Source organism: Chenopodium quinoa, unplaced genomic scaffold, assembly GCF_001683475.1.
Source record: "Chenopodium quinoa cultivar QQ74 unplaced genomic scaffold, ASM168347v1, whole genome shotgun sequence".
NCBI classification, from domain to species: domain Eukaryota; kingdom Viridiplantae; phylum Streptophyta; class Magnoliopsida; order Caryophyllales; family Amaranthaceae; genus Chenopodium; species Chenopodium quinoa.
The window spans coordinates 3,816,691-3,888,060 of record NW_018743212.1 but is presented as its reverse complement, the minus strand read 5'-3'; the positions used below and the strand labels follow the sequence as shown (position 1 = coordinate 3,888,060).

At 35.6% G+C, this 71,370-nt stretch overlaps 7 protein-coding genes across 9 annotated transcripts; 2 read left to right on the top strand and 5 right to left on the bottom strand.

The window, feature by feature from the left end:
* Positions 1-12,243: 12,243 nt before the first annotated feature.
* On the bottom strand, positions 12,244-15,360 carry LOC110734647. Its single transcript, XM_021914804.1, has 4 exons — positions 14,505-15,360; positions 13,973-14,148; positions 13,147-13,836; positions 12,244-12,756 (listed from the first exon to the last, which is right to left on the bottom strand). Exons 1-4 carry the CDS (start codon positions 15,358-15,360, stop codon positions 12,244-12,246), a joined length of 2,235 nt encoding a protein of 744 aa, XP_021770496.1.
* LOC110734646 lies at positions 15,361-17,184 on the bottom strand. Its single transcript, XM_021914803.1, has 2 exons — positions 17,011-17,184; positions 15,361-16,854 (listed from the first exon to the last, which is right to left on the bottom strand). Exons 1-2 carry the CDS (start codon positions 17,182-17,184, stop codon positions 15,361-15,363), a joined length of 1,668 nt encoding a protein of 555 aa, XP_021770495.1.
* Positions 17,185-20,310: 3,126 nt separating this feature from the next.
* Positions 20,311-32,203, top strand: LOC110734483. The gene is made up of 8 exons (XM_021914646.1): positions 20,311-21,560; positions 22,313-22,681; positions 22,787-23,046; positions 26,718-26,859; positions 27,091-27,462; positions 27,777-27,908; positions 29,506-29,634; positions 29,772-32,203. Exons 1-8 carry the CDS (start codon positions 21,402-21,404, stop codon positions 31,947-31,949), a joined length of 3,741 nt encoding a protein of 1,246 aa, XP_021770338.1. The 5' UTR covers positions 20,311-21,401; the 3' UTR covers positions 31,950-32,203.
* Positions 32,204-44,201: 11,998 nt separating this feature from the next.
* On the top strand, positions 44,202-45,908 carry LOC110734645. Its single transcript, XM_021914802.1, has one exon. It carries the CDS (start codon positions 44,202-44,204, stop codon positions 45,906-45,908), a length of 1,707 nt encoding a protein of 568 aa, XP_021770494.1.
* A 1,532-nt stretch (positions 45,909-47,440) lies between these two features.
* On the bottom strand, positions 47,441-51,046 carry LOC110734481. 2 transcript variants are annotated; one of them, XM_021914644.1, is made up of 4 exons: positions 50,871-51,046; positions 50,215-50,289; positions 47,911-48,666; positions 47,441-47,761 (listed from the first exon to the last, which is right to left on the bottom strand). In XM_021914644.1, exons 3-4 carry the CDS (start codon positions 48,530-48,532, stop codon positions 47,565-47,567), a joined length of 819 nt encoding a protein of 272 aa, XP_021770336.1. In that variant the 5' UTR covers positions 48,533-48,666; positions 50,215-50,289; positions 50,871-51,046; the 3' UTR covers positions 47,441-47,564. The 2 variants fall into 2 exon arrangements, with proteins under 2 accessions (XP_021770336.1, XP_021770337.1); XM_021914645.1 differs by lacking the exon at positions 50,215-50,289.
* A 5,607-nt stretch (positions 51,047-56,653) lies between these two features.
* Positions 56,654-59,712, bottom strand: LOC110734480 (metal tolerance protein 4-like). The gene is made up of 7 exons (XM_021914643.1): positions 58,913-59,712; positions 58,285-58,457; positions 57,973-58,171; positions 57,719-57,897; positions 57,443-57,593; positions 57,122-57,255; positions 56,654-57,030 (listed from the first exon to the last, which is right to left on the bottom strand). Exons 1-7 carry the CDS (start codon positions 59,076-59,078, stop codon positions 56,851-56,853), a joined length of 1,182 nt encoding a protein of 393 aa, XP_021770335.1. The 5' UTR covers positions 59,079-59,712; the 3' UTR covers positions 56,654-56,850.
* A 1,097-nt stretch (positions 59,713-60,809) lies between these two features.
* Positions 60,810-65,257, bottom strand: LOC110734479 (gamma-tubulin complex component 3-like). 2 transcript variants are annotated; one of them, XR_002513815.1, is made up of 3 exons: positions 62,718-65,257; positions 62,085-62,630; positions 60,810-61,055 (listed from the first exon to the last, which is right to left on the bottom strand). XR_002513815.1 is itself a non-coding variant. In XM_021914642.1 (2 exons), exons 1-2 carry the CDS (start codon positions 65,000-65,002, stop codon positions 62,351-62,353), a joined length of 2,565 nt encoding a protein of 854 aa, XP_021770334.1. In that variant the 5' UTR covers positions 65,003-65,257; the 3' UTR covers positions 61,078-62,350. The 2 variants fall into 2 exon arrangements, 1 of the variants encoding a protein (XP_021770334.1); XM_021914642.1 differs by lacking the exon at positions 60,810-61,055 and having other exon boundaries at positions 61,078-62,630.
* Positions 65,258-71,370: the final 6,113 nt, after the last annotated feature.

Sequence of the window (71,370 nt, the reverse complement as noted above, 5' to 3'; positions counted from 1 at the left end):
TTAAACGGGCTGGGCTGGACTAGGTCGGGCTAAGCAACCCATGACCCAGCTCAACCCGTCTTAAGCTGACATCAAACCTGGCCCGACCCGACCCTTGCCCGTTGAACAGGTCTACTTGTAGTACATGCTGTGTACATACATGATGATGTTTGAAGGGGAGTAAGACGAACTACACTATTATGTGGCATCATGTACACAAATGTGTAAGTCAATATATTGGCGAAGTCTTTTTTTTTTTTTTTTTGTTAACACATTTTCATTATTTTTTTTCATTTAAGGTGTTAGAAAGTGTATATAGTGTGTTTAATTTATTAAGCAAGTTGATTTTTTTTTTAATGAGACTTTTGGAGAAAAATCATTAGAACCTCATTTAAGCATTCAACCTAATTCAAATTTCAAGTGTTGTTTTCTTATCTATAATCTCTGATAGAGTATAAAACATATTCTGAGGCTTCAACCATCAGCTTAATCTTTTGGTTGAATGGGTCCATTAACATGGTATCGGAGCTAGCGTGACACAAAAGTCACGAGTTTAAATCTCATCCACCCTCACTTTCAAGTGGAATATTTCGTGATGGGTATGAGGAGGGCTCATGCTACATCCACACTTCAAGCTCAACTAGCTCTCGTGTGAGGGGGCGTGACCGCGTGATAGAGTATAAAACATATTCTTAGGCTTCAACCATAAGCTTAAATGTGTCAGTAATTTCATAATCAAGGCAATGTTGAACCCTAAATATGGAAGGATTGCATGGTATAACTCACAATTCCTAATTTTACTTAATTCCTTCATATTTCCTCTTTGTTAAAACTAATTATAGCCAATAAAAAACTAGAAATATTATTATTGAGTGTGAATAGGTCTATAATAAAAGTTGATACATAATTAATTGTAGAACCCTAAGCTAATAAAAAGTAAAGACATGTAGAAAATAGCTAATTATTCTTGCTAGAGTTTATATGGTATGATGTTGTTTTTAAAGTCTTTAATACATATAATTTCATGAAAAGAGGTATGATTGCTGTTTTTTGGAAGCCATTAGTTGGTTGAAAGGAACTTTAGGAATTGCTACATGGACCATCCGTCTTGTGGAAGGTTTACAATAAATTTAAGTTGAGAGATAAGGGATAGTTTTAATAAGTTAACCCGTATTAGTGGGAATACCTAGTTCTATACATTTTTTTATTCTAGATTTAATTCTTACTAACCCATATGCCCGTGATGTGTATTTAAAAGGAATTACCTCAATATTTAATTCCCTTTTTTCATGTATATACATTTAAAGAAAATACACATTTAAAATTAAAATTAGTTGAATAACAAAAATCATAATTTAGAGTGGTTTTCCAAAAAAAAAAAAAAAAAAAAAAAAAACATAATTTAGAGGGATACTAATCTTTTTTTTCCCTATTACACGATGATATTACTTGTCTTTTTAAATTGAGATTTCCAACATCAGATTTAGGTTTGACAATATTGTTGAAGTATTTTATTTTATTGCATATTTTTTTTCCCAAATCAATCAATCAATTATCAATAGTTAAAATTTTCAACTATATTAAGGTTTATTAGTCATTGACATTTTTTTTTGTGTAATTACCACTTTAAGTATTTTTTTTTTCAAATTATAAAAAATTAAGTGAAGGAGGGTATCACTAGTTCATATTTTGGACACCAAATTTTCACTCCTCCCTCTCTCCTTCACTTATATACGGTGCAATAAAAATAATCCCATTGCTTTATATGGTTATAATCCATTTAGTTGAAACTCAATTATTAATTTTGGCTTCTTGTTTAGTTTTAATTGAAGTCAATTAGATTTGTTTAGATCAGTTAGTCTCTTGAGATTCGTCCATTGCTTGCCTACTACGTATTTAAGAGTTCTAGTTAAGTATTGTTTTGTAAGGTACGTAATCGACTATTAGATATATTATTCTCATTTGGGAGGCAAATGTTAAGAGCTAAAAAGGTGAACCTCAATCTAGTTCAAAATATACAAGCTTATAACTATTACCCCTTTAAGCCCATTACACAAGCGCTTCTAAATCACATGTGTTTTTGAAATACTAACTATGTATGAACAGGTGGTAAAAGTAAGATGAGATCTCATTGATTTTGTTAATTCATATGAGAAAGAGAATATTTTTGGAGTGCTTGAGATGGAATCGACAGAGGATTTTGGGAAGTATTTAGGAGTTCTAACCATCAAAGGAAGAGTTATGAAGGAAAATTACCAAGTTCTGCTAGATCGGGTTAACACCAAGCTCACTAGTTGGAAAGCAAAAATGCTCTCAATGGCTAGACGTTCAACACTAGTTCAATCTTCATTATCTTCAATCCCATATTATGTAGAGTACTAGAATTACTAAAGGAATTTGTGATTAGATTGACAACAAATTGAGGTGTAATACCCCGTATTTTTGAAACGTATTTTCTAATTGATTAATTAATTAATATTTTCTAAAAAGGATATCTTAGTAATTTATTTTACTATTTGAATTTTGGAGCCAAAATGATATTTGAATTTTGGCTCCAAATACATTTTAAAACTCAATAATTATTTTGGATTTTGGATAAGATTATCATCCATTTATTATATTTTAAAGCGGATTATTTATATATTTCGGATATTTTAATTAATTAAAGAAAAAACTATTTTTATTATTTAATTAAAAAGGTCCAAAAATTCCTAATTATTGACTAAGATTTTTGGATTTTCCTAGTGTGGAAAATCTGATTTTCTAGGTTAATTTATTTAGTGAATAATTGGTATCTTTTTAATTAATTATTTTATACAATAAATATTATTTACACGATTATTTTTAATTCCTTAAATCTAGAAAAATAACTCACTAAAATATACTAATAGGATCCAAGAATTTGAGCTATGGAAGCTCAATGTTTTGGGCCCTCACGGTGAAGTTTTGGGTGATTTATTTTGGAAAATTGTATTTTTAATTATCTCCTTAAAATCTCTTATTTTCTTTATTTTTTTCTCCATCTCCTACATATTTTATCATCTTATTTTCCTACCTTATATCTTCCTTGATTATTCCCTCAGTAATCTCTTTTGCCATATTTTTTTTTCATGACAACACACTTTCCTTAATTATATTATTCTTAATCACCTTAATATCAAAACTTTCCATATTCCTTAATTATTTTTACCGTAAATCTTCCTACATTCTCCTACCATAATTCTTGCATAAGCTAGCCTATAAATACCCCCTCATACCTCTCATATTCTTCACACCAAAAAAACTCAATTGTCTTCTTCTCTTTTACTCTTCTTTTCCCTCAACCTTTTCCTATTTTTCTTCTTCTCTTTTCTAAAAGAAAATCTGCCCGTATATCTTTATATTCGGGCACTTATGGTCAGTTTTGGGGTTTTGCTATTTCACAAAATTTGTTCCTCTCGAAAAATTCTTGAGTTTAGGCTCAAGAATCACCCAATTCGGAGTTATATCGAAGGAGTTATGACCTCTGCAAGTTCTGCCTATTCTTTCCAACGCAAATTCAATTCTCTTTAATCCTATTCCTTTATTTTCTTCATGGTTAGTTTTCTAAAATATAAATACCTATTTTAAAGTTATAATTTTATATTAAAGTATTATTTTTAAAAGAGTTTTATAGTCTATGCACATTAGGTTTGGGTTAATGTCTAAAGATGTTGTGATAATCTTATGATTGTGTTAATTGCAAGGTGTATTCGTGATTGAAATTTGAAAGTGCAAAGTGTTGATTGATATTCGGAATCAAGGTACGTTTAGGTGGCTAGATACCTTCGAAAGAGATTGGTTTGAATAGCATGTTTTATATGATTTTATTGGTGATTGAATTAAATTGATTTGAATCAAGATTTATGAAATAATGTATGTTTGGAGGTATTGATTTTAATTTTTTTTTTTTGATAAATGTATTTTTAAAGATTGATTTTAATATCATGTTTTGAATAGTTTGAAATTATTAATTATGTTTAAAGGAATTTGGTTTTTTAAAAAAAAGTATGTTGGATTGTTGTAAAGATTTTTTAAAAAGGTTTTTCAAAAGAAGAGTTATTGATTTTGAAAAGTTATTTATATGAGATTTAATTCTCAAGTATTTATTAAAAGGTTGATTTTGATAGCACGTTGAATTAAATAAAAAGGAGTTTTAAGTTAACCTATTATAAAGATTGATTTTATTCAAAGAGGACTTTTATTGAATTTTTTATTAAAGCTTTACAATCATGTTGTTAGTAATCTCACTATGCGGATTTGGTTGATAAGACTATGGACTTTGTATGACTAAGTCTTTCCTCAAGAATAGCCTTGCAATATAAGGAGACTAGCTTGGGGGGTGTGCACACTTGGGTGAGGAATTGGTTTTAAAAAGTGGAATTAGTTTTATTAAATTGATTATTGAAATATTGAATTATTGGAATTGGTTTTATAAATCGTTTCATCGAATTATTGAATTATTGAGAATTGGTTTTGAAACATGAGTTTTGGAATTCATTGGATTAATTATTGGAATTGGTTTTAAAAGCATGTTTGCAAATAAATTGAATTTACTTATCTTGCACTTATCGTACTTAGCATATTTTGCTAATCCGTATTTCCTATTTGTTTGGGTTCGCCCTGTTTACTGTAATGGTAAACAATGTTGACTATTTTCAGGTGGAGTCATGAAAGAGCATATGAGAGTCCCGAGATTTGCTTCACCTAGTTTAGGAATGTTGGTCTTATCTTTATTTTGAGTACTCATAACAATGTTACTATTTTTATAAGTATTAATAAAAGAAAGTTGAGTTTCCGCTGCAAGTTTTGTTATTGAGTTAATTAAGTATTTTGAGTAGCCTTGCGTAATCACGCGGCAGTAATACGCCTAAGCCTATCTCTACGATATAATTATATGTATTATACTAGTATTTCCGTATAGGGAGATTTGGGGGTGTTACACGAGGAGTTTCCTATGGGGAAGCATAGAAGAGAAGAAGAAGATGCACTTAGTTAATTGGCAAACCGTGACTAAGGCTAGAAATGCAGGTGGTCTAGGGATGAGATCCATGAGACAAGTGAATGCGGCGTTTTTGTGCAATCTTGGCTAGAGAGTTTTAGCCGAACCAAATTCTTTGTGGTCTAGAGTGGTTAGACACAAATACTGCAAAGGTTGATGTGACACGGATATGTTTGTTTCAAAGGTGGATTGTACGACTGCGTGGAAAGGAATCAATGAGAATGTTGATGTCTTGAAGCAAGAAATCAGCACAACAGTAAAGACGACCTCCTTTTGGCTACATAAGTGGGCTACCTCTAAGCCTTTGATTGAACTAGATGATCCTAGACCTCCTAATTCAACTTTGGAATGCTCGATGAATGACTTGTGGTATATGATGAAACACAAGGCTAGAAGGTTGAGTTAGTCGCTGACTACTTACCAATTGAGGCTCTCCACAAAATTCAATCCCATGAATTAATTGAAGATGAAGATGCCATTGATAACATATATTGGAGTTAGCACTGTCAAATTTATTTCAAATCAAAACCGTTTAACTATGCCCGAAACCAACTGACCTAAATGAGAACCAAACCGATTAAAAACTAATTCTGTAAAACCGAAAATCGACCCGAACCATATTTTAGTAAACCCGAAACCGAACCGATCCAAATAATGTTAAATCATATAAGAACCAAACATATTAACGAACCAAACCAGTTCTAAGCCGAACTGAAATAAAACTGAACTGAAAAAGAACCGAATCGTTTCTAACCCGAAATCGTTTCCAACCGGGATAAAAATCATTTACACCGAACCGTTAGCAAACCGCAACCCATTTCCACCGAACCATGTACAAACCGAACCGTTCATAAACTGGACCACTTACGTACAAACTAAACCCTATAAAACCGTACCTTTTTTTAACCGAACCGCTTACAAACCGAAACGTTTATAAACCGAACCGTTTATGAACCGAACCGTTTACAAACCGCTTACTATAAAGGGAAGATTAAAATCACGTTAAAAGGAATTTTAAATGAAATCTAATTATGCACACATGTTTTATACGGAGTACATTATTGTTTTCCCTGGCTTTTTTAATGTAATTATGGATTAAGCAAAAAATAATGTTCGTCTTTGGTAGGCGTGTCGCGTACCTATCAAAAATAACCTAACAGACCAATACTAATGTAGACTAGCAAGTAAGGGTCGGATCCCAAGAGACTAAGGTTCAGAAATAATTAAATAGACTTGAATTTCTACTAAGCAAGAATCAATTAACTAAGGAACTAAGTATGAGAAGAATTCGAAAATAAACTAAATGAGATGATTAAATCAAGTACTTAAAACATCCAAGATCTACTTTCACCACAATTATTATCGATGCAATTGTAATTCTACCCTTAACATACGATTTCAATCGATCGGGGAAAAGTAAACCCTAATAAATACCAAGGATCTCTCTCGAGTATCAATGGCTTCCCTAACATACAATCAATCCTATTCCCATGGTATTATGCATATTAAAGACATTAAACACATTACTCTGACTTCCCAATTATCAAACATAACTACTCTCGTGATATGAATCAAACCCTAAATTAATTTACTCAAATCCGTTTATACCCAACTCTCGCAGTGATAAAAACAATGGAATAATCGCAATACTATAGTTACGTCTAACCTAACATTGGCATAATCACAATCAATTTAGCAATTCAATTGCTAAAGTTATTAAAGAATTTAAAGATTTAATTCTTGCATCAATAATAATAGGGCTACACTAGATCTTGAATTAAAGAATCTACTCACACATGATTAAAGAAACAAAAACAATAATAAATAATGAAAACATAATTAAATAACAAAGGATGAAAAATAAATACCAAATCTTGAATAAAATTGAAAGTAGAAAGCTTGAATCTTGAATCTTGAATTACAAAAAACTTAGAAAAATAATGGAGAACTAGTTCTTAATAATAGGAATTGAAAAATAAAATAAACTTAATGAATCTCCCCGAAAAACAAGGCTAAAAAGTATTTATATAAGCCTAAAAAGATAAGAAAATCGGCCAAGCCTTGGCGCACAAGAATCCCAGGAGGCACGGACGTGCCTCTCCATAGGCACGGACGTGCCTCTGTACGTAGCAAAATTGTTGCAGCTTCTGTCTTCCAGGCACGGACGTGCCTGACTGCTGGGCACGGACGTGCCTGCTTCTTTACCTGGGCACGGACATGCCTCTTTGCTAGGCACGGACGTGCCTAGGGTCTTTAGTAAGGCGCTGATGTATACTCAGAAGCACGGACGTGCCTCATAGTAGGCACGGCCGTGCCTACCTCTAAAAAGGCCTTTTCTTCAATTCTTCAACTTCATGGGCCTTGGCTTACTTCATGGATTTATAACTCATCCAAATTAGTTCCATTATTCCTGAAATTCATCAAAAACAACACAACTACTCATAAAAGCATCGAATTATCCAAACTAAAGCAAAATACGCCAAAACGGACTCAAATACTCAACTAAACTAACAAAACTAACTAAAAATAAGCCAAATAATATACACAAAACACGACATATCAAACTCCCCCAAGCTAAACCAATGCTTGTCCTCAAGCATTTAACCATGAATCACAAGGGAAGAGAATGATAACTCCTCAAACAATCACAATGTGCCATTAAGTTCAAAACCACGATAAAAACGAAATCAAGAGTCAACATGCACAAAAACCACCATTCATCCCATATACTTGGCCTTGACAACCAATCTTACCACACATCTCCCCATACCTACTCACACAAACATGAATAGTTCTCACTTTAGTTGTGAAAAATAAAAACAATAACGCTCATGTGTTTTCGGGGTGAAATATGAAGCCACTCAACCTAAGCATAACCTGCATATCAACTTCACACGACCGACCTCTTTAGGCTTGCAATGTGACTTTCTCCACTTTTAGTGATTGATGCAAACACGAAAATCATGAAATCCATATTAGGTAAGCTCGGTAAATAAGGGTTGGACGACGTATTTTGGGAATGTGGTGCTCAAAATAAAACAAATCCTAATCCCACTACACATTCAAATGTCGGGTTCAAGCCAACCTTATTTCTTCCAACTCCATACAATTATAAACATAGCCCTTTTATTCTTTCCTTTCTTTTTGTGTTTTTTTTTTTCTTTTTTTTTTCTTCACAAAGAGGAAGGAATTAATAAATAAAAACAAATGGAAGAACTCTCAATTTTTTCAAAGGCCTTTAAGGCCATATTTCTTTTCTTCTTTTTCTTTTCTTTCTCATAATCTCCCTTCTTTTCTCTTTGTTTTCTTTCTTTCTCTTTTTTTTCATTTTTAATTTTTTTTCAACATCATTCACACTCATAGGGCTTAACAAATGTAAAACACCTTCAAAATAAACCTAGAAAAATAGCTCTAATGCTTTAAATGTAGGGTATCAAGAAAGGGTTAATATGGCTCAAATTGGTTCAACCTATAGGTGAATGTAAAATAAAAATAAATAAAAACAAAAAGAAAAAACATGAAGGCCTAAAATGTGGAGGCTATAATTTCTACAAGGAAATTTCAATCATCTTTTCGCGACATGCATCATAAAGTCTCAAATAGTCAAAAAAACAAGACCAAGAATTCGATTATATGAAGGACAATCTAATCGCACAAGAAGAAACATAACTGAGGTAGAGTGAAATCAGTCAAATAAGGCTCAAGACTATCACCGGGTACACAAACTATTCACATAAGTAGAGCGGGGAGACCATCCTGGCCACAAACCAACTCAAATCCAAGCACATCAATAAATGGGTTTTCAAAAACTTTTTTTTTTTCAAAAAGCACACATATGTGATTATAATCATAGAAGCATAGTCATGCAATGGCATATTATTCGACACTAGAAAGAAATAAACTACCCAAAAACTGAAATAAATCTAATATATACAAGGTGAAAAGCATATCCTCCCCCAAGCTAAATCATACATTGTCCTCAATGTATGCATATAACAGTGTTAAATGAACAAGGGGAAAGGAAAAGCAAACTACTGATCAGGAGGGGTGGGGGGGAAAACCATACCTCCGGACGGTGCTAGGACCGCCCTGAAAGTGCTGTCGCATCATTCCCTCGATGTCATAGAACTCGGCCTGGAAGGTGGCGAGCTGATCTCGCAGGTCGCCGAAGGTGGTCGTCATGCTATCATGGGACATCGACAGGTTTGTGACCGCCCTCTGCGTGTCACTGACGTCCCTCCTCAAGTCTCCCATGCCAAGCATAACATGGTTCATGTCGGCCCTCATGGAGGCAATCTGCTCCTCCAAGCTAGGTGGGCCTTGCGGCCCTGGAACTGGGATATCCTCCTCCATGTGCTCATGGCCCTCTCTTGCGTGCAGCTGGGCTCCCTCTCCTGCGTGCAGCTGGGCTCCCTCTCCCACAGGCAATGGGACACCCTGAATATGCTGTGGTGGCCAAACGAAATCAAGAGAGATAATTCAAGTATCCCTCCCAGCCACCGGAGGAATCCCGAGCTTCGGGAGGAAAGCATAGGGAACCGATCGTGGTAGGGTAGGACGACCGACTAGCCACTCGTAGCCTTGGTTCCGAGGGCGTCTCTTCACCCAGCTCATCTGCTGGAAGCTCTAAAAACTCAGTGTGGTGGGGCCTCCGACCCTGTACTGGTTTAAACCTGCCCAATCCTGCACATAGCCAACAACCAACAAAGAAAGCATACCACCTATAGCAATGTCCCCAGACCCCATGGCTACGTTATATAGGTGATCTAAAAACCATGCCCCTGGGTTAATCATGTCATCATACTCAGTGGGGTCGGGGTGAGCTAACAAAAGCCATAGAAAGTAAAGCTCCTTGGCCGAGCAAACTCCCCCTGTGTTACATCTAGCAAATAGGGTCCAGGAAAAAAGTCGGCAGATAAGTCTCATGGCTGGGTGGATGATGCATGAGGTCTTAGAGTGGCTAGGGTCGTAGTCATCTAGCCCAGTCAAATCCCGCCATGTGTTAAAGTCGCTGTAGCCAGACAACATACTGTAGTTCGGTCTACCTATTTGGCCAAAGGTGGGAAAGCCTAGCAGGACATTAACTTCCCTCACCGTAAGGGTGTGACGTTCACCAAGACAATTGAATGAAACGTCTCTAGGGATGTGGTCGTCGGGTCTACGACGGACTTCTAAGGTAGAAAGAAACTCGTATGTAATGTTGGAGTAGGTGTTGGCATGTTTGGCTAAGAAACCACTCCATCCTAGCCGGCTAAGTATGAGTTGGACCTCACCTCCCATACCCAAGGTTTCCATAGCCCCTTGGTCAAAGAACCGTGTAGGCACTAAAGGTCGGGATCTAAGGCGAAGAAAGTTCTTCATGTATTCCTCATTTCCCTTGAAATCAATCCCGAATGTCTCAATGGGTGGAATATGGGCTAGTGGTACGGGAGGAGGTTGTGGAACGGGAGGGGTTCTAAGGTTTTTGGAAGAGGTGTTTCTAGGGCGGTTTCTTCTTGGGTTTGAGGAGGAGGCCATAATTGCAAGTTCACAGCAATGTATGTAGTTCAAGCACAAAGAACAGTCAATTAATCAACCACCTTTATCACAAACTCACAATTATCAACAATAATCAACTAAGTGCAAAATAAATCTCACAATTACACTACACCAACTTTTAATCATGATTATTAAAACAAATTAAACAAACTAAACACAACTAACTAACTCAAAAAATTTCTATGAGCAATTCGTAGCAAATTAAGCATAAAAATCTAGAGAAAGAAAGTGCAAGAAAAGAGGGTACCCAAGGTGTGGTGGGTGTTTAATACCCGCAATTGATCCACAATAGTTGCAAATAGCACCTTAGAATCCTTTCCTTGCTTCCCAATTGCTCCAAAAATCCTTCAATCAAAAACCCCCAAATTGATTTTTAACCTACGGTTCTTCGAAAATTTGCAAGAAATTGGGGTTTGGATTGATTTTTTTATGGTAGTGGAGTGTATGATTGGAGTAGAAAGATTGAAAAATTGAAGATTATTGTAGAAATTTGTGAAACAAAGTGAGAATTGATAGGGGTTGGCCGAAATTTGAGTGAAAGGAGAGGAGAGAGAGACTCTTGAGTTTGAAAGTTGAAAAAAAATGGTGAATGAAAGAATGAGGGAGCCCGTGCCTCTTTATTCGAGGGGGAGGGCACGGACGTGCCTGTGGGGGGGGGGCACGGATGTGCCTCTTCAGAAATCAAATTCTCAAAACATTCTGCCTCAGAGGCACGGACGTGCCTAATTTTTTATTTTTTATTTTTTTTTTTTTGAAAAAAAAAGTAATAAAAAAAAATCTGGAATACGGAAAACCTGAGGCACGGACGTGCCTAATGGGGGGCACGGACGTGCCTCTCTATAAAATCAACCCCCCAAACATTCTGCCTTAGAGGCACGGACGTGCCTCTGCAGATTTGATTATTCTCTCCCCTTTTCCTTCTTCTTAGCGCTTTTCCTCCTTGTTCCTTCCTCTTTTTGCTTACTTTTCACCTAGAAAAAAAAAGTAATAAAAAAAAACTGGAATACGGAAAATCTGAGGCACGGACGTGCCTAATGGGGGGCACGGATGTGCCTCTCTAGAAAATCAACCCCCCAAACATTCTGCCTCAGAGGCACGGACGTGCCTCTTCAGGGGCACGGACGTGCCTCTGCAGATTTGATTATTCTCTCCCCTTTTCCTTCTTCTTAGCGCTTTTCCTCCTTGTTTCTTCCTATTTTTGCTTACTTTTCACCTAAATTAACACCACAAACAAGACAAAAACTAGACATAAGAATCAAATAAAATAAAAAAAACCAAAAAAAAATAAATAAATTAATGAAAATAATAAAGAAAGATTAACGAAGTAAGAGTAAAAACTCAAGAATGGGTTGCCTCCCATTTAGCGCTTGTTTATAAGGTCTTTAGCTTGACCGTATGGCTTCTCGGGAGCTTAGTGATGGGAACGAGAGTGTGATATCCACCCCCTCATCAATGGGATCACCGACTCGGTAGTGCTTCACTCGCTGTCCGTTGACTTTGAAAGGTTCCCCTCTTGTGTTTTCCAACTCAATAGTGTCATAGGGGAAGACTTTCCTAATCTTGAACGGTTCCGACCACCTACACTGAAGCTTACCAAGGAATAATTTCAACCTAAAGTTGAAAAGAAGGACTTGATCCCCTTCTTTGAACTCCCTTCTCACAAGACTCTTATCATGCCACCTTTTAGTCTTTTCTTTGTACAACTTTTAACTTTCATAGGCATCGAGGCGAAGCTCATCTAATTCGTTGAGTTGTAACAATCTATTCTCTCCCGCCGCTTTGGCATCAAAGTTCAAACTTTTAATAGCCCAAAAAGCTCGGTGTTCTAACTCGACTGGTAAGTGGCACGCCTTTCCATACACAAGTCTATATGGGGTTGTACCAATAGGCGTTTTAAAGGCCGTTCGGTATGCCCATAGCGCATCGTCAATCTTAACTGACCAATCCTTCCTTGTCCTTGCAACCGTTTTCTCCAAGATAGATTTGATTTCTCGGTTGGACACTTCAACTTGGCCACTAGTTTGTGGGTGATAGCCAATGCCAAGTCTGTGTTGTACTCCATATTTCTTCAACATTGCTTCAAACCGATGCTCCGTGAAATGTGTTCCCCTGTCACTAATCAAAACACGTGGTAAACCAAAACGAGGGAAAATAACTCTCTTGAAAGACTTACTTACCGCCCGAGCATCATTGGTTGGAGTGGCTATTGCTTCCACCCACTATGAAACATAATCAACAACTAGCAATATGTAATGGTTGCCATGAGAAGAGGGAAACGGACCCATGAAATCTATCCCCCACACATCAAACAACTCGACCTCGAGTATGTTGTTAAGTGACATCTCGTTCTTCTTAGAAATTGTGCCAGTCCGTTGACATCTATCACATGCTTTGACATAGGCATAGGTATCCTTGAACATCGTAGGCCAATAAAATCCACATTGAAAAATCTTTGCAATTGTCTTCGAGGGGCCTGCATGTCCACCACAGGGTAGGTCATGGCAATGTGAAATAATGTTGCTTACCTCAATTTCTAGAACACATCTTCGGATCATGGCATCCGCGCATTGCTTGTATAGGAATGGATCGTCCCAAAAATATCTCTTTACCTCAGAAAGAAATTTCTTCCTTTGTTGAGAAGAGTAGCCATGAGGCATTGTACCTGTTGAGAGAAAATTAGCTAGGTCAGCAAACCAAGGGGATTCAGTCTGTAATAAAGCTAGTAAATGTTCAGCAGGAAAAGAATCATCAAAAGGAGTATCATATCCATCCTCGGGGTCAAGGAGAAGACGAGAAAGATGGTCTGCAACAACGTTCTCTGTCCCTTTGGTATCCCTGATTTCGATGTCATAATCCTGTAGCTGTAGAATCCATCGGATCAACCTAGGCTTGGCATGTGTTTTGGTCATCAAGAACCTCAATGCTGCATGATCTGTATGTATGATGACTTTAGAACCTACCAAATAAGAATGAAACTTGTCAATAGCATAAATAACTGCTAGCATTTCTTTTTTAGTTGTGGCATAATTCATTTGAGCAGAGCTCAAAGTCTTGCTAGCATAGTATATGGCATGGAGCTTCTTCTCCTTCCTTTGCCCCAACACGGCTGCTACCGCAAAATCACTAGCATCGCACATGATTTCAAACGGCAGACTCCAATCTGGGGGTTGCATGACTGGAGCAGTGATTAAAGCTTCAAGACAAGCATCAGAAAAGACAAAAGGGACATCCTTGGCCAATAGCTCAGTTAAAGGTCTAGCAATTTTCGAAAAATCCTTAAATAAAACGCCGATAAAAACCTACGTGACCAAGGAAACTTCGAACTCCTTTTACAGAGTTAGGAGGTCGTAAGCGCTCTATGACCTCTATTTTAGCTCTATCAACCTCAATACCCTTATTAGACACGACGTGACCTAAGACAACTCCCTATTGTACCATAAAATGGCATTTCTCCCAGTTTAAGATTAGATTAACTTCTTTACATCTTTGGAGCACCTTTGTCAAGTTTTCAAGACATACATCGAAAGATGTTCCATAGACAGAGAAATCATCCATAAATACTTCCATAGAGTTTTCTATGAGTCCATTGAGAAAATTGCCATCATACAACGCTGAAAGGTGGCAGGAGCATTACATAATCCAAATGGCATCCTGTGATATGCAAAGGTGCCATATGGACATGTGAAAGTAGTCTTTTCCTGGTCACAGGGACGAATGGGAATTTGATAGAAACCTGAATATCCATCCAAGTAACAGAAAAAGGAATGATTTGCCAACCTTTCAAGCATCTGATCAATAAAAGGTAAGGGGAAGTGATCCTTCAGGGTGGCCTTATTCAACTTTCTATAATCTATACACATTCGCCATCCTGTGACAGTTCTAGTGGCGAATGGCTCACCCTTGTCATTCTTGACAACGGTCATACCTCCCTTCTTTGGTACTACTTGTACAGGGCTAACCCACTTACTATCAGAGATAGGGTACATTATACCTACAGCAAGCAATTTCAGAACCTCTTTTTTAACTACCTCCATCATATTAGGATTAAGTCTTCTCTGAGGTTCTACAGAAGAGGCATGATCGTTTTCAAGAATGATCTTATGCATACAGAAAGAAGGATTAATGCCCTTGATATCATCAATGGTGTACCCAATGACACTTTTATATGTTTTCAAAACGTTGAGCAATTGCTCCAATTCTGTGTCCTTGAGTTCAGCATTGACAATAACGAGATATGAATTATTTGGACTAAGATATTCATATTTTAAGTTAGAGGGGAAGGGTTTCAACTCTACCTCGGGAGGCTTAGAACTCTCCCCAATACTCATTACTTCCAATGTCTCTCTGATCGGGTTCTGATTTGGATCGGCCTTTGTTTCATTAAGTAACCTGGTATACTCATTAGACTGCCAATCTCCATTATCATCTTCCTTCCCTATAAGCACTTGTTCAAGAGCATCATCATTCTGATTCAAGGGAAGTTGCTCATTCTGCAGCTCATCGAGCACATCAACCTGACAAACAGTGTCTCCCATAGAAGGAGCACCCATAACATTTAAAAGTGAGTATTCCAATTTTTCATCACCTACTTCAAAAGTAATCTTACCTTTCTTCATGTCTATAATTGCACCTGCAGTAGCTAAGAAAGGTCTACCTAGTATGATAGGAACATTCACATCCTCATCCATCTCCATCACAACAAAATCACATGGAATGAAAAACTTACCTACTCGGAGGGGTACATCCTCAAGTACACCCAAAGGAAACTTCACTGACCTGTCTGCAAGTTGCAGAGATATGCGTGTGGGTTTGAATTCACCCATCTACAGCTTCTTGCATATAGATAGTGGCATGAGGCTCACACTTGCACCTAGATCACATAGTGCCCTGTTGATCTCAATATCTCCAAGCTTCATTGGAATTGAATAGCTACCTGGATCTCCTAATTTCTTAGGGAGAGTGTTCTGCAAAATAGCACTGCACTCTGCATTCAAAGCAACTGTAGTATTCTCTTCTAACTTCCTCTTGTTAGATAGCATAGCTTTTAAAAATTTTGCATAAGAAGGCATCTCAGATATGGCATCTAGGAATGGAATATTAATATGAAGCTTTTTAAGAACATCGAGGAACTTACTAAACTTTTTCTCAAGTTTAGCTTGTGCTAATCTTTGAGGAAAAAGAACCTTAGGCATATATGGAGCAGGTGGCTTTGGTGGTGCTTCCTTTGATGCTTCCTCGACCCTAGCATCTTCTACTTCCTTTTCACTTGCACCCACTTCTTCAATGACCTCTCTTGATGGCTCCTTGGTAGAAGGATCGTCCAACTGCTTTCCACTCCTCAGGGTGACGACATTCATTTGGCCTTTTTGAGATTGTTCAGTCTGGCCCGGGAAGGTTCCTGGAGTCTTTAGGGCTTGGCTAAATTGGTTGGCCAATTGGCTTATCTGATTCTCCATAAGTTTACCCTGAGCTTGCAACTGTTGGATAGAGCTATTTTGATGCCGGATGGCACTGTTTGTTGCGGTTATAAAGCTCTCTAATGTCACCTCTAGGCTTGATTTCTGAGGTTGTTGTTTCATTGGTTGGTGAGCATTGGGTGTTTTCTGTTGGAAACCAGGTGGTGGTTGGTTGTAGGTATTGGGTGGAGGTGGTGGTGGAGGGTTTTGTTGTGCTTGGGAATTTTTGTATGAGAAGTTAGGATGGTGTTTCCATCCTTCATTGTAGGTGTTGGAATAAGGGTCATAAGGCCTCTTTGGGTTAGAGGAGTAGAAAGCGTTGGCTTGCTCGATTGACATCTCTTCCGCATTCTGCGAAATCTGTGGGCAATCTGGAGCAACATGACCCTGCACATGACATAACTGACACAACTCCTGTGGGGTGTTAGAAGTTCCTACTTGGAACTTATCAAACCTACTTGTTAGTGCCTGCACAGAACTAGTTAGCATAGTTAAAGCATCAACATCAAGTTTACCTCCCTTTTTCACAGTGCTTCGGCCTCCAGGATGATAGTTATCATTGGCTGCCATCTTCTCTATGAGCTCCCTAGCTTCAGTGGGGTTCTTTGTCAAGAGAGAACCTCCTGACGCAGCATCTATGTAAATACGGAACTCATGAGTCATGCCATTGTAAAAGGTCTGCATCAAAATCCAATCTGGAATGCCATGGTGAGGGCATTGTCTCTGCAATCTTTTAAATCTCCTCCAAGCCTCATAGAGAGACTCATCATCTGACTGCTTAAAAGTTTGTAGCTCATTCCTCAATCTTGCAGTCTTCTTATTCCCTAAAAACTTCACTAGGAAGGCCTTCACTAACTTGTCCTATGTATCGAACGAGCCAGTGCCTTCATCTCTTAACCACTCTTTTGCCCTATCTCGAAGTGAGAAAGGGAAAAGGCGTAGTCTAATTGCATCATCTATAACACCATTAAACTTCATAGTGTCACATTTCTCCTAAAAGCTATCTATATGACTTACGGGGCAATCATGTGGTAGCCCTGCGAATGAATCATTGGAGATGAACTGTATGAACTGTGGCTTGAGCTCGAAGTGCTGAGCCGTGACTGGTGGTCTTATGATGCTTGAAAGGACTCCGGTAGTCGTATCAGGAATACCGTACTCCAAGAGGGATTTCGTTGGTTGGTCTACCATGTTTCTCCTGCGTCTGTTCCTTGTTCTCCTTCTTCTTATAGTTGCCTCGATCTCAGAATCAAATGGTTCAAGACCTTCTGAACCTGAGCTACGTGTGGGCATGCACAAGAAAAACTAGAGAAAGGTATCAAAAACACAAGGGAAAATAGCCGAAGCAACGAAATGAGCCTAGCAAAAATGAATCACAAATAATCAAATGAAACCGTTAGTCCCCGGCAACGGCGCCAAAATTTGTTAGGCGTGTCGCGTACCTATCAAAAATAACCTAACAGACCAATACTAATGTAGACTAGCAAGTAAGGGTCGGATCCCAAGAGACTAAGGTTCAGAAATAATTAAATAGACTTGAATTTCTACTAAGCAAGAATCAATTATAATCAATTAACTAAGGAACTAAGTATGAGAAGAATTCGAAAATAAACTAAATGAGATGATTAAATCAAGTACTTAAAACATCCAAGATCTACTTTCACCACAATTATTATCGATGCAATTGTAATTCTACCCTTAACATACGATTTCAATCGAACGGGGAAAAGTAAACCCTAATAAATACCAAGGATCTCTCTCGAGTATCAATGGCTTCCCTAACATACAATCAATCCTATTCCCATGGTATTATGCATATTAAAGACATTAAACACATTACTCTGACTTCCCAATTATCAAACATAACTACTCTCGTGATATGAATCAAACCCTAAATTAATTTACTCAAATCCGTTTATACCCAACTCTCGCAGTGATAAAAACAATGGAATAATCGCAATACTATAGTTACGTCTAACCTAACATTGGCATAATCACAATCAATTTAGCAATTCAATTGTTAAAGTTATTAAAGAATTTAAAGATTTAATTCTTGCATCAATAATAATAGGGCTACACTAGATCTTGAATTAAAGAATCTACTCACACATGATTAAAGAAACAAAAACAATAATAAATAATGAAAACATAATTAAATAACAAAGGATGAAAAATAAATACCAAATCTTGAATAAAATTGAAAGTAGAAAGCTTGAATCTTGAATCTTGAATTACAAAAAACTTAGAAAAATAATGGAGAACTAGTTCTTAATAATAGGAATTGAAAAATAAAATAAACTTAATGAATCTCCCCGAAAAACAAGGCTAAAAAGTACTTATATAAGCCTAAAAAGATAAGAAAATCGGCCAAGCCTTGGCGCACAAGAATCCCAGGAGGCACGGACGTGCCTCTCCATAGGCACGGACGTGCCTCTGTACGTAGCAAAATTGTTGCAGCTTCAGTCTTCCAGGCATGGACGTGCCTGACTGCTGGGCACGGACGTGCCTGCTTCTTTACCTGGGCACGGACGTGCCTAGGGTCTTCAGTAAGGCGCTGCTGTATACTCAGAAGCACGGACGTGCCTCATAGTAGGCACGGCCGTGCCTACCTCTAAAAAGGCCTTTTCTTCAATTCTTCAACTTCATGGGCCTTGGCTTACTTCATGGATCCATAACTCATCCAAATTAGTTCCATTATTCTTGAAATTCATCAAAAACAACACAACTACCCATAAAAGCATCGAATTATCCAAACTAAAGCAAAATACGCCAAAACGGACTCAAATACTCAACTAAACTAACAAAACTAACTAAAAATAAGCCAAATAATATACACAAAACACGACATATCAGTCTTCTCTTTAAACAACATCATCAAAGTGCTTCATATTGTGATAGGAATTATATTGGACCAAAGCTGGCCCAATCAAATTCTTATGATGTATTATTGTAAATCTCGAAATTTTGAGAATAAGATGATTGCATCCTTTGATTTTTCAAAATCAAATTAAAGTCAATACAAAAATTATAATAAAGAATATTATTAATCAATGTATCAATTGAAAAAAAAAACTTGAAAAATTCTAGCATGAAACCAACCGACCTAAATGAGAACCGAACCGATTTTTTGAAACCGAAATCCGACTCGAATTGTATTTTAGTTAACCCGAAACTGAACCGATCCGAATAATGTTAAACCATATAAGAACTGAACCCGTTAACGAACTAAATTGAAAAAAGCGAACCGAAAAAGAACTGAACCGTTTCTAACCCGAAACCGTTTGAACCAAGATAAAAACCATTTTCACCGAACTATTAACAAACTGCAACCCATCTGCACCGAACTATTTACAAGCCGAATTGAATTAAAATCGCTTAAGAATAAACCGAAACTGAACCGAACCGTTAATAATTTGAACGAACTGAAACCGACCCGTAAGGCACTTGAACTGATTTCAAACCGAATCGTTCTCAAACCGAACTGAAACCTAACTTTTAAACTATTTTGACAGTGCTAATTGGACTGGCTCCCCGTCTGGGGGATTTTCAATTAAACCCGCACTCTAAATATTAAGAAAAGAGGATGAACAGGTTGGGGAAAATCGGAGGCATTGGAAGCACATTTGGAGATTTCAAGCACCGCAACGAATTTGGTTTTTCTTGTGGCTTGCCTATCATGAAAGATTAATGACTAATGCGGATAGATTTCTTCGGAAGCTGAGGCACAATCCTAGGTTTTCTAGTTTGTTAGCTTTGTTCTTGTTTTTTGGGGCTTGCCCCTCGTGACCACCAAAAAAAAAAAAAATTGTATTTTTTAGGTACATAATCGACTATTAGATATATAAATATATTATTCTCATTTGGGAGGCAAATTTTAAGAAGCTAAAAAGGTTAACCTCAATCTAGTCCAAAATATACAAGCCCATAGCTATTACCCCTTTAAGCCCATAACACAAGCACTTCTCAATCACATGTGTTTTTGAAATACTGATATGTATGAACAGTTGGCAAAAGTAAAATGAAATCTCATTGATTTTGTTCATACATAAAAACTGAAACAAATCGCTACAAAATGGAAAGAAATCAGAGTACATCCCACCAAATTGTTTAGGAAATCAGAGTAAATCACAACACATTGTTTATTGTTAATTAATACTCCACTTTTTCTCTCTATTTACTTATATAGTAGTACTTTTTCCATTTTTTTTTACTTGCAACACAACCTTATGACACGTAACTAAGAAAGAAATTATATGATATTAACAAACTATACTTTGTACGCATAGTTACTAATATAATTATAACCAAATATAACTAACAACTATATGGGTGTGTGTCCATTGACTTGATTTCATCTTATTTGAACTTATGAGGCTTTATTAAAAGCTTATTTTAGTAACTTGAGTAATTTTAATCCAAACTTATTATTCTTGAATTTATTTTATCTAAAATTAACTGTATTTATTAGACCTAAAATAAATAAAAATAATTTAAACAAAATATACCCTATTTGATTTTCACTAAAATCGTCGTCCGATTATTCAAACAAATAAATATTTCATTGTAAAACTCCACTAGAAAAAAAAAAGAAAAAAGTTAAAAAAAAATTTTGGGTTCATGCTACACCTTAGAAAATAGTAACGACATAATGTGGCATGGTGATGCCACCACACCACATCACACCACACCCAACCTAAGTTCATTCACCATTTTTAACCCCTTTATTATCTTTCCATTTTAGTATAAAAAATTACAATATTTAAAACTTGCATATATAGATGTACACCTATTTTTTTATACTTTATTTATTTTCATTTCATTTCATTATTTTTTTACCGCGTAGATTTTGGTTCGTCAAATTCTCCTTCTTTTTCCTTCTTTCTCTCTCTACTTATTTATATTTAATTTCTTCAACAAATTACATAATTACATTTACATAAAACATTATAAACATTTTTTAGAGAGAGAAAAATAAAATTATACAAACATCAACAACACCCAAATCTCATCACCGAAACAAAAACCCCTACGTTCGCTTCGTCACCCCGGCCCCCTCTTTCTCATTTTCTCTCTCCTCTTTTCTTAATCATCAATCGATTTTCCATTCATTTGATTTTAATTAATCATTTTGAATTCTAAATCTTAATCCCTTTTTTTAATTTTAATTTTAATTTTTCCCAATAATTATCGATTCATTTTGATTTATATATTTGGTGATTTTATTTTGAGAATCGGAAAATTTTGGATTGATTGATTGATCCAATTTTTTTTTTTTGGATTTTAAGTTTTTAGGGGTTTTTGATTGTATTGGATTTTGATGGGTTGTTTGATGAAGAAAAATCTGGGTTGTTGTAGATAATAATTATACTAATTTTGAATTGAGAAAATTTTAAAAAATATATTTGAGGATGCCAGGATTAGCTGCTGCGCAACGAAATGATCAATCGTTAAGCAATGCGAATTCGTCGTATTATTCGTTATCGATTAATAATAATGGATCAATTTCATCTTGTAATGGATTTTGGTCCAAACATCGCGATGATATTAACTACAATCAGCTCCAGAAGGTAAAATTTACCTTCTTTTATTTTAATCTTAATTTTTGGTGATAATTATTGAAATTTGATGAAATGGGGTTTACTTAAACTGGATCTTAGTATTGAAACTGATGATATAAATTTGAAGGTAATTTTTAAATGAGTGTTGTGATTTTGTCATTGATAATTTTGAGTGTTTTTTACTTTTGAGAATTTAGATCCATTTTTTTGAGTAATTTATTGTTTGGTTGTATTTTTCATTTTGGGTAGTTTTCAATTCAGGTTTAGGAATTGTTATCCGTGTGAATGTGTGATGACTGAGATGTTTTATGTTTTCAGTTTCGAGCTTGATTGTTAGCATTAGTTTTCGATGTTATTTCGTTGCTGGGTATCTGATATCGATACATCTATATCGATATCGATATTGAATTGCAGTTTGAGGTGGTGTTTCTTTATCATGGCGGAGAATGTGTGTTATTGTTTGATAAACTATGTAGCAGTATAGGTTTATAATGGAGTAGAAATGCCGAATTCAATTGTCGTTTACCGTCCATTTGTTGTGAAGTGGAATGCTAGTTGAGGCTTTTATAATGCAGTGCTAATTCAGAAAGAGCCTTGCAATGGAGTAGGATTGTGTGAATTTGACCTATTTATTCAACCCTTTTTCTATAGGTGGCAGCCTTATGATAGGGTTTAGGTTAATGGCTTGGGTTTTGGTTTACATGCTTAGATGTTTAATTCGCAGTTGCATAATGGCTTATATGTTTTTTCTTGTGATGTAGTTTTGGAGTGAGCTCTCTCCGCAAGCTCGGCAGGATCTCTTGAGGCTCGAAAAGCAAACTCTATTCGAGCAAGCTAGGAAAAACTTGTACTGCTCCAGATGCAATGGGTTGTTGCTTGAAGGTCATGCGCAAATTGTTTTGTATGGGAAGTCATTGCAACATGAAGGAGCAGGTGGTCAGCTTCCTTGCAGTAGGCTTGGGATTTCAAAAGATCAATTGCTCGGCGGGAGGGGCACTACACCAATCTGTCAGGACGAATCTCAAGACCCCTCTGTCCACCCATGGGGAGGTCTAATCACCACTAGAGATGGGTCGCTTACGCTTTTAGATTGCTATTTATATTCAAAATCTCTTAAGGGGCTCCAGAATGTGAGTCTTCTATAGTTTGCTTGATTTATTTCAGTGAACATAGTAATTTTCCCTGTTAATCCTCTTTCACATATCTTGGAGATTTAATTTCCTGATCTTTATCAGGTTTTTGATAGTGCACGTGCGAGGGAGCGAGAACGTGAATTGCTTTACCCTGATGCTTGTGGTGGAGGTGGTCGGGGTTGGATAAGCCAGGGAATACCAAGTTACGGGAGAGGACATGGAACTAGGGATACATGTGCTCTGCATACTGCTAGACTATCTTGTGACACATTGGTAGATTTTTGGTCAGCACTTGGAGAAGAGACGCGCCATTCTCTTTTGAGGATGAAAGAAGAAGATTTCATTGAAAGACTCGTGTTCCGGTATGTTTTTGAACTTTAGATTGTATATCTAAATCTAACAATATTTCACATCACAAAATTATGTGATATAATGGGATTGTTTTGGATAATTCATAGGCTTAGTGAGTGTGAGTTTGAGCATATCTAAGTTGAAGGTCAAAACAAGGGCTTGATCACTAGAAAGGTCCCAACCAATAGTTTCGGGAAGCTCTTTTTTGATATCATATATTCAGTATGCCATACCCTTTTGGAAATAAATTATTGTGGATTTTTAACTTACCTTATCTAAATATCTTATAAGCCATTTATTGCGCATCTTTAGTTAAGATTACTCGAAAAACCTCGCATTATTTCCTATTGTCATATATATTCATTCGACAGTATGTTGTGATATATATATATATATATATATTATGAAAACTATAATTATGTGTGACCTTGTTAAATTTCACTCAATATTTTCTTTCAACATATTAATTTAAAATTTTTTACTTAAGTGAAATTAGAGATGTTAATGGTATACATTGACAATTGTGAAACTCCTAACATTGCAATTAAAAAAGAACGGAGGAAGTATTTATTTTTGTAGCAGCATTAATTGTATTAAGTTACCCATTTACTGGTATGTTTTTGAACTTTGAAGTGTGTTTCTAAATCTACCAAAGTACAAATATTTCACATTTTGAACTGATTTGAATCATGTGATATATTTCATAGACTTGGTAAGTGTGAGTTTGAGCTTAACTAAGTTGAAGGTCAAAACAATGCCTTTATACTAGGAAGGTCCCAACCAATAGTCTCAGGAAGCTCCTTTTTCATATCTTATTTTCCAGTATGGCATGCCTATAGGGAATAAAGATTGTTGTAAATCAGTAACATACTTTACCAAAGTATCTGATAAGCCATTTATTGTGCATATTTAGGGCATAAAGTGACTCAAAAACCTTACATTCTTTCTTTTAGTCAATAATTGCTCATTTCAAGGATTAGAATATTCATCCTCTATTAACTCAAAAGAGGCACTACTTGTTCTTTTTTCTGACTTGTAATAGAAAGAAAATACCTAATATTTGTTTACACAAGCTATGATTAGAAATTATCTATTTTTTTTTTTCTTTTTACACAAGCTAATAAGTAAACTAATGCAGAGTGTATGCCTAATTTCAATAATGTACTTCATTTTTTTTTATCGTCGTGTTTGGAATTTCACATTTTTCACATACTCTCATTTGACCGTATTTTGTGATTATATACATTAAGAAAATATAATCACGCAAGATCTTGTTAGATTCTTCTCGATATATACTTTTGAAATATTGACTTTTTATAGCATTTGCTAATATAATATTAGAGATATTAGTGGTACAAGAAGTGCATTGGCCAGCATGAAACACTTAATGTGGAAATTTAAAAAAGAATGGAAGAAATATTTATTTTTGATGCAGCATTGAATGTATTATGTTACCCATTTACTAGTATGTGTTTGAACTTTGAAGTGTGTTTTCTAATTTACCAATGTTTCACATCCCAAAATGATGCGATATAATGGGATTGTTTTTTGTATTTCACAGTCTTGGTAAGTGTGAGTTTGACCATAAGTTGAAGGTCAAAACAAGGTCTTGACCACTACTAGAATGGGTCCCAACCAATTGTTTTGGGCGGCTCTTTTTTGATATCCTATTTCGATTATGCCTTGCACTTTTGGAAATAAGATCATTGTACATTAGTCGCTTACCTTTTTCTTATCTAATAAGCCATTTATTGCGCATCTTTAGTGGATAAGATGACTCAAACTCTTTAAATTCTTTCCTTTAGTCAATAATTGCTTGTCTTAAGGACTAGAAGATTTGCCCTCATTAACTCAAAAGCGGCAGTACTTGTTTGGTGTCTCTGTATCTCTCAACACCTCCTTTGTTATGATTTGTAATAGAGTTAAAATGCCCATTTGCCATGGTTAACTTACCTTATATTCATTCTATTTACAAGCTACAAAGGTAAATTACCTTATATACAAGTTACTAAGTTACGTACTACGGAGTGTATGTTTAATTTCAAACATATACTTATTTTTGTTGCAGCATTAAATGTTTTGGTGGCCAGTTAAGTAACTTTTCATTCACTATTATGTAATGCTCAATGCAGTGCTTAGAATAAACCTTTAAAAGATGTATTCATAATCTGTGATGCATTTTGCAACATTTCCAGATTTAATATTCAACCTTGTTCATTATATACATCTGTACATAGCTGAGTGCTGATGTAAGTGCTTAATCGTGTGGCTTGAAACCACTGTTGTTTGCCTTGGTTGCTCAGAAACAATGTTGGATTATTTTCAAAAGTTATGTCAGTGTTTTTCTAGTTTTGTGAATTTCACAAGAGTTCGTGCATCAAAATTTGCTTGCAAGAGGTGTTTGAGTTCTATGTGATTAAATAGAACAGTGATGATAATATCAGATTTGGCTGGACTAATTTATATTGTGTGACATCAAAACATATCTTCCCATGCTGTGGTACTAAGTATTATTATCTTTTGGGGGTAAATAAGATAAGATATATAATGTGACAATGACCCCCCTTGTTTTCAATTATTTTTCCTTTTTTTCCATTTAAGAATAAATAACTGATGACCTGGTAGCCCTCTATTGGGTCTGTAGTAGGCCAATTAGCTGAAGGAAATTTTGTTAAGATAAAATGGAATAATGGATTCAACCTCATCAAAATTTGGGCTCAAGCTTGAATGAAAATGATGATTGTGGGTCCTGTGACTTTTGCAAGTGTTATAGAAGATACTCAATTGAACAAGGTGATTAGAAATGTTTTAGAAGCATTAACTTTGCATGTCTGCAAATGATCTATTTTTTTTTATGAAGAATATCAGTGTGTTTAACTGTTTATTGATTGGTAATTTTAAAAAAAATTAGGAGTTAGCTACAGTAAGCTGTCTTCTGTTGATGGATATTGACGTCTTTTTTGCTACCTCTGTCATCTGATAGCAAAAGTATCATGATTGTGATTATTCTGTATCTTTAGCTTATGCTATGTTGGTTATATTTTGGCCACCATTGCCAACTATCCTTCTTGTAGGTTAATATTTTTTGGTATCTAAGACGAGCTTTCTTTGGGTTTATGTATCCAATTAGGATGTTACTGTGATAGAATTGGGCTATGTCTTACAGATTACTTTGAAAAGATCAGTCAGGGTGCGTTAGATCAGTTAGACTGCATTTTTAAGGAAGGCTTTTGTCTTTTTAATAGATGAATAAGGACTGTGACACTAGTTTGCAATTTTGTCTAGAAAGGGTAGGCATAATGTATCTTTCACAAAGTGTCATCGTATATTACAACTGATTTCTTTCCGTCTAAGCAACCAAAAGTGTCTATGTATGTATGTTCTTTTGCTGAAGTATTTCAAGTGCCTTTTCTATGTTTATAGAGCCATTAATGGTAGTAAGTTCGTGAATCTAGGGGGTCTTGACTATGCTTCTCTTGAGTAAAATGAATTGAATTGTTTGTAGATAAAGATTCCTTTATGGAATCATATTCATCTGTAAGCTGGATTAAAAATTTTAGTCACTCTGTAGCATTTCAATGCCTAGCTTTTTTTTTTTTTTTTTTTTTTTTTTTGTGATAATTTTTTTTAATTTTATTTATTTGTTTTACTTTTTGTTAAAGAGCTCAATTTAATGTCACAGGTTTGATCACAAGAGATTTTGTAGAGATTGCAGAAGGAATGTCCTTCGCGAGTTTAAGGAGCTGAAGGAATTGAAACGCACTCGAAGAGAACCTCGGTGTACAAGTTGGTTTTGTGTTGCAGATACTGCTTTCCAGTATGAGGTATTCTCACCTCCAAATCCACCTTAGCAACTGAGCTGTTTATGACCAGATTCCCACTGCCCATGCTCTCTTCTGTCTTCTTTTTTGCCCTTTGGAATACTAGATAGGGTAGTTGTTTATAGCAAGCTGTAGCCAATGACGATCCTTCTCAGATGTCTTCTTTTGTTCCTTTCTTGTGCAGATTTTTAAGTTTGTAAACAGCTAACATGCTTTCTACTTTGAAAATATCAGGTATCTAATGACACAATCCTTGCTGATTGGCACCAGACCTTCATCGATTCCATTGGAACGTATCATCACTTTGAATGGGCAGTGGGTACTGGGGAAGGAAAATCTGATATTTTGGATTTTGAAAATGTTGGGATGAATGGAAGTGTTGAAGTAAATGGACTAGATCTTGATGGTCTGAATGCCTGCTACATCACCTTGAGGGCGTGGAAACTTGATGGCCGTTGTTCTGAGTTTTCTGTGAAAGCTCATGCGTTGAAGGGAAGGCCGTGTGTTCATTGCAGGCTGGCTGTTGGAGATGGCTATGTAACCATCACTCATGGGGAAAGCATAAGAAGATTTTTTGAGCATGCAGAAGAAGCTGAAGAAGAGGAAGTATGTTCTGTCTTCTGCTTGTAATTCTACTTAAAGGATCTTGATGTGTTGGTGCATTTGTGTTGTATTAGCTCCTCTATCCCTCTTACCTTCTGACTGATTTTAAAAGAAAAAACCTACATGGGGGATTTTAATATGTTGATGTTATATGCATTTGTGTAGGGATGGTTTATTTACTTCCTTTACCCTCCAACAGTTCTAAAAGAAGAGAACACCTTATTTATAAATCATTAACATATTTATCCATCTTAACTTTGTTTTTGATGACCTAATTCTAAAAGGAGCATGGCATGTACTTTCGTGTCTAAACTCAGGATGATGATTCCATGGACAAGGATGGAAATGATTTGGATGGTGAATGTTCTCGTCCACAGAAGCACGCAAAGAGCCCTGAACTTGCACGAGAGTTTCTTCTTGATGCTGCTACTGTCATTTTCAAGGAACAGGCATGTTCTATTTTCTTATCTACTTATTTTCTCAACATTGGTAGCTTGTTACTTGTACACATGATCTGTTGAGACTATTGATGCATTTGCACTTGTTTTTTTTTTAGAGATGTTAGCATTTGCAAGTATCAGCATATTGTCATTTGTGGCACCACTGAAATTTTAGTTGCAACATTTTATTAGTGTCACCTTGTCTTGTGGATTTTTATGATGACCATTTCTATCTCTAAGATTCTTAAGCAAAGTGAGCAAGTTAGTTTTATAATTACCTCTAAACACGGAAAAAAAGAGATAAAAAACCACCTGGAATTTTATTACCATTTTTAAAGAGAGAGAATGTGATTTTCATGAATTGCTCTTAGTTTTAGTCTTTTTACAATATTTGCTTAATTTATCCATTGCCTAATCTTCCTATTCCTATCCCTTTCTGCTCCCCTTCCTTTTATGCCTTCATTGCCCATTATCACCAGTCATTGTAGTCTCCAAGTTCATGCCCTGCTCGGTCTTTAGCTCAGCCAAAGGTGAACAACAGAAACACCAAGTAGCCGACTTCACTTAATAAAAAAAGTCATCCTGGATTTAGATGCTTTTGCCCACCAAGAGTAAACTTTGAATTACGTTGTAGTATATAGTTGCATTTTTAACTGACATTTCTAAACAGAATTGCCCTTGCTGTTAACTCTAAAAAAATCTGAATGATCTTGGCATTTGAAGGCTAGCTAATTGACCAAGCAAGCACTTCTTAAGACTAAGTTTATCCCGTGTCATGTTAAATGAGAAGAATATTACTGATGTTCTAGGTGTGACTCCACCTATTCTCCCCACTAAGTAGAAGCACTGATACGTCTCTTCCTTTTATAAGGGTACAAAGAACATCCTGAACGCCTTTCTCATCATTCATTACCACTAAAATTGGACTATCCTGAAACTCCTTATAGGCTTCGCTAACACCATCCATGATCAAGAGATTGGAGAGAAATGAAGGAAGCATGTCCTTTAAAAATAATTGAGGGTTTTACAAATCAATTGCCACAAAGGTTAAGATCGATTGACTGTTTTCAAGGTCAAATTGAATATAGAACTTTAATATTTGGAACCTCAATGGTGAATTCTAACCAATCAAGTCCTGAAGGATGAGAAGATGGGAGCAGAGAAGAGGTGAGATGGGTTATGGAGGAGGTTCACAAGAAAGGATCGGGTAAAAGTTTAGGAGAGTACGAGATCAGTAGATTTTGAGGAGGGTTCAGATTATATTGCCTTTGTCTCTAAATTTATTAATCCCTATCTTATTGAGGAGAAATATAGGAAATCCTCACTTAAGTTTGCTACTACAAATTGACAAAAGTAGGCTAGGATGTTATTTTGGAGATGGCAGATGAGATTAAATTAGAATTTTCAGTTAGTAGTAGGTTATGTTGAATTTTCCACAGGGGAATATCTGCTGATTGTTGTACACTTGGTCACTTTGTCTTTTAGTCCTCGTTGCTATGTTGCTTCCTTTTAGTCTTTGTCAATAGATTTGAGGCTCACACTATTGCTTGATGTGAAGTATGTTTTCATGGAAACCATCTTTTAATTTGCAATAATATTGTTTCAGGTTGAAAAAGCTTTTAGGGAGGGTACTGCCCGCCAAAATGCACACAGCATATTTGTCTGTCTTGCGTTGAAATTGCTTGAGGAACGTATACATGTTGCTTGCAAAGAAATAATTACACTGGAAAAGCAGGTTTGTATACTTGTTTGTAATATCTACTTTCTGTATTTTGTGATTTCAAGTGATGAAGAAAAGAAGAGGGCTATATAGACATATACCCAGCTATGCCTAGTTTCTAGGCTGTTTCTGATTCCCTAGTTTGTGTACAGACGAAGCTTCTTGAAGAAGAAGAGAAGGAAAAGCGTGAAGAGGAAGCACGCAAGGAGAGGAAAAGAAACAAAGAAAGAGAGAAGAAGCTGCGTAGAAGGGAGAGATTGAGAGACAAGGATAAAGATAAAAAATGTAGTCAATCAAGTGAAACTCCTATTGCTCCTGAGATTTCTGAGGAAACTCTGTCATCATGCATTGATGAGGAAGCCACTAATAGCATTAGAGACTCAGTGAGTGAAAATGGTGATACCAACGTTTCTGAGTCTGCCTCTCCTGAATTTCTTGATGAGTCGTCCTCGAATGATTATACTGCTTCTGATTTTCTTCACAATAATTTGGATGGTATTGATGGAGATCTAGCTGATGTCAAAGAGGAAAATGGTTCATTCTCAATTGATAGTATAAAGGGTTCACGTTGGAAATTGAAAGCTCACAGGGAATTTCTGCAAGAGTCTTCTGGGAAATGGTCGGACAGACGACGGAGTTTGGATAATGGGGCCGTGGTACATGAATCTGAGTCTAGATATTATGACGACCCTTCTGAAAATTTTACAAAAGGAGCTAATTATTTTACTAGGCAGTCCAGAGCTAGTCCTCTGAAGTTCACTGCTAAAAGTAATAGTCAGAGGTTAAGGCACAAGGTTCAGTGTTCCAACGTCAGGATGACTGACAGGAGTGACCTGCATTCTTGTGGTTGTAACCAACCGAATGACTATAGGGAAAAGGTTGAGCCACACATGTCTGGAACACGATTTAATCGGGAGAGCAGATCTATTACAAAGACAGAAATAGCATCTGATGTGGCAAAGCCAGTTCATCGAATCAACAAATTTAGTCAAACGGATTACGCGCGTGATAATTGTGGAAGAACTAGGAGCAAGATCTCAAGTTATAGTAGTGTTCCTGGCAGAGATTCACCTCACACCAAGAAAGTCTGGGAACCTGTAGAACCACAGAAGAGGTGTCCGCGTAGTAATTCTGACTCTGATGTTACCTTGAGATCATGTGATTTCAAGACAGAAGAAAATGAGTCTACATCAAGGGTGGAGAGAAGCGCCCAGAAAGGAAGTCAAACAGAAGCCTTGTACCACCCTAAGGATGCAGCTGAAGAGGAAAATGATTCTTGTTTGATGACTAGCAATAACCTTAATAGGGTATCTGATTTTTCTGCCAGCAGCAGCTCAAGTTCTGATAATTTCTCATCTTGCCAAAGTGAGGGAGATAGTAATACACCATCCTCAAACCACCAAAATGTGGAGTCGTCTTCAATAACAGATTCGGAAGATAGTAGTGAACAATCAGAAGGAAGAGATATTTCAGTTTGTGTTGATGGCTTATCTGAAATTCATGATGCTGGTAAAGACAAAAACCAGAAGATAGAGCAAGAAGCTATCCACTTGACACAATCATCAAGTTTTTCGTCTGAGTGTGTTGGTAATCATTATCCTTGGAACTCCCCCACAAAAACATCCACACAGGATGTGGAGAACGGGAAGCTTGTCAATGGCTTAGCACCCGTTCAACAAGGTTTGCTTCCATCAATCCACAATCCAAGCATTTCCTTTCCTGTTTTCCAAGCTCCATCTACCGTGGGTTACTACCATCAAAATTCAGTTCCTTGGTCAGCAGCTTCGGCTAATGGGATGATGGCATACCCCCAACCGAACCATTACCTCATGACTAGCCCCATAGGCTATGGTCTGAATGGGGACTCGCACTTCTGCATGCCGTACAGTCAAGTGCAGCATGTAGCATCTCCTTTCATGAACAGCCATCAGATCCCTGTCTACCAGCCAGTTCATACAGCTAATATTTTGAACCAACAAGAGAAAACCAATGCCCCTGAAGTACATGGGGTGCGAGACACCTCTGGTGAATCAAGGAGAGAGAATGTTGTCATTAGACAGCATCCAGGAGATGCACCTTCAAAGGGAGGCTCACGAAACTTGACTCAATCGAATGCAAGAAATTCGGGCTTCTCCCTTTTCCAATTTGGTGGTCCTACGGCTGCTCTCCCTACTTACAGAAACAGTGTTCAGTTGTCAGATGAACAGAAAGCTGGCGACCTTTCTTCCTGCCATGTTGAAGGTGAGCATGGTCGCAGTAAGAAAGAAAGTACTATTGAAGAATACAATTTGTTTGCCGCAAGGAACGGGATACAGTTTTCTATCTTTTAGTATAGCTGAGAAAGGTATCGAGATTGCAGTTTGAAAGTCAGTCTCTGCCATCTTATAGGTGAAGTTTGAGTTCTTTGTAGTTTGAAACAGTAATAATGCTTTAAAGATATCTTCATAAAAAGTTGTTTTTATTTTCTTTTTTTTTCCTTTTTTCGCTGGATTGATTTGAATTGTACTATCAGTTTTGCTATTCTTGAGAAAAATACAGATTGAGAGTGCCGTAATTGATTGAATGGTTTTCTTATTGTTTTTTACTTTTTCATAAGTCAGTTTTGAGTGGAGGATATATGCATAAAGCATAATCATACCGTTATTACACATTCTTGGTGTCATGAGGTTTCTGTGGCCTTCATCATCTGCTATGTAAATAAAATTCAAAAGTATATCCCAGATTTCCAACAGTTTACATATTCTAGATTTCTTGGTGTGGGTGAGGTCAGTATCGGTGCCAGTAGAGGGTTGTGTCATAAATGGACCATCTTGGTTTTGTGGGTCAAAATGGGTTGTAGTTTATAGGGAGTTCATAGTTGGTGGGTCGATGAAGATACGTTTAAAGGTTTATCTCAAACTTGGATTTATCTCAAATATATTTATGTGTATACTCTGTAATTGAAGATTTGACGTAATGGACAAAAGGTCCTAGTAATTTTGAATAATAGCATAGCCACGTGACATATAAGTTAACGTGAAAATGTGTTTTAATGTCAAATATATAAGGTAATCTTCCACATGTTTATGTGTAGAGTGAGGTTTGGTGACGTACCCGATACCTCCATATAAGCTAGAGTTCTCTCTTGCAACCTTCATGTTTACTATCAATATGGCAGGATAAGATATGCTATTGCTCACTTTTATTTCTTCCCTTTAGGTTTTTCCTGATAGAATAAAATTTAATCAATTTTGAAAATAGGTATACAATTCGTGCATGGTGTATTGCCAAAGTGCAAACAAAATCAAACCTATTCTACTCTAACAAATAGTTAAGGAACTTAAGAATCGATTTCATGAAGAAATTGAATCTAAGAATAGTATAAATAGTTAACGAGGTTTCACATAATTAGTAACAAGAATTGGGTAGGTGTTTAACTATCAAATCTTAACTACTAATATAACTAAAAGGAAAGTTAAGTAATTAAAATATTAACAACTGAAATTAGAAATTATATTCAATGGATGATTATTATGCTATAGCCATACAATTTTGCATCATCATTGACACTTCTCAATCTTTGAATAGATTGTAAGAACAAGTTTTCCCATCCTTATGTTTAGTTAAATATTGGTACAACCTTAGCTTACCCTAAGAACAACCCCAATACTATGAGAACGAGATTAGCACTTATTGACTACATTACAAACTACAAAGTCTTCATCAACTCTGATAACCAACAGTACCACAAGCAAGTTATTTCGTAACCTAGATCATGAATTCTACAATTGCAAATCTTTAACAATTGACCTCATAATCATAAGAAATGAAATCCTTTGCTTCGAATTAGCACTCTTTTTCTCCTAAACATTTCAAGGTCCAACTCATATAATACAACGATGATAAAAAGATTATTTTGTTTACTGGAAGTTCACCAAGGACAGAGAATTCTCAACAAAATCTGCCTATTCGTCTTTGTTTATGCAGGGGTTGCATGTTCCCTCTTTGGATATGGTTCTTCTGCAATGGTGGAAGTTCTTCTGTGGTTTGCCAATTTTGCCTAAATGGAAAGTGTTTGGGTGGAAGGTGCTTCACAATGCTTTGCCTGTGGCCTCCGTCCTTAGATTGCGTGGCTTGTCAGTGGATCCGTTATGTTCCTTTTGTCATCAGGAGGAGGAGACGGTTGATCACATTTTCCGGAATTGTGACTTTGTTCAGCATCTTTGGGTTTGCGGCCCGATGGGTTTCCAGCGGCAGCATCTTTGTGATCAGCCTTTTGTTCGTTGGGTGACGGACTTGTTGTCCTTGTTCAGGGCTACTCGGAATTGGGAGGGTTTGTTTCCCTTTGTTTCTTTGCTTAGGCGATTTGGCTTACCAGAAATGATTGCAGGTTTAGACAGTTATAGGTGTCTCCAACTTTAGTGCTTTCCCTTTCCTGTATTTGGAGCTCACGGTGTCATTTAGCTCGAGATTTCCAGAGGAATAGCTCTTTTCTGCTTCGTAGACCGGTTTCAACTACCATAGACTGTTCTTTCTGGTTCTCAAAGGGGATTCCTCATGTGCATTGGATGTCTGTATGGTTACGGATGGTTCCTGGTTGGCCAGTGATAATACGTCCGGAGCCGGTTGGGTTTTTCGTAGTTTAGATTCTTCGGAGGTTTATGGTGGTGGCGCTCGAGCATCTTATGGGGTTTCACCTCTGCATGCTGAGTTACAGGCTTGTTATTGGGGTTTACGTAGCGCTCACCGCAGGGGTTTCAGTCGGGTCCTTATTTACTCTGCCTCGGCCATTATGTGTCTTCTTCTGGGGAAGCAACATCGTGACGAATTACCACTGTTGTGGATTATACAGGAACTCCGAGGTTTGGTTCATTCGTTTGCTCCTTGTCGAATTGTGAAGGTACCCCGATTGCGGGTTTCTCCTGCGCATTGGTTAGCTGGACAAGCTCGTCGTCGACATTTTTTTTTTTTTTGGTCGTTTGTTTGTTTGGTTTGTTTTGTTTTTGGTTCTCACTGTAAAGTAAAAAAAAAAAACAAAAAAAACAAAAAAAAAAAAAACGATGATAAAAAGATACAATTTCCAAGGATTGCATATATTACCTTCTGATTTAATTTCATTATTTCTTAGGTTGTTAAATTGCATTTTTGTACTTAGAAGTTACTAATGTTTGTTTGATGATGATGTAGACTTCAAATCAGGCAATCAAAGTATGTATTCTCTTGTAGAATTTTGAGCATTTAACTATATTCTTTTAATACCTTGATTATTGTGGTTGCTTTGATGGTTATTTATTATGAAGTATTACATATTATTATTGGTTTATTTTGATCACTTTATTTATTGTTAAATAATAATATAAGTATTTGAACCTCACGCCTAATAAGATAATTATATATGATCAAATTAGGTTGTGTAATTTTGATTTTTCATAAAGTGATCATGATAATAGTTTTTTATGTGTGCATTATAAAGCTAATATGGGGCAATAATTTGTTTGGAGTCAATTGAATTCTTGTATTTGTGTCATTTGAATTGCAAATAATAATATGTCATAAAAGATCTGAACAGAGGCTAATATGGGTGAAATTGGTCTCATGGCTCAATTTCATACCTTCATCGATCCTTTAATTCTAGATGGTTCAAGACCATATGTAGTCCGCGATCTCATATATAGATCATTAGATTAGTGTAACCTTAGTGGATTAAGTATCTTATTCCTGGTTGCTTTTGGTTAGTTCAATTTTTAATATAATGATCCATTAACGGTTTACACAATGTCGTCTCAATTTTTTAGGAGGCCCTGTGCTAATTTTTAAAATTAGACCTCTCAAAACATAAGAGACAATTTGATTTGAGGTAAATATTACAATCGATTAACTAAAAGAAAAATTAATAAAAAAAAAATTATCAAGGAAAACAATTGATTATTGAATTTTAGAGGGGTTAATTGCAATTTCATAGATTCAAAATAAAAGTTGCTACATATTGATGAATCACATTTAAATAGGATTTATAGGCATGTTTATGCTACTTTCATAGTTGTTGTTTAGGTCTTTTAGTCGCTTTTTAGGTTATATTAGCATAAGTTGTCCATTTTGTACTCTATTACGCTTCGTTTGTGCTTTTTAATGTTTCAAGTGATTTCATAATCATTTGGATGTTTTCGAAGTATTTAGAGTTAATTCGGGTGATATTTGGATGTAAGGTCGTTTGATCGAGTTCATTGATCGAAGAGTCTATCTTCGTGGATGTTGATTTGAGGATTTTATGCATGAGGAAAATAGCTTCCACAAGGTTTTTATGCATCTTTCGGAAATGAATTTGAATTAGAAATGAAGTCAAACGATGTTTTACGAAGTGAAAAAATTGACCCTTGTCCATTCTTTTGATCATAACTTGATTTCTAGAGATTGGATTGGATTTATTCGAGTTACGTTGGAAACTAGACTTGAAGATCTTTCCAACGATAGGTCACACTCCCCAAGAAGCCTCCTTAAACAAACGATATGGCTATTTCAATCCGAGAAATGCACAGCGACGAAGTATAGCACCGCAGGGCTAGCTGCGCCCCTGTCACGCGACCACTTGACACTAGCCGCAGCTACTGCCAGGCCGCAGCTAGGCCTGCGCCCACAGGTCTGGTCGAGCAGCCCTTGAAGCCTCGAGCAGCTTTGTCTTCATGCCTCGTCATCTTCTATCATCCAATACTATTGCAACTTATGTAAATACTATATTTTATTTTTTTTGAATAGTTCTTCATGCCTCGTCATCTTCTATCATCCAATACTATTGCAACCTATGTAAATACTATATTTATTCGAGTTACGTTGGAAACTAGACTTGAAGAGCTTTCCAACGATAGGTCACACTCCCCAAGAAGCCTCCTTAAACAAACGATATGGCTATTTCAATCCGAGAAATGCAATCAGCGACGAAGTATAGCACCGCAGGGCTAGCTGCGCCCCTGTCACGCGACCACTTGACACTAGCCGCTGCTACTGCCAGGCCGCAGCTAGGCCTGCGCCCACAGGTCTGGTCGAGCAGCCCTTGAAGCCTCGAACAGCTTTGTCTTCATGCCTTGTCATCTTCTATCATCCAATACTATTGCAACTTATGTAAATACTATATTTTTTTTTTTTGAATAGTTCTTCATGCCTCGTCATCTTCTATCATCCAATACTATTGCAACCTATGTAAATACTATATTTATTCGAGTTACGTTGGAAACTAGACTTGAAGAGCTTTCCAACGATAGGTCACACTCCCCAAGAAGCCTCCTTAAACAAACGATATGGCTATTTCAATCCGAGAAATGCAATCAGCGACGAAGTATAGCACCGCAGGGCTAGCTGCGCCCCTGTCACGCGACCACTTGACACTAGCCGCTGCTACTGCCAGGCCGCAGCTAGGCCTGCGCCCACAGGTCTGGTCGAGCAGCCCTTGAAGCCTCGAGCAGCTTTGTCTTCATGCCTCGTCATTTTCTATCATCCAATACTATTGCAACCTATGTAAATACTATTTTTTTTTGAATAGTAAAATTAATTCATTAATAAATTGTCATACGACATCTACAAATTAAAGGAGAATTGATTTTAACAAATATATAAGATATTGAATCAAATAAAAAATTCCTTCATAAAAACTACAATCGTCGAGTAGATATTGCACTGTGGAGCAACTCCTGCTTATATTGTTGGAAAATACAGCCTTGTTGGAGAGACAATCTAACGATCTTTTGTAGCCACGAGGATGTTTTCCTTCTGATTCATCCAATTATATTAGAAAACTTGATAACCTATGCGATCTCGAAAAAAATTTCACCAATGAAATAATTTCACGACAATCTATTAGATCTATTATCATGGATTCAAAACTAAGAAATTTCTCCCTCGAAAAAAGGAGATAAACCTTGTCTTTTGAAGGAGGTCGAAAAACCCTTGTCTTTCGAAGGAGATCGGAAACCCTTTCTTTCGAGGGAGAAAAGTTCCTCTCAAAAAGAGGAAGCATTATTATAGTAAACCTAAAAGAAAAAAAAAAGAAGCGACAATAGAATTGGGGCTTTCCACCTGTTAAAACCGATGGAAGCCTCTCCAAAATCAACAATGGAGGGTTGAGTTTAGAAGAGAAGAAAGAGGAGAGGAGAGAAAGGTTTTGTAAGTTGTATAAATACTATTTTCTTATTTATTTTCTTTAATTATTTTTAGATTAGAATTTAGGGTATTATAAATACTCCAAGGGATTATTAATTTCCCTCGTGCCGTTTATGCCTTTTATTAATTTTATACGCTCGTTTTAGTATTCTCTCTAGCGCGCCCTAGTTTCTCATGGACAATTCCATGGATTCCTCTATGGATTTGTCCTCAAGTTTGTTACTTTAATTCATAAAGGTATTTTATTTTTTTTTAATTTTAATTGTACTTTCTTTATTATATTTAGTTTTAAGTTTTATTTCATGCGTGAGTAGTTTATTTCTAGGGTTTCGGAATCCATGTTTATACAATGGATCTTGATAGATGTTATTGATATTTTAATTTTTTTTTTTTTTGGTAAGTAAGCAATTTTATTACCAAAAGAAGAGGACAAAGCCTCAAAACTCCATACTACACAGCCAAAGGCCACACAACCTCCAAAGAGAAACAAAGACAAACAAGCAACATAGGCTACAAAACCAAAACAGCTACAAAAAACAGCAAATTACACAATTACACTAGCTTTCAACCTATACAACCATCTACATTGACTTCTCTTCCATTTGTTACTGATAAGTTGCTAACTCCTGTCTAGCACATCCCTGTAAATCATCTTGCACAAAGAATTAGGATGAATGACAGCCTGCTCCCAGTATGCTTTGTTCCTTGCAATCCATATGTAATACAGCATAGCAGTCAAGGTTGCAAGGGCCACCTTCCTCTTCACAGAATCAGTGTATCTTCTCTTTCAACTTTTCCATGCTGAAACAAGAGTGTAATTATTCACCTGCATATCAATCCAGGGACAGATTATGCGCAAACAAGCCCTGCTGTAGCTACAGTAAAAAAACAGGTGGTTATGGTCCTCAGGACAGTCTCCACACAGCAAGCAGAGGTTATCTTCACAGATCCCAAATTTCATGAGCTTGTCCTTGGTTCTCAACCTCTCATGAATAGCAAGCCAAGCTATGAAAGAATGCTTTGGAATATTTAGCCTATTCCAAATTCAATCAGTCCAATTGACCCTAGGAAACAACCCCTGTAACCAGTTGTACCCTTCAGAGATGCAGTAGCTATCCTCTGTCCATTGATCACTCAGGAAAGCATCTTTCATTTCATCCTTCACTTTACATATCCTCTTCCATGCCCATCCAACCCCTTTACTAGGAGTGTAATTCCACCAATCCTTCCCTTTGATATACACAACATGCACCCATCTTACCCATAGAGAGTCCTTCTTCCAAGCAATTTTCCACACAAATTTACCAAGAGTAGCTCGATTCTAGAGATTGCAATTCCTGACCCCCAAGCCACCTGAATTCTTGGGACGGCAGACCCAATCCCAAGAAATAGGGGGGGCTCTTGAAAGGCTTGCTGAACCATCCCATAGAAAAGCCCAACAAATCTGATTTATTCTGATAATGACAGCTTGAGGTAACAGAAGGCATGTGCCCAATATTTTAATTATTGATTTATCTAATTGATAGTGTTTTATTGTTAATCTTGCAACCTGATCAATCATTTGATTAATTATTGTTAATAAGAGTTTAAATTGAAATATCATACTTTTAAAGGCTTACCTACAATAATTAGCAATTTTGATTATGTTAGCGACCATACGGCATATGTTAAATTGAGAGCGTTAAGACCCGACAGTAGGCTTAGAAATTGCTCTAGATACTAGATTTATTGAATTATTATTGATATTTTGATAGATTTAGAAATATAAGCATGGTGAACCATAATCCTAGGCCTTTTTATTAATTGTATTATTATATTACTTTAAACTACCTTTCAATCCCAATTTAATGACATTGTTTAGTTTCTCCAATCCTTAAAAGTTAGATTGAATAGTCATCTCTCTGTGGATTCGACCTTACTACATTGTTAGTTGGTTTTGTTAAGATTTTATTTTGACAAGTGTACGACAACTTTTCACATATTAGAGGTGATAATTGTAATTTGTCAAATGGAATTAATTGGGGAAATGATAGTTTTACAATAATAGTTGAGTTCTAAAATAAAACATTTTAGACAAAGAGTTTTTATTTTTAATTAAAAAATCAAAGAATAAAAAAGAAATGAAAAGCTACAATTGTATACTCTAAATTGAGTCCCTATTATGATACAATGCCAAAAACTTTCTACCAAAGTCTGTTGTAGCCCATGATGTCTCCAATTTTGGTGGAATGCTACAATTGCATTTGTTCAGAATTGCAGAGTAGAATGGTAAGATAAATTAGACACTCTACATATGAAAAAAAAGGTAAACCCCAAAAAAAAAAAAAAAAAAAAAAAAAAAAAAAAAAAAAAGTCTATTGAATTGAAACATCAAAGTCTCGAAATGTAAAACCCCTAATTCAATTGAAACCCTAACCTGTAATTCAATGCAATCCCTAAACTCTATATTGAGTCTCTAATTAAGATAATTTAAGAAAATAAAAAACCCTAAACCCCTTATATGGAAAATGAATACTGAAATAACTTATAAAATTACTCGTTGGTAGAATTTGGTGAGTTCATATCTAGGGTTATTTTACTAAGGTTGGGGAAAAGAACATCCGAAGGAGCAAAAACGTGGGCCCTACAAATGGCAAAAGTGGACAAAACGGTAGTGCTAGACAAAGTTTTTGCATATATGGGGGTAGTTTTTTACCAACCAAAAAAAAAATAAAAAAAAATAAATCAAATGCTTACAAAACAAACTTTTTATGGGTTAGTTTTAGACAAAATTTCGTGGTATATAAGTTCCTTTAAAAACTTATTAGTGGATAACTATTTTGTCCCCTATAATGTCCTTAATCGTACTAGGTCTACATATTGCCAAGAATATATATTCACATATGTTAATGGGGTACGCTCGGTAACTCATTGACGCCTAGAATTTGGCAACTCCATCTAGGGAACATCTTAATTAGCAATCAATTTGAATGATTGGTGTCTAGTTGAGGTGAGCAAGTGGATGGGACTTGAAAAGTTCCTATGCAATTTATTGAAATGATGACATAAGCATCTTTGCATCGACAATTAGTGCATTTCACCAATTTGTGTTGGTTGAAATATGCTAACTGAAATTACTACATAAGAACGTGTTTATGTTCATGGCTAGCCTTTGGGGGTTTATGTTTGTGGCTAGCCCTTGGAGGTTTAGACTAAACCAACCTAGTGCTCTAAGATTGTGATACGTTATAGTACTAAACTCACCAAACCATGGTAGTGACCTTTCCTTGGGGAACAAAGCATATAAACATTCTTACGTGACGCCCTCACAATGCAAGGCCACCTCAGTACACATCAACCTCTTAACCATGCATGAACTCTTTTGAACATCCTAAGCCTAACTACAAGTTTTATACGTAGATCCTATCCTTGGGTTGGAACTTTATACACGTCATGTGTCACTACGCGTTTAAGTGTGCATATTATTATTTTTGCTTGCCTACCTTCCTAACTAATTAGTAAAGTCTTGGAAGTCTTCCTTTTAAGTCTAAGATAGACCAAATTTAATTCATGTAGTCTATACAAGCATCAACTTGTAACATCCACATCTGATGTTCTACTTGGATTCATGAGGCGTACTAGTTAAGAAATTGTAGTTCGAGATTATATATTTCATTTAGCATTGGTTTCTCCGGCGAAAGTTATGACCAAGATACGACAACTTGTCCACTTTAAGAATGTCGTCTTAGGTGTTTAAATTTACTTTTTTTAGCCTTTTGTGTCAAAATTGTTTAGATCTAAAACATGAGAAATCTACTACCTCATTTAGGATAATTCATTTCAAAATTCTATCATATGGGATCATAGAATTCTTATCCTATTCTAGTAGTCATATCTCATGAGTTATAATTTATTCCATCTTCCTACTCTTTGTTTATCTTATTTGTTTTCCCATTCTATGTACTCCTCTTTATTATTTCATGTCTCATGACTAACGTATAACACAAGTCATGAGCCATGTCGAACCACACTCCAACTGATCTCAAGTCAAACCAAGCATGTATAATCTAGCTTTGAGTCAAACCATGTCTAACCTTCAAGTCAAGCCATTTTACCTCAATTTTTTTTTTCCTAACCGTTGTGAAACCTCGAGCCCTAGCCATGTATAGTCCAACTTCAAGTCAAAATCCAACTTTGAGTTAGGATTTGTAAAGTTAAAAGCCCAACAAGTCAAGCTCTTTTTCAAAAAAAAAAAAAAAAAAAAAAAAAAAAAATTAAGGGGTTCTTTTTAAAATCAAAACTTATTGTCCAATTTCAAGAGGCCCAATCCAATGTTTGTCAAATCCAAATCTTAGGTTTGTTAAGTCTAGTCGAAGTCTAAGTTCAAGTCCCATTTCACACAAGCCTAATCCCATGTCTCTTTAGTCCAATTCAAGCTAAGTCTACTTAAATCCAGGTTACACACTCAAGTCCAAATATAAGTCTCACTTAAGTTCAAGTCAATCCAACTGATACTCAAGTCAAAGTCCATAGAATACACGTGTCTACTTGTCACTTGGTTGGTCTAAGTCTAGCCCATGTCACACTTCTAGCTTATTTCAAAATTATTTTCAAAACCTAAGAAGAGCATGTTAATACTCGTTAGGTCCTAAAACAGAAGTTGCATGATATGATCAAGGACTAAACAATTCTTGCAAACCTCTTGGGTTCCAACTGATTTGGACACTTAGCCCTTATCAAATATTTTAAATTATTTTCATGTCCTTTTCAAATCCTACTAGGTCGAGTCGAAGAGTTCCACCCTAGCTAGTTGTTCTTTCCCTTTCCTTATATTGAGTTTATGTCTATAGGTTTAGGTTTTCTATTCCATGAAAGCCATGTAGTTTCAAATAAATTGTAGTTTCCTCTTTTTTTTTTTTTAATCCCATTTGTGCTTCAATTCAATGATAATAGTCTAATCAGTTGCTTGACCTTAGCTTTAATTACTCGACTCAGTTTAAAAAAGGTTAAAAAAAGATCATACAAAGTAATGACAAGAGGCACCTTTCTAGTAACCCTCATTATTTCCCTTTGACCCTTCAATGATTCCAGTTGCTAACACTTTGAGCCTCTTCAATTGATTACCCTTTAGTTTCATAAATACGATGCATCAACCAAAAAGCTGCATGACCAAAATATCTTATCCCATTAACTTAGAACTAACTACTCCAATGAATAAACTTGCATCCATTACAACAAAATTACAATAGCATAGAAAAATAATTAATTTAGACAATTAAATGTAAAACCAAATTATGAAGAAACCAAATTACATTACAATATGTATTTGCACTCTTTGTAATGTGGACATCAAATTCATAAAATAAAAACCTCTCAACCTTTACAATATTAAACATGTTAATATATTCTCTTTAATGTAGTAATGAAATTGTAGTGGTGGTTGTTGTAAAAGAAGGGGTAGTGGTGGTTGTAAAGATCAACCGGGCCGCAACCGTTCACAAGGAACCTAGCTTGCAATGCCTTAGAGGAGTGGGGGGATTTGTTGCTGACGAGGATTGAACCTCGCACCTCAAGGAAGCGAGGCGACCTCTTGTGCCACTGCACCAAAAGGTCTCCCTCAGGTTATTCCCTTTGATGTAAATCAAACAACTATACAAAAATAAGGGATTAGCTTTTTATTCACCTTATTTTCCTTTTAATCTCATTTTGTTACCCCTTTACCAACCAAATGCCCACCCGGGCCGCAACTGTTCACAAGGAACCTAGCTTGCAATGCCTTAGAGGAGTGGGGGGATTTGTTGCTGATGAGGATTGAACCTCGCACCTCAAGGAAGCGAGGCGACCTCTTGTGCCACTGCACCAAAAGGTCTCCCTCAGGTTATTCCCTTTGATGTAAATCAAACAACTATACAAAAATAAAGAATTAGCTTTTTATTCACCTTATTTTCCTTTTAATCTCATTCTGTTTCCCCTTTACCAACCAAATGCCCACCCCCCTCACCCCCCCCCCCCCCCCCCCCCCCCTCCCCAAAAAAAAAAAAAAAAAAAAAGAAAAAAAAAACACCAATGAAGTGTTTGGTTCAATGAAATGGAATGGAATAATACAGAACATCATACATCAGCAAAATAATAATTGAACAAGAATGTTTTTAAACAAGGAGGAAAGCATATATTATTGTCCCTATTAATGGGTCAAGAAAGATTTGAATCACAACCCGTCCAATGGAAGAGAGTGGCAGATTGCCATTCCTATGCATCAGCTAACAAACCCAATTAACGACTAATAAGATAATTTCAAAAATGTTAATAAGTTTATCTTTTACTTCTTTTGCAAGCTTTTGCGAAATTACTCATTTTTATTTTTTATTTTAGAAAATTTCTAAACCTAGTACTACTATATGCTTGGGGGCCAAGCAAATAATCCCTATAAATAGAGGGATGAACAAACACAAAATCAATCACACCATAAAACTATGCAATTAATAGGTCCGCCAATTCTCCGAAGATGTCTTTTACCACATTCCCTTCCTGCTGGAAAACCACCCAATCCTACCACAAAACAGCCTTTAACAGTCCCTCAAAATCCTTGTGCTCAACTCTTCTTTGCCATTAACCCGAAAACATCACCGGAAAACCTTATCGAGTTGCTAGACAAGGCTTGGGAGTATGATCCCTCAACCACATTGAAGCTAATATGCTACCTAAGGACTCTCAGAAAAGAGAGATTGTCCTGTAAGGAAGGGTTTTATGTGGCAGCCCTTTGGCTTCACAAAAACCACCCGTTAACCCTTGCCTGTAATCTGAGAGACTTGGCTAGTTCTGGAACATTGAGGGATTTTGCTGAGATCCTCTATAGGCTAGTCAAGGAAGGTGATAATACAGGAAGTTTTAGGTTGTCGCGAGAGGATGAAAAGATGGAGATAGCGAGGAGAGCAGTGTGTAAATATGTACAGGATCCAGCCTACCGCTTCCTCCATGAACGAGTGTCTGATCTTTTTGCAGAACTCTTGCGTTCAGATGTAGAAACACTCAACTCTAGCAATGCTGAAGCACTAAGCTTTGCAGCAAGAGATTGCCCATCAATTGACTCGTCGTGTGATAGGTACACCCTCTTGTGTAAGAGCATTGCCAAAAAGGTTTTTCCTCGGGAATCAGACCCAAATTATGAAGGCATTGAAGACATACATTATGCCTATCGGGTCCGGAATAGACTGAGGAAAGAGGTTCTAGGTCCGCTCAGAATAGCATTAGGGAAAGAAACACAAGGAAGACTAGCAGGCAGTGACAAACAAGTCCAAGACAGTACATTGTTCTTCATGAAGAAAGCTTACCAGAAGATGCTGAAGACGAAGGACACTGCCAGCAAGTTAAGGTATTACCAGATGATTTCGTCAATGTTTCTTAAGACTAATGGTGAACTGAGGTATTTCTCTTCAACTCCGCTCAGTATAATAGCTTCTCTAAAGGAAGAGAACATTGGAGTGAAAGAGTTAGAATGGCGGCATATGGTGCAAGCCTTTTCAAGTACAGGGAAACTGAGGAGCTCCCTTGCTGTTTGTGACATCTCTGACAAGATGAAAGATACTACAAAAGACGTCTGCATCTCGATGGGGTTATTGATTTCTGAACTAAGCAACGACTGGTGGAAGGGAACTGTATACGGGTTCCATCAATTGCCGAAGCTTTGCAAAATCGAAGGGGAAGATCTTCAATCGAAGGTAAACTTCATGAAACAGCTGAAGTGCACCGAGAGGGTGAATATTGAAACTATTCTTAATCAAGTATTGCAAACAGCTGTTGCACAGAAGCTGCATAAACAGGAAATGGTGGAGAGAATTTTTGTTTTCACCAATAAGGAATTCAGGAAAGCAGTTAACAGCAGTTGGGGGTGGAATTACAGGGCTGTTTGGAAAAATTACCAGAAGTTTGGCTACGATCAGGTGCCCGAGATTGTGTTCTGGAACATTGAGGGTATCAATGATGGTCCTCCTACAATTAAGGCTGTTTTCCATAACAGATTGCTGACAATTAATGGTTTCTCGAGAAGTTTGTTTGCTTTCTTCCTGCATGACGACGCTGTTTGGAGATCTGCAGAAATCAAGTCAGTCACAACTGCAGAGGATGTAATGAGAATAACCCTTTCAGGAAAAGAATACCAAAACCTTGCTGTACTTGACTGATGTAAACCGCTTATTATAAATAAAATTAGTATTTAACCCGTGCGATGCACGGAATAATTTTTTTGTCTAAATATATATATTTCGACTTTTTTTTTTTAATCAAAAAAACTTTTTTTTTGAAAGAAAACCAAAAACATTTGTAAATATAAATCACTTTTTTAGTAAATTAAAATGTAATATTACGTACGTAAATTTAATGCAATATATTCTTAACAAGAAAATAATACATCATATCATACGTAACATTAAGTAATAAATTGCATCAAGCAAATAAAATAACTCTGCTAGTAAATAAAATTTTGTTTCCTCATTTTGTTTCAAATGTTAGCAAAAATAATATTGAAAAACACAAAAAAAAAAGAAAAAAAAAAAAAAAAAATCAAAACGTTTGGGACATAAAGGAAAACCAAGAAGAGACAAAAAATTTGAAAATTGGTCAGTTTAAGAGATTGAAAACGTTTGGGAGATTTTTTTCTTAAAAAAAAAAAAAAAAAAATAGCTAAAATAAAAAATTAGCTTGAATAATCTAGAATTATGAATAGAACAGAAATTTGAAACATAATATTCAATAGTTAGCAAAACGTAAAAAATCCAACAACCAATAAAGTAATACAAGAAACTTGAAAACCCACAAATTTTAAAATTTCAAATTACAAAAGCAAGATAAATAGATTTTACCAACTTCTATATATGAAGTAGTATTTAGGAGACTTGGCTATATACGAAGTAGTATTTAGGAATTTTCCAAAAAAAATAATGCATGCACATGATTAATTTTGCAAAAATAATATTGACCGATTTTAAAGACCCAACAAATATTCAATTTTATAAAACTATAGCATCATTAAGTCATAAATTTTGAATATCCATAAAAAAAAGTTTAATTTATAACAATAATTATAATTGAGATTAAAATTGTAATGCAATTGAAAAAAAAAAGAGGGAATTAAACTTAGAGAAAACAAACCTTTTGGTGATAAATTTGATGAAAGTACGAAACTGATCAATACAGAATTTGGCCAAATGGTCTTACAAAATTATGAAATCAACTCAATTGCAGTGTAATGTTGTAAAATTCAAAATAGAAAAATAAGAAGGAAAATAAATTTTAGACATGGAAATAAAATGGGGAGAAGGAAGAGAATTTCAATTGATAATGAGTATCATAATTAAAAACTGAAGTTTTTAGTAACTATTATTGGAGGTCATCAAAATTCAAAATAAGCATTGAAAGAGTACATTTATCTAAGGAAATCAGAAACTATATGATGAAAAAGCATGAATGAAAATGTTTCATTTAATGTAATAAAAAAATATAAAAATATTTAACTACAAATGGATAATAGGGAAATGCCACGTGGCACTTTGTATGACTTGCAAAAGTTCATGTTATAAAATATTAGTATAGATAACATAAGTGTTTCAGAATTCTATGTAGTTGATATGTAGTATGTATCACTAAAGTAAACTTCCAAAATAACACAAAATGGTTTAGAACTGAAGATTAAATTAAATTATCAACACACCATAACTAGCAATGGAAGATTTTCATGCTTTGCATTCTACTCATCCATTTCACCGACATTGCTTTGAAAAGCTGTAATATCTTGGTTCAATAACATATTCCTCCAACAAAATTCACAAAAACGAAATAGTTCAAGACTTGAACTCCAAAACTGCCAGATAAAAGCTTAAATCATCAACAAATTCCTTTAACACAAATAAATGGTTAGATGCAACCTTCTCCAAAGTCATCTTCTCAGGTAAGTCAGACACAACTACATCAGGGTATTGTTGTCGTTGTTGCTCCAATGCCTGCCTACCTTGGAGATGACTGATCACCACTCTTGCACCTGCAAGTGCAATGACTCATCAACAGTACTTTAGGACTAGTTTGAGTTTTTGCCTTTTGTCTTTCAAAAAATAGTTTGTCAAGAGTTGCAATTAAAAATTAAAAATAAAAAATCACATCGACATAAGAAATGAGATGAGTGATATTTACCTGGTGAACAGCGACTAGCAAGTGTTTTGAAGATCTCGTCGAGCTTAAAAGGCAAACCTGGCAAGAAATAAAGGAAAACAACATCCAAGGGAGCCCACTTGTCAGGTACATATATTAATTCTCCTTGCCAACACTTAACTTTGTCATGCCTCTCTTTAATACATGCAAGTGATAGGAGGGACTCGTGAACGATGAGCAAAAGTTGGCATGGAGAAGAGTTGACCAACTGATCAACAAATTCATCTGAACCTATAGAAACCAGGACCTTTGAGGTCTCTACAATATTTCCAGCAGAGATGATTTGATCAGTCTTATTGTCATGTTCTTCCTTAGAACTTGTGCTGCCAGATTCAAGGATTGACCAATCTTTCTCAACTAACTCATCAAAATTCATAACAGCAACAACCCCTTCTTGCGGAGTTGCAGCACAAACTAATGAGTAGCGTATATGGGGCGAATAAAACTGATTATAGGAAACTCCAACAGAGCGATGAGGAAAACTGCATCGGCTTTGAGAATACTGGTGGAGGCAATTAGAATGGAGTATTAATCGATTAGAGAGTGGAGGTTTTTGGTAGGATGATGGACACAAGAAAGATGAGGAAAATGAGAAAGAATTCATGATGACGATGTACTAAATTTTTTTTCTGAATGGATACGGCCAGTCTAATGAAAGTATAAAAACATAAATCAGCTACAACCCTGCATGCTAAACGTCCACTGTCATTTCATCTTCATGATTCATCAGCCCTACAACTGTAAAATTGTGCATGTTAATACTATATATTGACAAGTATTCCACCTTTTTATTACACAATATTCCTCAAAGAAACTCTGGTTATGTTAATAAACCACATGATGTTTAGAGATAATCCAAATTATCTATTAAGCAGGCAAGCATAACTTAGGCCTTGCTTGGATTTGGGGTAATATATTAAGGGGGTAATAAATGTCAAACTTGAAAAAACATAAGTAATTATAGGTGTTGTTGTAGGAGGCATGGTGTTTACAAATGAAATAAAGTAATTGTGCCATGAGGAAAAGAGAAAGATGGAAGAATTATTACCCTCTGAGGGTAATAGTTACCCACCCTCCCCCTAGTGTAACTATTACCCCCAAAATGAGGGTATTAGTTCCTCTTTCTTCACCTCATACTACATCAACACTACATAATTTTCCTTACAATCACACCATCACTATCTCCTCCTTCCCTATTTTCACTTTCATTTTATTTAGTTTGACTTTTATTACCCTAATAATACATCTCCCCAATCCAAACATGCCCTCAATGTAAGCCATTTGCTCAAAAAGGTAATGCAGGTACTGATAACGATCCTAGAGCGAGCAGTACACATACCACAATATTTTAGATGCATAGCCATATACTGTTAGCCTCAATATCAACTGATAGCATCACACATACGAGGTGTAATAGTATGTCAATTTGAGCAAATAAAACGACTCAACGCCATATTGTTGAAAGTATTAACATGTTTGTTTCCCTTTTATTCTTTAACCCATTTCTTGGTCATATAATCTTAAGAGTTGAATAAATAAGCGAATATATAAAATAAGAAGAAATCCATGTTCCTTAAATTGAAGGAATACAACTTCAATTGTAGTATAATAAGTTAACAGGCACACAGTGGCGTCTCTACGATTTCCAAATAGGGGTTCAAAATTTCGAAAGTTCAGAATCGTAATTAACAATGGAATGAAAATATAATAATTAAATATTCAGTACATAAGTTCCAATCATGGATTGCAAATAAATTACACAATACAAATAGAAAAAAAAATTACAGATTTATTCTTCGAGTTTTCATACTTTGAAAGCGGTTCAATACATCATCATCACTAACTCTAGAAAATAAATCTCTCTCAACAAAAGTGACTAACCTATCATCACCCATACTATTCCGCAACTTATTTTTTACACACTTGCATTATATATCATTAATTCATTATATCTCAAATTCCCACAACAAACATACATGTATTATCAAGAATTAATGGTATATTCATTGATAATTTGATATTGATTTGAATAACTTGAAAGTATTTCTGGGATTATTAATTCCAGAAAAGTGGGTTCCAATAATCCAACTTCCAAAATCCAAACGGATAACAAAACATACGAATTGCATATTTGCATACAATCTTTTTTCAGAATTTTTTTAGATAATAAAAATCAATACATCATAATATATTATCAAGAATTCAAGATATAAATCTGTAAACAAATTAACAAAACAGATAGTATGTAAAATATAAGGAATTAAGAAGTAAAATTCAGTTATTCACCTACAGAGCCACGGAATATGGATGAGTGGATGACAGAGAAGTGGAGCACTGAGCACGGGAGGCCGGAGGCGACGCCTGTGGGACAGGCCGACAGGATTTAGGGGAGTTACTAGTTAGGGTTTTACAATTTGGGGGAAATGACAAATGAGAGTGGAAATGTCGAAATTAGAGGAAGCAGGCAAATGAAAAAAATAAAAATAAAATTGTGAGTTATTTACATATATCATACATATATTCTATTTAACCCTTTTTCGGTTTTTTGTTAAAAAAAAAATTTCAATTTTTTTTCAAAAAATCAGGGGTTCAATGAACCCCTACTAGATCCGCCCTACACAAATGCTTTGCAGCAAAACAACCAGTAATTGTTCTTCAATCATAAACCAGTGAATCAGTGATAAAGTTTTCATTACAGGTAAATGTGTGAGTTTACATTCATGGGTTTTGCAACAAATTAGCAACCCAATTTGACCCCATTATGAAATCAAATTCTTCGAGTAGTAATTAAATTTCATAATTCAATACTAACATTAAAGGGTTCTGCAACACATCAGCAACCAAATTTGATACAATTATAAACTTAGCTTATAATTTTCTTCCCGTTAGTAAATAGTTAAAAAATCGAACCCTAAATTTACTATATTGACAAAAAGAATTACCTCAGAAGCTGCTTCAATGGAGGATAGAAATATCGATGGAGAACGTGGAGTGTGCTTCAATGGGAAACTGAGAAAGAGAGATAGAGAAATATCCTTTTCATTTTCTTTTTTTGTTTTTTTGGTCAATATCTTATCCAAGTAGGAAAGTACTAAATTTTTTAAAAAAATTTGTTAGATGCAGCTATATAAATTACCAATTTTGTTTAAGACCAAAAAAAAAATACCTATTTTGTTTTATATAATAAAAATTATGAAGCCTAAAAGTTTTAATATTTTGATCATTGACAATTTGACACTCATTTTTATTTTTCAACCAAAATTTCTTGAGAATGATGTTAATTATGCATTTTGCATAATTAAAAATTAGGAAGAATTTTTTGACCGAAAAATAGGGGTGTCCATTATTCGGATAAAAATCGAAATACAATCCAAGCCAAACCGAATTATTAATTTGGATCGGATCTAAACTTTAAATCGGATCAAATCGGATTAAAATTTTTTGAAAATTCGGATTTTCGAATCGGATCGGATTGACCTTGTTGGGATCCAAAAAATCGAATTAACCGAAATATGAAACCATGTTTTTTACAAATAAGGATTTGTTTAAATTAATCATGTAAAATTATGTTAATAATTACATCAATATTAATTATGTATAACTATGTTTTCAATACTTGTATTAATCTTGTACAACTATATTTTCAAGACTAAAATTTTTATAATTACTTTTTATTTGTATATTAGGCCCTAAATATTTTCAATGTATTTCAATTCGGATAGATCGGATCTAAATAACCGAATTATAATTTGGATTGGATTGGATCGGATTGGATTGATGAGAAATTTGGATCGGATTGGATTTGAAAATAAAAAATCGAATTTTATTTCGGATCGAATTGGATTTGGCCTAAATCCAAACCGAAAACTAGGGCTGGCAAATCCTAACCTGACCCGATAACCCGATCCGAACCCGACCCGAAGTTACTGAGAGAAACCCGAACCGAACCCGAACAACCTGAATTCGATCCGATTTCACCCAAATTTCATATTTAGTAATAATATTAAGTTTTACACTATTTTTGATAGTTTCTAAGCATAACCCGAAATGACTCGAAATCTAACCCGAACCCGACCAGCTGACCCGAATTGCCACCCCTACCGAAAACCGAATAAACACCCCTGTTGGCGGAAAACACAAAATTTGGGAGAGACTAGAGATTTTTTGGACATTTTTCCACCTAATTTGTTTCCAAAAAATCTTGAATATATGAATCTTGGAGAGATTCAACCTAATACTTCCGCTGAAAATCTGTTCTTCTCTAAACAAAACTTGAGAAAATGGGTCAAATGGTGAAATAATTCCGTCGCAATTGTGAAAAAATGGATGGGGAAGTGGTAAAAGCTTGTCACCATTTATAGTTGTAAATATAAAGTGAGTAGTGTGTAGTCATTAGTGCATCAGAGTGAAAGTAGAAGGAAGGGGAAAAAGAAAATGTTGACGCTATAATGCTATATATCTATACGCAATTTTTGGCAGGTAAAGGAAGTGAGTGTCAAATTAACAAGTTTATAATACTTTTTAGGCTGTAATTTGCAATTTTTATTTTTAAAAGCTGCAACTGAAAAATTTGGTGCTCTAAGTGTGGCTATATTTGGCAAATTTTCCAAAGTTTTGGGTATTCAAACCCTTTAATTTTTTTTTTGGTACTCAAGCTTTGTGAGAGGAAAAGTTGTGTTGTGATGCTTGCGGCTGGGTTTTGTAGGCTAGTTGAGGATTACACCGAGTATGCAAAGAAGGTGTTCTACCCTGCTGTACTAGCAGCTATGGCTAGCAGTTTAGTGTGGAAGTGTCCTCCGCAAGGGTGCATCAAAGCAAATGTGGATGCACATATCCCTGCAATGGGGAAAGCGGGCCTGGGTGTTGTGTTCAGGAACGCTAATGGTAGCATAATCTTGACAGCAATGAAGATGACTGATTCTTCTACCCCGGAGTTTATTGAAGCTCAGGTTGTGCGATATGCGCTTCAACTTGCCATACGGTTTGGTTCAGATGCAGCGAATGTCATAAAAGTCATCTCCTCCGAAATAGATGGTCGTGCCCCAATTCATGTCGTTTAAGATGATATTAGATTGGTTAGAGCGTGTTTCAATGTTTGTTTATTTTCACATGCCAAGAGAAATTGTAATACGGTAGCTTACCTAATTACTAGGGGGGATACGGGAGGGAATGATGAATTTGTACGTTTTAGTTCCTTTCCTAAAGTATTGTAACCTTGGCGGAAATGGACATTTCCCCTTAATTAATATAATGCTCTATCTTTTCTTTCAAAAAGAGGAAAAGTTGTGGATCTCATTACCAAAAATAAAAGGGCATTTTTTTTTTAATTGTTCGAGTACTCAACTCAAAAATCCAGCTGAATTAATTAAATACTTCCTCCATTCTTTTTTACTTGACCTGCTTTGACTTTTACAATATTCACCATCACTCCTTTTGACCATCTTTTGTGAATTATTTGTAAGGAAAAACATATTGTGTGAAATCTTGTAAAATCATCTCAATAAATATTATCATAATATATAACTTTTACCCGTATAATTTTTACTTATGGAAAATTAAAATAATTGATGATTAAAGTTTTACATTGACAAACACATAAATAAAAGATGTCTAATGAAAAAAAATAGTAGGAAGTAGCTCCAACTTAGTACCTTTAGTTAAAAAATAAAAAAATAAAAAAATAAAAACTTAGTATTTTGGTAAAATCAAATAAAGCTACTGACATAAGTTTTGCACGTGCTTCGATGATAATTTTTACAGATAAACCAAATTGATCCATGATTTTTTTTCCTATCAATTTTTTCTTTATTTTCAATATTTCATGTGTGTTAAATTTATTTTTAATCAAAAATTCAAAATTACAGGTTTATATTAATATTAAATAACGATAACAAACTACTTAATTGAAATTATATGCAGATATTGGTGAGTTTAATTTTCTGATTTCTTGTTAAATGTATTATCAATTGAAAATAAAAGTTAAGCAAAAAAATAAGTTACTCAATTTTCAAGTTTTTCACCTTTTGGGTACTCAAGTTTTTTTTTTTTTTTTGTTTTTTTTTTCAACAAGATTAATTAAATGACTAAAAGAGAATTTGTTATTATTCATCTTAATTATTGAGGATTTTTTGTCCAACAAATCACCTTACTATACACCATATATTTCTTGTAAAATTTCGTGCACAGAAGTTAATGTGTCACTTAAATAAAAGGGGAGAGTGAGTAATCAACAAAATACCAAGTCAACGTGACATTTTTGTACTATGTAATGAAATCAAGGAAAATTTGACTTTAAATACCATTAAAAAGCACCGATTTAATATTTGCTACCCATTTAAAATTCTATTTTATTTTACTACCACCAAAAAAAAAAAAAAAAAAAAACATTGCTACCACTTAATATTTTCCATTAGGGTTCTGTTAGTGGTCTGCCATTAAATTATTTTTCCTTGATTTGCATGCCGATAAATGTTTTGTTAAGGTTTTAGGGGGGCATTTTAGCCTTTAAAAGTCCAAATTGAGCTCGGAATTACCAAAATAAAATAACGAAAGTGTCTCGTTTTGAGAGTCCAAAAATGTTTCGTTACGTGCAACTATTCTTTTTCCCGCGAAAATTACTCACGTAAGGTTTTGGGGGTCATTTTAGTCCTATTGGACCCAAATTAAGATCAGAATTGCCAAAAAAAATTATGTAAATACCTTGTTTCAATTTAAAGTACACATATATCTGCCGATACATACATAATATATAAGTGCAAATTGTTTTCTAGGCTTAGAGAAAAGATTGGTTGCTTTAGGCTCATTTTAATAAGTAAAAAGTAGGATTGGACGATCCTGACCAAATCTACACGATCCTGTACGATTTTGTTTGATCCTACATGATCTTGTATGCTCCAATAACAATCAAGATCGTCCAATCCTGACTGATCTTACACAATCATGTACGATTCTGAACGATCCTGTATGATTTCGATGCAATCCTACTGCCTCTGTGATTCTACTTTCGATCTGAATCGTTTGACTGAAATTGGATCGTATGATCCTGACCGATTCTACACGATCTTGTACGATTCTATTCGATCTTACATGATCCTGTATGCTCCAACAACAATCCCAATGAAAAAACAGGATTCTGAACGATCCTGTATGATTCTAATGTGATCCTACTGCCTCTGAAATTCTGCTTTCGATCCAAATCGTTTGACTGAGATTGGATCGTAGGATCGTACGATCATACGATTCGGATCGCGATTCTAACAACACTGTATTGAAATTATATAATTGTTTTAGATTTTAAAACCATTGTGAAAGCGTATTTATTTATTTTTTTAAATGATTTTCAATAATAAATATATTTTCAGCGCGTTTTTTGTGTGGTTGGCCACACTGTGTGGCCGGCTGACACATACCAAAACACTAAACGAGTAACCATTGATCGACCGAGTAACCCCTAACCGACTGAGTAACCCTTGACCAAATAAGCGCTGACCGACCGAGTAAATCCTGACCAAGTAACCCCTAATCGACCGACTAACCTCTGACCAAGCAATCCCTGACTGAGTAACCCCTGAATAAGTAACCCCGGCCACATATGAAACTTTTGCTTAAAAAATAGTTTTTAATTAATTTTCTTGTCAAATTTTTTTATTTATTGAAACTCACTTATAAAAATGTTAGCCCGCCATTGATGATAGCTTGAATTTTCAAATAATATATTTCATATATAATAATACGTGTTTCATACAATCTATAGAATGGTTGTTGGTAGGGGGTGAAAGTTCGTTATTCGGTTTGGATTTTACACCAAACCGAATCCGAACCAAATTAATTCGGTTTTGGATTTTTAAAACCGAATTTGGATTCAATCCAAATCGAAATAATTCGGTTTTGGAAATTAAATCTGAACCGGACCGAATTTCATGCAAAATTAAAACCTAACAAGCAAATCCATACACCACCGTTCGAAATTCAAACAAAATCAAAACTAAACAAGCAAATCCATTCAAGCAAAATCAAAACCAAACAAGCAAATCCATACACCACTGTTCGAAATTCAAGCAAAATCAAAACCTAACAAGCAGATGCATACACCACTGTTCAAAATTCAAAAAAAATAAAAACCTAACAAGCAAAGGACCGTCGAAGAAGAGTGAGAACGGACGAGCAGTGGTGAGGGACCGTTAGAGAAGAGTGAGAGTGGTTGGGCGGTGGCGGTGGTCGCAAGGGCAGTGACTTAGTGAGGAAAGAGGGGAAAAAGATAAGGGTGTTGGCCTGTTGCCGCGAGGAAAGAGTGGTGAGGGACGAGCGGTGGACAGTGACTGAGTGAGAAAAGGGCAGAAAAAATAAGGGTTGCCGCAACTAAGAAATTAAGAAAGAGTGAGGAAGACTGAAAGGGAAAAGGAAATAGGGTTTAGGTTTATATATGAAGGGGAATATGGTTGGGGTATTGGGCTTCCTATAAATTCGGTTTGGAAATTCGGTTTTCGGTTTTTAGAAGCCCAAAACCGAAACCGATCCCCAATCCATATTTTTTTAAAATTCCAAACCGATCCAAACAGAATTTCCAAAAAAACCGAACCAAATTGTTAATTTGGATTGAATCAGTTTGCGGTTTTAATCCATATCACTTTCATCCCTAGTTGTTAGTAGCAAGGCTTTAGCTTAGAAAATATTCTACTCAAGCCAAACAGATTAAAATGGTTTTCAATCTAATATTGGATGGAGCTCCATTTTTTTTGTAATAATAAATTTGTTTTCTTTTCAACTTAAGAAAACAATTTTCATCACTTTACAAGCCTAACCAAGGAAAATACAAATAATATGTCAACTACAATAAAATTTTCCTCGAGCAAATAGCATATAAGAACTTAAGCTAATCCCTTTGCATTAAGAGATACAAACAATTAATCTAACATCTACAAATCAAGGCTGACTACTAGGTAATTTGATGAGAACAGAATGCTCTGGTTTGTGGTCACACTCGAAATCTAGATGCACGAATGCTCGCTCAACTTCTGGAAGCTTCTCAATTTTAATCTGCAATGACTCTCCAATTGCATGAGCTTCTTTCAAAGGCAAGTCTTCCGGTAGCTCAATGTCAACCTTTTTCAAGTCACAACCATTTAAGAATTTCAAACATAAAAAAGTCATACTATATTTAACATTCTAGTATCCAACTGAAATTGAGACTGACCTCAACAAAGTATAGAACACCGAAGGTATATGCTCGAACCGTATCAACACGCTTGATTTGAGCATGATGTTGTATAACTAGGTAGGTCTGTTTCTGCAAGACTTCCGGAGGAGCTGCTTGCCCAACCAGAGAAACTGCATAAAATGAAAGGAATGGTATATAAATTGAATAGCACAGATTCCTTTACTTAAATAGCCACTGCAAAGATGCAAATACTTTTGCCAAAAGCCTTAAAATGCATATATAGTGGCGAAGCTAGAAATCTTTTTAAGTATGTTTAAATCAATTACAACAATCCACCAATTACAACATGTACACAACCTGCATTTTCAAAAACGGTTCCAGACCAATTTGAAATTGTGTATATAGCCAGAGCAATAGCACCAATAGGATCAATCCACCAATAGAATTTATCGCCGAGAACTGCAGCTATTAATCCCACAACATTTGTCACCACATCAAAGTAGTGATCCTGTCAATTGGTACAAACAGAAGCAAGTCATTATAAATTGCATATGATCTTTACTAAAGCAATGCTACAATAATGCTTCTGTTTTTATTATAGAGAAACTCTGATCTTAAGAGTCATATGGATACCTTTGCATATGCACGAACGATCCTGTTCCCTGAGCTTTTGCAATAAAACCAAAGTTCGAATTTTACAGTTGTGGCAGTAAGCATGATAGAGTACAGCCAGATAAGCTGCTCATGCGTCATCTTTGGAGAAGGTTCATTTCTTATCAATTGTTCCACAGCTTCAATGAGTACCTGAAACCCTGCATCAAAATGTATTTTTAGTGAGTCAAGAGTGATATTGCAACATTATATCCATCTGCAAGTTCAAAGGTTACCAAGCGTGGCCATGACAGCTGCAAATATTACAATACCCACAGGTTGAACCCTTAGTTTGCCTATAGGGTATTGGTAAATATTGATGTTCTTCATCGACAAATGCGTGAACCATAGAATTCCACCAGCCATGAGATCTAACAAGGAGTCAAGTGTTGAGGCTGCTATAGCTATAGACCCACTTCTTATAGTTGCATATATCTGCATTTTAAGCAATCACGAAATAAGATATGTATCTAGGGAATTTATAAAGAAAACATTGTTGATGCTAGGCTCTCTCAAAAATTAATGTTGCCTTGTTATAGCATAAACACCTTTAATGCTAGCAACACAACATTAGCTCCATTAGATATGTTCATTGCTCTCTCGTGTTGTACTTGTTCTCGTCTTTCTTCTTCTTCATTGATGTCAGGAGGTACATCTAAAGCATCAACCTCCTCGAATGATTTTAATGTTGAAACTTGCCTTTCATAGTATTCCTTCTCCGCTACCATGACACAAGACAAAGTACAAGATGGTAAATTCAAGAAGACTGAATCTCCTATACATTATTAAATCTGACAGACTTCAGAATTTGTCAAACAAGATCAGAGTACAGTTTAACCTTGCCAAATTTCCAATTAAGTTCAATATTTAAGGAAAAGATTTAGCAAAATATTGGTAAGATATATCTACTATCAAAGTTTTAACTAATATTTCGCAGATTCAACCATGGCTCTATAGTCTAAATGTATGTAGGTCCTATCCTTCATACTCAACAATAAACAATGTACAGCAAACCAATAATTAAGTACTCTGTATCATTTTGCACCCAAGAAAAAGAAAAAACCATGTATCTAATATAATGAAGTTATCAATAATCAATGTAATGCTAGTAAAATAGAATCTAACAATCCCTTATAAATAGATAATTGAAAGAAACACATTGAGAAAGTAAATTACCTTCGATTAAGCCGGAGCTATTGGAAAGGTCTAGATCAAAAGGGGACTCAGGATCCATGGCCAGCTGAACCTTGTGAGGCAACTTAGAGAAGAAATCGTTCTTAAGACTCGTAAAAGAGTATCGTCGACAACATATATCACCTCTTCCATTCTCATTGTTAACCATGTGTTGTTCTTGCTCATTTGACTAGCCCAACAATAATGGTTTTTTGGCATCATAATCCTCCAATCCACCACCTCCTTCCATATTTCTTTAACTTAACTAAAAGTATATGTCAAAACAACCAATTTCAAACTTCCTACTCACTTTACCAACATCAATGAGCTCACTAGCGAAAATAACAATACATACATAAAAGAGAATAAGCTCGATAATCGAGCAGCGAATGAATTCTCCTTGAAGTGGTGTTAGTTGCAGCTGGCATATCATTGAGACATGCATGAATAACCCATCCCGAAGATAAAGATATACATAAAGTTTTCAGAACCACCCCACAACTTTTTATTTCTTTATCATATGAATGACAAAAAACAAGAACAGGAACAAATAGAAAACGTACGAATAACAAAGAGTCAAATTTGTATAACAACAACAACCACAAAAACAATGATGATGATTGACACAAAACCAATATAATATGAGTAATAACCGTAGAATGAATGAACTCAAGAATGTAACAAAAAAATTATGTATGTTTCAACAGATTTTTGTGGGTTTTTCTGGGGTACAATTTTGGTTTTAAATACACCTAAGATCTGTTTTTGCGTTGGTATGTGGCTGTTGAATATTGATGAAAATATGTGGGACTAGCAGGGTTAAGTAATAAAATTTGACCGTTTCTTTGTTTGCATAAAAAGTTTAGGACAAAAGGTTAAAGATAATTATAATTATTGTCACAAAACCTAGGAATTTTGTCCTTAAATGACTTTCTATATTAAGAAATTACTCCTAAAAGATTCGCGGTGTATTGTGTATATTTGTTACTTACTCTTAGCTATATTTAAGCTAACCATGTCTTTTTGAATGATTAAACATTTTAGACTATTTAATCTTCAAAGCAAAGATGGATAAATATAGGCTTTTTGTTATAAATGTATTTATTTACATCAATAATTGATTTGTAAGCTTTGTTTTGTATATTATTTTTAAAATATAAGCTATTTTGCCATTTTGGTCAATATAGATCAAGTTGATCACGAGGGGTTTATACTAAATATTGTTGTAGAATATGAGGAATTGAAGTTAGGAGGGTGAGCAGTGTGGACTAGTCACCTGTATTTAATCGGAGGCCTTGGAGCTAGAAGAGTTGTAACATGGAGCATTAGCAACGACAGAAGGGATGCGATTTGAAGTAACGCATGAGGGATAGAGCTTCCTAAAAAGAGTTGTTCGAGAAGGGTATCAATCTACGAGAGTCGACTCCATATCTTTTCCTCTGCATTTATCTTTAAATTAGAACACTTAATTGAACAAATAAATCAAATTCCATACCCCCCACCTTCGACTCTTCGAGATCATATGAATGGTTAGGGTGTGGTAGGGAGGGAAGGAGAAGGGAGGAACGAAGGCAATGTAGTGGTATGAGATGGTGTAAAACGATGGAGGCAAAATGGGCAAAAGCATCATGCGGTGGTCAATTGATAAGGTCCAAATTTAGCAATTATACATGATAACTTGTGCTTTCTGCAATGATATTTTGACGGATTCGTAAAATGTTTGCTAGATGACGCTTATCTAGATGATCCCGTTTGAATGAAATTACAAATTACAATTCAATAATGTAATCTCAAAAAGCCCTGACCATCATAAAAGTATAAAATAATTATTTGAATTCAACAAAATCCATTTTTAAAGCATGAACATAATTTATAATAACAATAAACGCCACAAAATTATAAATATATATAAATGGATGACAAAGTTATATAATGTCGTAATCAAATCTCCTTTTATTAGTTCCAAAAGACACATGACGAGTGTACACAATCACATATTGATATGGGATAGAAAGCACAAAGTAACCAAAATACCCTCACAGGCTCAGTATTACAACATTACTCTACCTCTCCCTATGTATGCATCAATGGCAAAAGTTTATTTCAGTATTTGTTCGATTAGCTCCCCTTCAACGCCCTCCATCTCCTGGTAAAAAAGCCTCATTTAGTCCCACTCTCAACCATTTTTATTCTGCCATTTGAAACACATATGGGATACTATTTCCTGAGTAATCATACTCGGTATATTCAACAAATGAAAACCTACGGAATTCAATAGCTTTTTAAAGCAAATATACCATGATCCAAGAACATACAGTTATGAGTTAGCTCAAGGTAACACTTAAGAATAACAACCGTACTTTAGCTAGAAGGCCAAATATCAATATAATAATAACATTGGCAATTATTACGAGTAGATGTTTGCCAGCTTTGATGCTGAGATACATAAACAGAAAAATAGGATCAATTGCAAATAAAAGATAAGTTACATGATCGACTTGATAAACCTTAAACCATCAATAAATTCTCCAATATCTACATCAATGATGGAAGTGGAAACCTAACACAATTAGTTGTAAATGCATTGCTAGGTTAGCTGAACAACTAAAATGAGCAAACCAGCCAGCAACTCGGTCAGCTATTATGTGATTTAGCCTGGCACTACTGCAAATAATTGAAATTTTAGCCTAAACTTTAAGTGCTCAAGAAGAAGGAAAAAAAACACGCAAACTGCCACTAACAAGTTGATCAATTGCTTGAAAGAACCTAAACACCTTTACAAACATGTGCTAAGTGCACAAAATAGAACACAGCACATAAGTAAACCAAACCACTAACATCTAAGAATTCGGCCTTCATGAGTAACTATGTGGCCAAAAACACTACCCAAGGTTGCATCTTTTTGACCAACTAGTAATTGTTATTAGCTGGTCTCCCTACCCCCATCTCCTAAAATGTTAAAAAAAAAAAAAAAAAAAACAAACAAAAATGCATATTGAGTTGGAAATCTCTTAATCTAGTATCACACATTCCACTAATTTACACAACTATGAACTGTCATCAACAAGATGCTGTCAGTTTCCCCCACTTTGTTTTCAGCAGATTTACAGACTCACTCACACTGTCACACAGTGATATGATGGCATTGTCTCAAGTATGGTGTCAAGAAACGAACCTCGACAGGATTAGTGCGGAAGTCCCTCAGCAGCTTAGCCCTGAATAATAGTCTGTAATGACCTAACATCAAGAGTCGTACTTCTTTCTGAATTGTGGAAGCACTTTGCATGCAATGCTTTGGAGCTTCAGCAACAGATCCGGTTCACGAACCAGGAACCAAATAAATGAATCAATCAATCAAAAAAGCACTCAAGTACTCAACAGATATATGGCTCTTCAAATTTAAAAGCAACCTCAAAAACTAAACTACTGAACTGGACATCATCATGATATGGTTTGATGTGACTGACTATAGAATTCAGTGAAATCAAGTCGGAAAAGGAGAAATTTCAGGTCAATATGTTGCTGGACTGGCAATTCAGAGATAAATCCTGTAAGAAGGGATGAATACTTTTTTCCAATATCATCCAGTTCCTGGCTCATAGAGCTGAGAAATTTAGCAGCATGTTGGGTTAAGGCCTTCCTGCCCTCAGATGCCCATGAACCAGGTTCTGCAGATCTGCTACTTAATTGCCTAGATAGTTTTTTCTTATCATCAGTAGACCTGTAAATAATGATTTCCAGAGATAACTTAGCATATACGATAAAAGCAGAATAACTCTACATGATAACATGACAAACAGAAAGATACCTTGCTTGCACTTCATAAATGCCTTCATATAATCTGTCAGCTAAACTCCGGAAGCGCAGTATCAGGTCAAACAAAACAAATAGTGTCTCGAATAAACTTTGTGATCTCTCTCCAAGAAGAGACTTCTCAACTATGGAATGGAGATAGTTTTCATGAGCAGCAAGTAGATCATCAAGATCTTTCGCTGCTTCAATTTCATTAGAAAAATTAGACCATGATACCTCCAAAACTTCAAACATAATGTAGTACTGCAAATTTGAGACAAAATGATTCATCTCATCCCAAAGAACTTGGCATTTCCGCAATGTCGAAAGCAACTTCACTTTAACTGCTTGTTGCAATTTGATAAAGGAGCGAGAAGTGATACAATTTGGCTTCATAGTTTTCCATGTACTTATCAGTGCATGCTCAACTCGCCTAAGCTTCCACAGGAAATTGAAAATTCTTAGGTACCTTGACATAACAGATTCCGTGAAAACAGTATCTAGTGGAACTCTGGCATCATATTCCAAGGAGAACACATCCCAGCCCCTATCTCCAGAATTATGTGGCATCATCTTGACTCTCAGTCTGTCCAATATATCGCGGTCATCATACTGTGCATTTGATGACCTTATAGCAGTTTCCAACAGCCCCGCCAGCTTAAATGTGCTAATAGTGTTGGCTGGCTCAGAGAGTTCTGGCCCAACTATGTCCATTAGATACTGCACAAAATCACCCTGTCCAAGCAACAAATACCGTTTTATTGCCATACAATGATCTTTAAACTTGTAGCGGTTGTAGATAACATCCAGTAGATGCTTATCAATCCTCTTAGCTGCTTCAGCGACCAACAATTCAAGAGCATCAGTTTCTCCATACCCAAGACCACCTCTCCCTGTTGTGGTTCCAGCAGCAGCTGCCGCCTCAGTCGCAGCATCAGCCCATCCTCGGTCTTCACAACATACCCTTAGGAAGTTAATTGACTTCCCAGTCCTCAGAATGCGCTGTGCAAGAGATGGCGAGATGAAAGAAGGAAGCATCCCACGATGGAGCCGATAACCCTCTCTCCAAAGGGATTCAGCCTTGACAGGCTGCCCTACAACAAAAAACTCAGCAAATATATCTTCGAGCTCCCCTTCCAAGACCCAACTTCTAACCATTTCAAACAGGGGTGAGCAAACCCGACGCAGCAAACGCTTCATAAAATCCCTCACAAGGGGATCCCCATGTTGGGCATGCATATGAATAGCCCCTGCCATCGCCCCACCTCTCAAAACTCTACAAATATCAGCCAATACAGCCATAAGCCTCATCTTAACCATAGGTTCAGCAAACCAAACCGACAGTCTCCTTAAAGAGAGATAATTCCCTGAAGTGGCATTTTCAGAAACCAGTGGAATGGGATTCATTGCCTGCGCTTCAAGCACCGCTAAAAGCTTATAATACTCGGTAAGCTCATCCTGCAATGCCGCGCAAAATGCTTGCCCCACAGTTCCGACATCTTGAGAAGGAAAGTGATCCATGCTCTCCGATATGTACCCTTTAACTTTCCTAAACAACCAACCCAACTCACATAATTTCTGAATCATAATCCTAGTAGCTCTAGGTACCTTAATAGAATCAGACAAAGCATACCCATCAATAGTTCCATCAAATTTAACATAACTTCCATCAATTCCTTGACTAGCATACAACACATCCCTAACCAAAACCTCCTCAGAAATATCATTCTCTTCCTTCAACAAGTTAGCAAACTCCCTAAACGCAATATCGCGAATATTGTCAGGATCTTTCGACAACACTAAAACCCCACCACTCCACCCCACTTCTTTATCACGAGAAACCTTCGAATTATCACTCAACTGAGAATCATAAATCGCTGGCAAACCCCTAGAAACCGTGGAATTCGGTTGTTTTTTAGCAATTTTACAGTCTTCAGACACAACTCTAAGTAAATACAAAACCGCCCATTTGTTATTTATACTACCAGGACCAGTTTTCGACGCAAATTTCGAATAAAGATCGGCGAAAGTAAGGGCTTCGGAAGATTTACCTTGAGTGACGAGCTGACGCTTAATTGATTCCGCCATTGCAGCTTCATCAGCAGCAATTGAAGGCGTCATTCGACTAGATAAGATGCGAATTGCATAGCGGAGAGCTTGATTGAAGTGATTAGAGTCAATTGAAGAAGAATTAGGGATTACGGAAGTGGGTTGATTAGGGTTAGGGTTAGGGTTTTGGGGTTGTGAAAGTAAACGATTAACAAGCTCTTTAACTAGATCTAAGACCTTCTGATCCTCCATGAAAATGGCAATTTCCGAAGAAACCGGAGAAAGATGAAAGAGTCAGAGTCAGAGTGAGAGTCAGGAGAGAGAAAGAGGGAAAAGGGAAAATTTTGGGTTTTTTTTGAAAAGAAGAAATTAATGGATGAATTATTTTAGGGTTATAGTGATTTATGTTGGGCGCGCAAAATGATTACTGTTTGCCTTTTCAAAATTAGATTATTATTTTTTTGGACTTTTTGAAAAGAAAATACCTTATACATTACAGTTTTTGTGAAAAATTACTTTATTAAACAAATGTTGTAAGAAACTACCTTATAAAACTTAGATGTAAGGCTGAGCAAAAAATTTGAAAATCCGAAAATTTGAAGATCCTATCCGCATCCGATCCAAAAATTATGGATATCCGATCCGAAAATATCGGATATCATATATCCAACTCTTGGATTTCGGATGTCCAATATCCGAAAAAAATCATTAATTTTGTTACAAAAACATTATTTCTTACGGAGTACGGTACAAAATAGTGAAATACACCAAACCCTATATTCTTTTTCTTTAACCTATCCCACGCCACCCCACCTCTCTTTGTCATATCTCAATTTCTCACTCTCTCCCCTCTCTAATAACTTCATCTGCAACTTCTCTCCTCTCTAACTTTCTCTCCTCTTTTCATCTCAAAATCTCAATTTACAATCTCATACTCTCAGATCTCCTTCACCGACACTGACCACCGACTCACCTAACTTAGCGGGCTCTCTTCCTATGGCTCAAGCTCACCAACCTCCACCGGCCGACTCAAGCTTTACGGGTCACCAAACCCACTGTTGTCACCAAATTTGCGACAACCATTAGAACACTTTTTTACTTTTTTCTGATTATTTTCATAATTTTGTTTAAATAATTCTTTATGTATATAATTAGTCTTACATTATTGTGGGTTATTTAATTCTTGATTATGATTTTCTGGGATTTAATTGTTCAAAAAATCAATTTTTCCATTAAACTTGTATTTTTTGTATTTATTTGTTAAAAGGTTCGGATATTAGATATCCGACCTAACCGATCCGAAATTTTCGGATATCGGATATCCAAATATTTTTGGATAGGATATCAAGTAACTGAATTTTTGGATACGGATATCCGATCCGAAATTGGATTTTGGATTGGATATCCAATCTGTGCTCAACCCTACTTAGATGTTGTAAGAAACTACCTTATAAAACACTAAATGTTGTAAGAAGCTACTTTTTGCCGGATTATTGCATTGATTAAGGGACGTTTAATGATCCATTTTCAATCATTTTTTTTTACCTTTTCCCAACCAATTTATCCATAGCCCCTATATAATCCCTAATTCTCCTTCTCTTTCATTGTAAAATCAAGCACGTGGTAGCAACTTATAACATTTAGTTTTTATAAGGTATTTTCTTACAACAAATTTTTTATAAGGTAGTTTTTCCACAAAAATCTTTTTTTTTTTAACTCCCTCCGTTTTTTCAAATGCTTTAGATTAATCGGGATATAATTGTAAGAAGGATAAGTTGAATAATGTAAAATATTGTAAGTAAGGTTTGTTTGGAGATTAATACTTGGGCCTCATTTAGTTGATACAAGAAATAAATTTCCGTCATAAGTTGTATTTTATGGGAAGTTATTTCCCAAATGAAATTCCTAGGAATTTTAAGTTGTTTGGTTGTGAGTCTTGAGACAATGGGAAGTTGAAATATCCATGAATTTTGATTGACTAATTAGGGCCTAGGTAATTTACTTCCTATGTTTTGTGGAAAGTAGAATTCCCCATGAATTCCAACTTTCCTAATTTTTGCTTTTTTGTGTCAACTAAACTTTCACCCAAATTACAAATTCCCATGAATTTTCAATTCCCACATTTTATTTTGTCAACCAAACAAGCCGTTGGAAATTTTATTGGTAGCCCTTTTCTTTTGCTTTTTTTCAATGGTAGCCAATTTCTTTTCGATTATCATTGGCAGCTCTAAACTTCTACAATTTATCAAACGTGATTTTATTGAAGGATATACAAGTTTATAACCTTGGCAAATTTGTAAATGAATTTCCTAGAGATTCGTGCTTATATGATAAAAAGTTTTTTTTGCATTTTTGTCTTTCTTCCTCATGTAAACCACCACCGAACCAACCACCACCACCACCACCATATTCCTCCTTCACCTCCATCCTTCTTCAATCCACAATAAAAAATCGAACATTATCTTCATCTTCTTCATACGAACTGACCACGAGCTTCAATGTTAGAACGAAACCAAAGCTTAGTTTCAAGCCTGTAATGGAGAAAATAATGGAGTAGCTAGGGGGAGTGATGTGATAGGAATGAACCATTGAAAATTCTTTTTTTAAGCTTTGTTTAGGTTTAGCCTATAGGTTTTACATTTCACTTGAAAGGGTTTAACCTATTTTAGCCAATAGGATTTTGATTTTATTTTAGGTAGTTACAGTTTGTTAGGATTTGTTTAGATTGTTTCTATAAATTGATTTTCTTAATTAAAGAATTGTCTAACAAGGCTATGCAAATTGTAGTATAAATATCTTTGTCATTCATAAAATAAAAACAGTTGACATATTGATTAAAACTTAGAGTTTGACTTGTGTTTCAGTAAAGATTCACATTGTTTAATTTTGCAGAGATTTCACAATTTCTTAGTTGTTATTAAACCTTGGTTAGGAATTAATAACTTCATATACTAAGTGTGGTTGTTGTATGCTCACTTACCCTTTGGGCTGGGTTCACCATGCCCCGAGTTACTCCATTTTTCTTAGGATTTTTGCTGAATTCGACGGAGAAGCCGCCGTCAATGTCGATGTTGGTGATAGTGTCAATGTCGATTCGGTTCGCAAGAGGAAGATAAAGATGAAGATGTTGGTTGGTTTGATGAAGATGTTGGTTGGTTTACTAGGAGAAGATGAAGATGGTGGTTGGTTTTCGGTTGTGGATTGAAGGAGGAAGGAGATGAAAAAGGACGATGGTAATGGTGTTGGTTGTTTGTTTCGATGGTGTTCCAAAGATGAAGAAAGAGATGAAGGTAGAATAAGGATGGTGATTTACAAAAATACCTTCAATTTGTCATGGAAATGACCCTTTTAGCCAATTTATTATCACGGTTATTAATTGGGTTTTCCTCAACTTATTGATGATTATTAGGTAAAATTTCGTTAAGTATAACCCATTATAAACTATGGTTAACTTTTTAAAATTCAAATAGATTATTTTTTCAAAAAATCACACAAATATTATTCCTATTAATTTTCACCTTATCCTCCTCATCTCTCTCCTCAAAAACTACTTTATCAATGATGGCAAACATGAATCACTCCTTCAATAAAAGAAAAGAACACCTAATCTTTCTCCTCTAATCTTGTTATATTCATGTTGTTTTCAATGCAATTCCTAACATTGGAATTCCAAAATTAGCCTTGTATATGGCTAGAATATTGGAGAAATTATCAATACTATTAGTGAGAATGGTGAAGAAGTTATGAAAGAGAAAGTGGAGGACGGTTAATTATGATACCCCAAAACCCTACAATATCAATCAAAGAACAACACCTTTTTTTTACCCTCAATTACAAACGATGATTGCACGCCGACGCGCGGGCAGGTGCTGCATGTAGTGTTTAGAATCAAGAATGTCACAAGTAGATATAAGGGAATATTTACAGGAAATTATATTAAGAGATTGCAACATCTTCGTCTAATTCAAGGATGACGGGACTGATTTTTGGGTCGTTTTTGGTGAGTAATCGGAGCTCACAAATTAAAGTGTTGTGATTCTGTAGGGAATTTTCATCTCCGCCCTACATGTGGGTCATGTTTTTAGGCATGCCGGCACTCCTAGGAAAAGAAGCTAGAGAAAAAGAGCGCCAACAAGTTTTAGGACCTTGTAAATCGTTCACGATTGTGAAGGTTACACCCTGTTCACAATCACAGAGATTGCTAACTTCATAGTGGTGTGGAACCATAACTGGATGTTCGGGGGATGATGGTATGAACTTAACCTTCAAAGAGGTCAAACCCGCCCTAAAATAGGCCTCTACTTAATTCTTATTGATATTCATGCGCGCTTTTTGGTCAACATACATACATCAAATTAATCCTAAACATGTTTAATCTATGTTGTTTGATTATTAATGCACAATTAAGTCTAATACTAGGATCAATTGAATTAAAATCACGTTAACCCTAAATCAAATTATTAATTATCTTATTAGGCGTGATTTCAATTACAAATTCTCTTTAAACCTACAAAAAGGGTGTGATCAAGCAATTGCAACAAATCATTGATAATGAAGAAATATATAATTAATTTAACAACCATCATAAAAACATCATTAGTAGTAAGATCCTAGGCATGATACTAAACAGATTAATAGCAACCCTAACATGTTACTAATAACAAAATCAATATGTCATCCTAAACATGATTTCTATTCAAGAAAGTAATTAAATTACTCACTTTGATGCTTCAACCTTTTTGCTATTAAAATAATACATAAATTAGTAAACTTCATGAAAGTAGAAATCAATAAAATAACTAATAAACTAAATTAATTAAGAATTGAAATATAAATTTGGGTCAAAACCCTCAGAAACATCAACCTTGTACGTCGAGGTTGAAGAAAACGTCGAATATGGTTTGAAATATTCAAATCACGCAAAGGAAGTATGGTGAATGATTAGGATGTGTCTAGGATGTGTTTAGGCTAAGAACATGGGTTTAGGAAGCTCTAGTTTATTAATGATTGTTATAATGGTTTTTGTTGATGATTGTAATTGGGGAAACGACCTATATTTATAAGGAAAAAATAGAGTCGAACAATTGGAAAAAGACCAGAAGTTCTGACTGGGATAGAACTTCTCTGTCACGGCGCGATGGTATTTGTCGCATCGCGACAGAGCTACCGAGGCGCATTCTGTCGCTGTCTGATGGTTCAAAAGATATTAAAGTTCGTGCGGAGTTTTGTTTCTGATGGGTTAGCTTTGCAAAATATATCCGAGCGTCTTCCGAAAAAATTAAGGATTATCATAAGAGTTTTATTCAATCTCAAACTCTTGATCTTTATCTTTTCGGGAAGGACAAATTAGAATCTTCTAGAAGATTCTAGCTGACTTGGATTAGGAATATAATCATATGGGGCCTAAATAAAATATTTGGACTCCATATAAGCATTGGGTCGTACTAAAGGTGGGCCTAGTGTAACACCCTAGAAATTCCTTTCCTTAAAATTACTTGTTTTTCTCTTTTAAAATACAAAATAGGAAAATCTAAGACATTACCGCCACTGTGAAAATGGCTAAGGAAATTATCAAAGACACATAGGGGAATACTCACTTTAAAAACCATTAAAAACAAATTAACTTAAAAAGTCAAACCAAACAAAAGTAAAGTAAAACAAAAGTCAAACGAAGTCAACCTACAACTTGGAACCAATTTAGGCCCTTATCAAAACCCAAAACGAATGTTAAAAACTTTGTGTTAGTCTCACAAGAAAATATATAATAATCAAAGCGAATAAACACTTCAAAATTTTTATGGAAACTAAACAGAAATCACTCTTCACTCATGCCAATCATGAATATGCTTCATCACCTGAAAAGCTTCCCTTTACTTTTCCCCACTACTCGCCATTAGAAATGGGTCGTCGTAGGGCCAAGATAAAGACAAGGCCAAACAAACATACAAACACACAATCAGCAAAGCTGAGTACATAAGCGTAAACAGTACACACTAACATGCTTTTAACCTATCAACACACAACTTATCTTGTTGCAACTATTTACAAGCATACAACATACTATACAACCAAACAATAAATAAATGAATTGCTTATTTAATTTGATTACGCATCGAACGGGTTTCCCACCAAATCCCTGTTCCAAATAAATTGAGGTAAACTATACCGGGAGCTAACCGGGTAGGAAAATGCCACATGAAAGTGACTAGACGTCCTATGCATAAGAGAAATAAAGGAAAATACAGCGTCATGTACTCCCATACGAAGTTATGGTTAAATATAAAACCCTATAAATCCCCCCCATATGTTCATACTCGAGGTATATACGTTCCAAGAGTTTTGGTGCGTAATCTCTTTCACTTTACGTTGTTTACATATTTTAGATTTGGTGATGACTCTCAATCCACAACACAATCAATCATCATAATTCATTCAAGCAATCGAACATACCAATTTAATTCTTGGATAATTAGTGATCACACAAATTTAATGTTGAACCCTTATTAGACTACCCCGACGTTAAATAATAAGCGCATAAAGCACCGCAAATCCTATCCCTCGGTGTTTAGAGCACCTTAAGTGCACTTAGGCACCGCATTTCCTTTTGTTCATGTGTACTA

Coding starts and splice junctions, on each gene's coding strand:
- LOC110734647 (XM_021914804.1), bottom strand. CDS start 15,360: ATGGGTGAATTCAAACCCACACGCATATCTCTGCAACTTGCAGACAGG. Junction 14,149..14,504: donor AATGTACCCTATCTCTGATA/GTAAGTGGGTTA, acceptor GCCACCTTTCAG/CGTTGTATGATGGCAATTTT. Junction 13,837..13,972: donor GGGAGAAATGCCATTTTATG/GTACAATAGGGA, acceptor TTGGTCACGTAG/GTTTTTATCGGCGTTTTATT.
- LOC110734481 (XM_021914644.1), bottom strand. CDS start 48,532: ATGAATTCTTTCTCATTTTCCTCATCTTTCTTGTGTCCATCATCCTAC. Junction 47,762..47,910: donor TGCTAGTCGCTGTTCACCAG/GTAAATATCACT, acceptor TTGCACTTGCAG/GTGCAAGAGTGGTGATCAGT.
- LOC110734483 (XM_021914646.1), top strand. CDS start 21,402: ATGCCAGGATTAGCTGCTGCGCAACGAAATGATCAATCGTTAAGCAAT. Junction 22,682..22,786: donor CTCTTAAGGGGCTCCAGAAT/GTGAGTCTTCTA, acceptor GATCTTTATCAG/GTTTTTGATAGTGCACGTGC. Junction 29,635..29,771: donor TAATTACACTGGAAAAGCAG/GTTTGTATACTT, acceptor GTTTGTGTACAG/ACGAAGCTTCTTGAAGAAGA.
- LOC110734480 (XM_021914643.1), bottom strand. CDS start 59,078: ATGGTTAACAATGAGAATGGAAGAGGTGATATATGTTGTCGACGATAC. Junction 58,458..58,912: donor TAGCTCCGGCTTAATCGAAG/GTAATTTACTTT, acceptor GTGTCATGGTAG/CGGAGAAGGAATACTATGAA. Junction 57,256..57,442: donor AACCGTTTTTGAAAATGCAG/GTTGTGTACATG, acceptor CATTTTATGCAG/TTTCTCTGGTTGGGCAAGCA.
- LOC110734645 (XM_021914802.1), top strand. CDS start 44,202: ATGCAATTAATAGGTCCGCCAATTCTCCGAAGATGTCTTTTACCACAT.
- LOC110734479 (XM_021914642.1), bottom strand. CDS start 65,002: ATGGAGGATCAGAAGGTCTTAGATCTAGTTAAAGAGCTTGTTAATCGT. Junction 62,631..62,717: donor ATTTATGAAGTGCAAGCAAG/GTATCTTTCTGT, acceptor CATTATTTACAG/GTCTACTGATGATAAGAAAA.
- LOC110734646 (XM_021914803.1), bottom strand. CDS start 17,184: ATGGTAGACCAACCAACGAAATCCCTCTTGGAGTACGGTATTCCTGAT. Junction 16,855..17,010: donor GGCTACCACATGATTGCCCC/GTAAGTCATATA, acceptor TTCGATACATAG/GACAAGTTAGTGAAGGCCTT.